At 40.7% G+C, this 72,089-nt stretch overlaps 2 protein-coding genes and 1 pseudogene across 2 annotated transcripts; all 3 read left to right on the top strand.

Annotated features, from left to right (window-relative positions):
* Window positions 1–30,227: 30,227 nt before the first annotated feature.
* LOC140853961 (uncharacterized) lies at window positions 30,228–30,608 on the top strand. Its single transcript, XM_073249076.1, has one exon. The coding sequence runs from the start codon at window positions 30,228–30,230 to the stop codon at window positions 30,606–30,608; it is 381 nt and encodes a 126-aa protein (XP_073105177.1).
* Window positions 30,609–35,166: 4,558 nt separating this feature from the next.
* Window positions 35,167–36,498, top strand: LOC105057991 (F-box protein At5g49610-like). The gene is made up of 2 exons (XM_010940743.2): window positions 35,167–36,295; window positions 36,473–36,498. Exons 1-2 carry the CDS (start codon window positions 35,167–35,169, stop codon window positions 36,496–36,498), a joined length of 1,155 nt encoding a protein of 384 aa, XP_010939045.2.
* A 3,935-nt stretch (window positions 36,499–40,433) lies between these two features.
* LOC114914835 (F-box protein At5g07610-like) lies at window positions 40,434–41,403 on the top strand (annotated as a pseudogene).
* Window positions 41,404–72,089: the final 30,686 nt, after the last annotated feature.

Below are 72,089 nucleotides of genomic sequence, written 5' to 3'. Positions count from 1 at the left end.
TGAATTAGTTAGATCTTAAATTGTATATGTGATATGTTAATTTAAATCTAACTAGTTTTATAGTTAAATTTATATTTCTGATTAAGGTGTTCCTCATGACCGTCTGATCATAAGAATGAAGTAGGGTTTTAAGACCCTCTCTTTTCATTCAATGGGGTGTTCATATGACGTATAGGGGTGCCGCACGTTCATCCTTAATCAGAAATCAAAACTTACTTTTCTGTAAAATCCTAGATCCTAAAATCCTAAGATTTATTTTACATGCTTTGTTTATGAATCCAAACTTAATTAATAAATTAAGCTTATGAAATTAAGTTAGGTCTAAAATTTAGAATTTTAGATCTAAGATATTTTCATAAAATTAGATTCGGGCTTGGGTAGCTCAATTAGGTCTAGCGGTTGATCAAATCGAATCAAGAGTTGGTTAGGTGGGATCATGAAAGCTAATAATTGATCAGCCTAATAGGATTAAGTCTGGGTCAAGGTTGAATCACATTTAGATGTGACTCGATCAAGTTAAGACCTAATTTGGCTCAATGGTTAGAGCTTAAATTGTAGGCTAACCCAATTAGTTCTGGTTTGACAATTTGGTGTCTAAGGTAAGTTGGGCAGATGCGACCGACTGATTTTTAATTAGGAGCTACTCGACTCGAATGCATTTTTGTTGAGTTAATGGCATATCCCTCCCATCGGTCTCACTTACCTGGCCATATGTGTCGACTCAGTTCTGATTAGAGGTGGCTAAGAATTCGAGCTAACCCATGCCACTAGGTTAATCATAATTGTTATGACTATGTCAAGTCAAGTTTAATGAGACCTAAATCAAATCTTCCTAAGAAAATATTAAGTCTAGGTCTTCCACCATTGTGGATGTGCAGGCCCTTTTCGGGGTTGATTGTTCTTGGCTGGTTACAGTGGCTCAGTTGCACTAGGAAGATGCAACCATATCTATTAGGCATTGGATGCTATGAATTAGATAATGGGTTGGGTTCAATATTTTGGATATGATGAGGGACCCAATCAAGAATCTAGTTCGTGCAAATGGTGGATCTGACTTAACTAAGGATTGGAGCAATATCCTGGACACGATGAGCTTCATGAATTAGAGATCAAGTTTTGGGTGCACCATGATTAGAGAATCATTGGATAAGAGTTGTCCACTCATCGGTTGACCCATCACCAATAACTATTAGGTGAGGTGGTGAGCCAGTCGATGAGACCACACCATCCACTAAAAATCACTGATCATGGAGATTTTCACATCTCTATGTTAGGATTTGATGCCTCAAGATTCAGTCTATATTGAGCACACAGCGAGATTCACGGCGAAAAATGGAGTCCAACGAAACCAAGATCACCTGAAACGGAGCTCGGATGGAGGAGATACGAGTTTTTGAAGTCGGCATGAGATTCGAGGCGGCGGAGGACCGCCGGTGACCGACGGCGAGCGGCAGCCGCGCTGTCGCAGGCGGCGGCGCACGGGACGCGCGACCCAGGCCCGTGCGGGATGCGTGGCCAAGCCTGGCACGCGGCCCAGACGGGCACGCGGCCCAGCCTGGCGCGCGGCACAGGCACGTGCATGGCCCAGGCGCGCACAGGCCCGCGTGCGGGAGCGGGCTGGCCCAGGCCAGTGGCCTGCTGGCCCTTTGCATCGGTCCACCATGGACCGGACGATCCACGGCTGGACTTATGGACCGCGTGGGCATTTCGCACGCGTTTCACGCGGTCCACGGCACTATTTCGTGGACCGATCGTGATCGGACAGCCCAGGGAGTTTTCGGTGACGATCCGATGGTTCAGGAGGTTGATTTGGCTTGTTTAAGACTCTTAAACCTAATCTAATTAAATTTAAACCCTGTTTAACCTTTAAAAGGGTCCTATGACGAACAGTGAAGCGGGTGGTTCGGGTTTCTCGCCGTACAGAGCCGTACGAACCCGATTGAAGAGAGAGAGGCGGAAGCACTGAGAGAGAAGGAGCAGGGCTCCTGGACAGCGATCGCCAGGTACTTCAGGGGTTCAGGAGGGTCTTCCAAGAGAGAGAGAGCTTTTGTGAGGGGAACTTCTAGTGAGAGAGAATTGGGTGTACAAGGGTTGAGGGTGAGGTCTCCTCTTGTAAAAATTTTTTTTCATAGTGAAGTTTGCATGCCCCATGGAGGCAAGCCCTTTTATGGCTGATCCATGTATTTTGATTGTTTTTCCTTTTGTTTTGTTTCTTCTTTCTTCCTGCTGCATCGCGTGGTACTGAAAAAAACTTAGGAGGTGGTGTCCTGGCCAGACATCCACCCAACACTCTACCAAGGGAGTGTAGGGATCTGAGAAAATAGTGGGAGCCTAATTTATTTTAAAAATGAAACTTCTAAATAAATTGGTTAAGTCTGATTACAAAATTTAACTAGAAACTTTTGACTCTCTACAGAAAATATGTCTGCCTCAAACCCCCTGACCAAAATACTAGACACCCACAGATTGACTGGACCCAATTTCAAGGACTGGTTGAGGAACTACAAAATTATTCTAGGTTCTGAAAAATTGACTCATATCTTGGACTAGGACCCACCTGCCATGCCAGCACGTCCGACTGCTGAACAGAGAGCATCTCTGGAGAAGGTGGACGGATGATGATAATAAAGCAAGGTACTACATGTTGGGTGCAATGTCTGATGACTTGCAGTACCAACATGAGAATATTTTGACTACCCACTAAATGTTGGCTCACCTGCAAGAGTTGTTTGGTGAATAGAGTCGCGCGACCAAGTATCAAGTCTATCAAAGACTTTTTAAGGCCAAGATGCGTGATGGGCAGTCAGTCTAAGATCATTGTTTGACAATGATCAAGGATCTTGAGGAGCTTGAGAAGCTCGATATCATCTTAGACAAAAATTTTTAGATTGATGTGATCCTTTAGTCTTTGTCCGATACATATGGTCAGTTCATCATGAACTTTCATATGCATAAGATGCAGTGTACCTTAGTCAAGTTAATGAACATGCTGGTTACGGCTGAGCTTTCTATGAAGAGTTCAAAAGGCTCAACTCTTACTGTGGAGTGGACTTCTACCAAGAGAAAGTCTTTTGAGAAGAAGAAGTAGTCTGCGAAGAAGCAGAAGGTGGATGGCAAGAAGAAGAAGACAGAACCGAAGAAGAAGACTACTAATAAGGAAAAATGTTTTCACTGCCAATCAGACGGCCATTGAAAGCGGAACTGTCCTCAGTACCTGGCCATCTTGAAGAACAAGAAGGATGGTCCTTCTGGAGGTATGCTCATTTTAGAGTCTAATCTTACAGTTTCTTCTGCATCCAGTTGGGTGCTTGACTCTGGTTCTAGTGCTCATTTGTGCACTTCTATGTAGGATCTTGAGGAGAGCAGGAGGCTGAAGGATGGAGAGATGATCCTACGTATCGAAAATAGAGCAAGAGTTACTACTGTGGCCGTGGAAACCTATCCTCTACGATTATCATTAGGATTAGATTTATTTCTTAGAGATTGTTATTATATGCCTGCAGCAAGCAAGAATTTGATTCCTGTTTCATGTTTAGTACAAGAAGGCTATGTGATTAGCTTTCATAAGGACCATTATAATATTTTTTATGAAAATAATAAAGTTATAGATGGTTTTCTTATTAACGGTCTCTATCAGCTACATATTGATGTATCTGTATTTAATATTGAGAAAAATATGAATGCCATAGGAATTAAAAGGCCTAGAGATAGTCTAAAATGATAAGTATCTGTGGCACCTAAGGTTAGGTCATATAGCGGAAGACAGAGTTAACAAATTGAAGAAATTCAGACTATTGAGTCCATTGACTTTCGAGTCATATCCAGTTTGTGAATCATGCCTTCAAGGCAAAATGACCAAGCTTCCTTTTGTGAGACATGAGGAAAGGGCCACAGACCTACTTGCCCTAATACATACGGATGTGTGCGGCCCATTTGATGTGCTGGCTAGAGGCAACTACATCTACTTCATTACCTTTACCGATGATATGTCTAGGTATGGGTATGTGTTTCTAATGAAACACAAGTCTGAAGCTTTTGAAAGGTTCAAAGAATTCAGACATGAGGTAGAAAAACAAACAAGAAAGCCTATTAAGGTTCTTCGATCAGATCGAGGAGGTGAATACCTTAGTTGAGAGTTCCTAGACTATCTTAAGGACAATGGCATAGTCTCTCAATGGACTCCACCTGGAACGTCTCAACTCAACGGGGTTTCAGAATGGAGAAATCGGACCCTATTAGATATGGTTCGTTCCATGATGAGCTTCACGGACCTCCTCAAATTTTTTTGGGGATATTATCTCATGATAGCAATTTATGTATTGAATAGGGTTCCCTTTAAAATCGTTCCTACCACACCATATGAGATATGGCATGGTAAGAAGCCAAGTCTGAATCATCTCAGAATTTGGAGTTGTCTGGCTCATGTCAAGAGACAGCAGGCGGACAAGTTAGAGTTCAGGTCTTTTAGAGCTCGGTTCATAGGATATCCTAAAGAGTCAATAGGATACTATTTCTATATTCTGGAAGATCACAATGTGATTGTGAGTCGAAATGCTATTTTTTTTGAAAAATAGTTTATTCAAGATGGTGGCATTAGAAGAATAATTAAGCTCAAGGAGAATGTCTCCCAAGAGCAATGAGCTAAAGAACCTGAGAAACCTAATCAATCAGAACTAGACTTAACACAACCTCTTCCACCTCGTAGATCGACTAGAGTTTTCCATCCTCTTGAAAGGTACTTAGGTACCATACAAGAGGATGTAAAGGAAATATTCCTCACGAAAAATGGGGCTCATGGTAATGACCCCAAGACCTCTGACGAGGCGATATCAGATATCGACTCCAAAAAATGGTTAGAGGCAATGAGATCAGAAATTGACTGGATATACTCAAACCAAGTCTGGACCTTGGTAGATCCACCTGAAGGTATTGTACCTATTGGGTGTAAATGGATCTTCAAGAGAAAGATAGGTGCAGATGGGAATGTAGAGACATTCAAGGCTACGCTCGTAGTGAAAGGTTATAGTCAGTGCGAAGGCATTGACTACCAGGATACCTTCTTGTCCGTGGCCATGCTAAAATCCATCCGCACATTGCTTGTTGTTGCAGTCTATTTCGATTATGAAATATGACAGATGGATGTGAAAACGGCGTTCTTAAATAGACATCTTAAGGAAGATATCTATATAGAATAGTCACTTGGTTTCACATCCAGTGATGATGATCACAAGATCTGCAAGCTGCAAAGGTCCATTTATGAACTTAAGCAAGCATCTCAGAGTTGGAATACTCGTTTCAATGATGTGATCAAAATGTTTGGTTTCATCAAGAATGAGGAGGAACCATGTGTGTTCAAAAAGGTCAGTGGGAGCACAGTTGTCTTCTTCGTATTGTACGTAGATGACATCCTCCTAATTAGAAATGATATTCCCATGTTGACCTTAGTCAAAGTATGGTTATCTAAGGAGTTCTCTATAAAAGATCTAGGAGAGGCATCCTTTATACTGGGTATTAAGGTCTATAGAGATAGACCAAATAGGATGCTGGGACTTTCATAGAAAATGTACATAGAGGAGGTGCTAAAGAGATTTAGCGTGAAAAACTCCAAAAGAGGTTTATTGCCTTTTAGACATAGCATTCATCTCTCCAAGAAGATGTGCCCTAGCACACCTGAGGAGATTGAACGCATGAGCAAGATCCCTTATGCTTCGGCAATAGGGAGTCTCATATATGCCATGCTATGTACACAGCTTGATATAGTCCATGCTGTGAGTGTCACAAGCAGATATCAGTCGAATCCAGATAAAGTGCACTGGACTTCTGTGAAATGTATCCTTAAGTACTTGAGAAGAACTAAGGATATGTTTCTAGTCTTTGAGAATGGAGAACTCCAGATTCAGGGATATACAGACTCAGACTTTATGTCTAATATAGATGATCGAAAGTCAATATCTGAAAGTCTGTTCATTTGCAATGGTGGTGCAGTTAGCTGGAAGAGTTTCAAGTAGACGGTGATTGCTGATTCCACCATGGAGGCAGAGTACATTGCTGCATCGGAAGCTGCGAAGGAGGCATTCTGGTACAAAAAATTTGCCGCAGAGCTTGGAGTGATGTCATCGGATGTCATACCTCTTTACTACGATAATAATGGCACCATAGCCCTAGCTAAAGAGCCAAGGTCTCACTAGAAGTCTAAGCACATCGAGCGACGATTCCATCTGATCCGTGATTACCTCAAAAAGGGTTATGTCGAGGTTATGAGAGTCGATTCCACAGATAATGTGGCAGACCCGCTGACTAAGCCATTGGTCCAGCAAAAGATCGAAGCTCACCTTGAGAAGATGGGACTTAGATATGTAGCCAATTGGCATTAGGTCAAGTGGGAGTTTGTTAGATGTGTGCCCTAGATGCTAGATCGGCTGACACATTTCTGTACAGATCTAAGGATAAATTTATAATTTTGACTATAAATGAATAAAAGGATTATTCTTCTATCACATTGTGTACATTGTGTCTGTGATACATCCTTTGAGTTAGTAGGAATGTAAATTCATATTTTCAAGAGTTGAAAATTTAAGGCGTGAATTTATATAACTAACTCATAAATAGCTCCTGACCATAGGATCATCATGAGGATGGTGATCAATCTGGAAGGTTGGTGTACGATCGCTTCCTTAGGATAGATGTGTCTTGAGTCTATGGTATGGAGACACCAGAATGAGAGTACAGGTATTCATTGAGAATAAGAGTACTGAGCGTGACCACTTCGAGCAGTCACAAGGAAGTCTACCTTCTCGTCAATGACTAGCTCGATACTGCAGTTATGTGTCTAATTTTTTGACCTGAGATGCATCGACAGTTCATCTTGAGTGTGTTATAGTTGGACTATACCATAACTCGATCTCCTAGACATTCGAAATTCTGAGGTGTATGTTGGCTGTAGCATATTCATTGTAGGAACTAGATCGCACCAAGATGGGATCTATCAACCTCGGTAGATGAGAGGAGTAGTCCTATGATAATTGAAAGATCGAGTTTTTAAGCCCATGGCCATGATAGAGTAAAATAATAGAAAGAATTTTCCATTAAGGTTTTATATCAGACTCGGATCGATCGATTAATTCATATGGCTGATGTTGGATTTGACGAGTTTACCTTAATCCTAATTCAGTCGGGACTCGTGATAGAGGAACTCAATCACACAGGTAGCTGCATCGAGAGGTTCATCTTCAGTTTTGATGGGTTGCCACCACATACTGCTAGGTGTCACTGGTAGATTTTGAGAGCAATTAGAATGATATTGATGATTGATCATTCTAATTGTCTGAATTAGAAGAGTTCTGATCCATCGAAAAGAGTTTCGATGATGTCGATGATGAGATCACGACATATCTCATTACCATATAGAATTGAACCTAACTGGATCATACAAACAAGGGTTAGGATCTGGATGTCATCAATTGGGCTAACCCAATTGATTTGGATAAGATCCAATTAGGTTCAAGAAAATCGTGCTAGCACACGATTGAGCCTAACTTTCTTCTCGTGTAATCTTTTCTATCTCTACTGAGCCAAATATGATTTGACTCATCCAGAGAACCTTAGAAAGGTTTTTCTCAGTCTAAATGAAGCTTGTCCAGCTCAGAAAAGGCTTGTCTGAATTCATGAGGTGAATTTAAGACAACACCTGCTAATTCCTAGCACCTGCCAATTTCATTTTAGGACATCTGTCAAAAGTTGGCATATGGGTCTTAAACTAAAGAGGGCTCATTGGAAAATTTTTGTGGAGTGTCCACAAGTCAAGCCACATCAAATTAGGTGCCATAATCAGATTATGGTGTGAGCCCAATTGGATTAAAGTGGGCACCCCAAGTGGATAAGGATTGGAGAGTCTTGATCAATTTAAACTCTTGGGTGCCACCTCTATTTGTGCTTATCCAATGTTGGTGCCATCTTTTGGAGATAAGATGGAGTTCTTATTTGATATGATCAGATGATATCACTCCATCAATCAAAATTTTTTTATAATTTATTGGAATTTTTTGATTGGTTGAATGATGTGGCACTGCGCAGAATACAGGGTCTATATAAACCCTGCTGCGCCTAGGGTTTCGAGGTAGAAGTTATTTTATGCACAAAACTCAATAGCTGCCACCCTCTCCATGTCCTCCCTTCTCTCCTTCCTCCCCTCTTCACATCCAAAGAGTTGGATGTCCATCTGGCAAAGATCCAAGGCGTGGTGATGCTTGGAACAGAAGGCTGCAAGACTTCTTCGACAAGTTGCTGCTCCAACTTCAGGAAGACTTTTGAAGATCTTCCTAATCAGATTTAGATTTGATTTTTGAAGCATGGATTCATGAGAAGAAGATGTTCTAGGTCCTGCCTGAGTGGATACCAGTAGAGGCCAGGCACTTGCGTGGCTATATCAGAACCTCGGGCTGTGCAGAGATCATCTACAGGGTAATTAGATTATCCTTGAGGTATTTCTTCTTTCATCATAGTTTTAGATTTAATTTTAGATTTAAAATATCAGATAATAAGATTAGATCTAGAGATTTAGATCTGAAATATGTGTAGGATAATTTTTTTTTAAATTATTCCGCCCCAGATTTGATGAAATATGGAAGATCCTATTGAGGAAAAGCAGTTCTCCTCCTTCAAGTAGGTGGATCTTCCTAGCATGTATAGTTGTCCCCTTAATTTTAATAATCTAGGATCAAAGGTGATTGAAAAATTTTCTTTTTGATTAGGCTTCGTAATTCAGATTTAGATTTAAAAAAATTCAAGAAGATGAATTTTACTTACCAACAATAATGATCTTTTCAATAGATCTATGAAGATTCAACTCAGATGATCATTCGATTCAACCTTGCCACAGATGGTTGCGATCTCAATCCATGGTAGAATTTTGTGAATCCAGAATTAAGGCACCTTCAAGTATTACTCCTGATCGATGTCTTAGATAGTAGATGGCATGTGGAGAGATGGTGGTTTTTTTGATCTTGGTGTAGGGATGAGTTCAGGCATAGAGAGAAAAACTCAGAAGAAGAGAGAAAGAAACCAAGAGGGAGAAGAGGATCTCTAAATTGAAGAAGAAAGTAATAGTTCTAATTTCTTTTTCATTCCATCCTTTTTTTAGTCTAAAGCCTTGTAGGCTTTTATAGACTGAATAAATCCTATCCAACAGTTTAATTTCAAATCTAGATAAAATAACAAATTTTAAACTTAGATAAGATAACAAATTTCAAACGTAGATAAGATAATAAATTCTTGACTTCAAATCTAGGAACTTATCTAAAAGAAATATGATAAACTAAAATAACATAAAATAATTTTAAAAATAAATAAAAAATTTTCAAATCATATGTCAGCTTTAGGTTGCTGATCTACGCCATCTTCATTGATAGACCTGAAATTTGGACTTGGATGCGGTTCCTTGAATTGGGTGGCGCTAACACAGTTCCTCCTTCTTTTAGTTTTCTTCATGGTGCAATCTAGTAAATTGGGACTCTCCTTTGAGTAGCATCAGGGGTCCATCAAAGCTCCAACTCGGATGGGATGCAATGCAAATGTGGCATCCAAGTAGCACATATGGCAGTCTGAAATAGTAGCTGCTAACATACTAAAAATAATAACTTATTAAAGTATGAGAATTCTTATTGATATAGTTAGGCCTGGCTTAGTCAAGCTAGATGATGGCTTATGAAGTGGTGTCCACACCGATTCCCTTGGGATGGAAAAACTTGACTCCGATGAGTATGGTCCATTATGGCTCTGGAACTGTTCAAGCTGATTTGGATCGATCCATTGCAACTCTTCTCGGGTGATCCATGTATTCTCGAATTCAGGTCGGCCTTGCCATCGGACTAGATATTGCTGATATCCACATCTTCTAGTTGACACAACCTACTCATCTAAAATCTTATCGATGTGATCATGTTTTCTTAGAATAGTGGGCAGTGGACACTTAAGGGGGTTAACTCTCAAGAAAAGGATCGGGCTCAAATGGATCACTATGTATCATTTTTGGCTCCTTATATTTTTTTAAATCTGATACATTGAATGTTAAGCTTATGTCATAATTAGATGGTAAATCTACAATATAGGCATTCGATCTTAGTTTTTTCAAGATCTTAAAAGGTTCAGCTCCACGTGCATGGAGTTTCTTGATGGTTCCTGATGGAAACTGCTCTGGCCTTACTCAAATCATAACATAGTCTCCCTCAATAAAGTTATAAGATCTACGATGTGAATCTACAAGCTGCTTATATATTTGATTGCTAATATTAATTTTATTTTTAATGTATTCATGCAGATCCTTAAGATGTTGTGCAAACGATTCTGCATCTTCTGATGACCTAGCATGCCATGGTAATGGGATTAAGTCCATTGGTTTATGGGGACGATAACCATATACAACTTCAAATGACGTCTTACCAATGGACCTATTGATAGAATCATTGTAAGCAAACTTGGCTCGGGTTAAGATTAAATCCCAATTACTGACATGTTCTCCTACTAAACTCCTAAAACGGTTACCTAAACTCCTATTAATGACTTTAGTCTGGCCATCAATCTGTGGATGATATGCAGATGAGAAATTGAGTATCATTCCTAGCAAATACCATAGAATTTTTTAGAAATAACTCAAAAATCTGACGTTATGGTCTGAAACAATAGACTTAGGTAGATCATGCAATCTCACAACCTCATCAAAGTATAAGTGAGCTATTCTGGATGCATCTGAAGCTTTAGGACATGATAAAAAGTAGGCCATTTTTGAAAACATGCCTACTATAACACAAATAGAGTCATTCTTATAGATGGTTCAGGGTAAGCCTAGAACAAAGTCAATGCTAACATCTTGCCATGGAAAATCGAGGACAGGCAAAGGCGTGTACAGACCAGTATTTTGTTTAGGATGTTTTGCTATGGCACATGTACGACACTGGACTATGATTCTTGTGACATCTCTCTTCAAATTAGGTTAGTAGAACTAATTTTTCATAGCTTCAATTATCTTATTCCATCCAAAATATCCAGTCAGTCCTCCCGCATGTAATTTTTACACTAAAAATTCTCTTACAGATGTCCGCAGGATACACAGTCTATTATTTCTAAACAAGAATCCATCCTAAAAACATACTCACTAAGATTTTTAGATGGTCCTTGTTGTAGGGTAGCATAAATCTCTTTAAAGTCAAGACAGTTAGAATAATTTTTCTTTAACTTCTCAAATTCCACAATTTTAACGCTAATGGAAGACAAAATGGTGACTCTATGACTTAAAGCATCCGTAACATGATTTGTAGATCCAGCCCTATGTTTCAGTACAAATATATAGGATTGAAGAAATTTAACCCACTTGACATGTCAATGGTTCAGTTTCTTTTATGAATTTAAAAACCTAAGGACTTCATGATCCATATACAAGAATTCGAAAGGCAATAGGTAATGCCTCCAAAATCTCAAAGTCTGTACTATCGCATAAAATTCTTTATCATATATAGAGTACTTTTGTTTAGCCTCATTCAATTTCTCACTAAAGTATGTGATAGGGTGGTGCTCTTGAATCAACACTCCTCCAATTTCTATACTTGATGCATCACACTCAACCTCAAAAACTTTATTGAAATCAAGTAGTCATAGGACAGGGGTTTAAGTTATCTTATCCTTAATTTTTTGAAAAGCTTTATCAATCGATTTTGTCCACTCAAATACTTTCTTACGGATACAGTCTGTGATAGGAGCCATAATTGAACTGAATCCTTAACAAATTGATGATAAAAGGTGGCTAAATCATAAAAACTTCGAACATCGTGAATATTCTTAGATACTGGCCACTCTACTATAGCTCGAACCTTTTCAAAGTCTATAGTTATTCCCTCAGACATGACAACAAATCCTAAGAATACAATCCTATTAGTCATGAAAGCACATTTCTTAAGATTTGCATATAAACTCTCGGTTCTAAGGGTCAAACAGACTTGTCGTAAATGGCTAAGATGGTCCTCTCTTGTTCGACTAAAGATAAGGATATCATCGAAGTACACGACCATGAATAATTCAATGAAGGATCACAATGCTTGAGTCATAATCCTTGTAAAAGTACTAGGTGCATTGGACAAGCCAAATAGCATGACCAACCATTCATATAAACCATCCTTTAATTTGAAGGCGGTCTTCCATTCATCTCCTGATCTAATTCTAACTTGATGGTATCCACTCTTATGATCAATCTTAGAAAAGATGGTGGAATCTGCCATCATATCTAACATATCATCCAATCGGGATATGAAAAATCTATATTTGATAATGATTTTGTTGATCGTCCTACTATCTATACACATCCTCCATGATTCATCTTTCTTGGACGTCAATAATGCAGGCATAGTACATGGGCTCAAACTCTCCCTAATGAATCCTCTATCTAGTAGCTCCTTAACTTGTCTTTGCAATTCGACGTGCTCAATTGGGTTCAACCTATAGTGGAGCAAGTTCGGTAAGGTGGATTCAAGGACTAGGTCAATCACATGTTGGATGTTTCGCATGGGTGGCAGTTGCTCGGACAACTCTTCAAGAAAGACATCCTTAAACTCTTCTAAAAGGATCCCTATTTCTAGTGGATATTCGATTTGGGAATTCTTAGTGGGTTGTTTGCAGGTTAAGGCCCAAACAGGTATTCCATGCTCGATCTTCTTTTCCAGGTCTAGGCACTAATCAAATGTAAGTTCTTCTTTTCACTTCTCTTTTTGGGTCTTTTGGGTGCCTTCTTGAATGTAGTCTTTGGTTGGACAATTTTAATGGTGATCTTCTTACCCTTGTCCTTAAAGCTACGTGAGTTTGACCTACCAAACAATGTCACATCATGGTCAAATAGCCATGGCCTTCCTAAAATGATGTTGCTAACCTCCATTGGTAGCACATCGCATCATACCTTATCTTTATACGAACTAAACTGAATGGGGACCAAACACCTTTGTGTAATAGGGATGGATGATGCATCCACCCACGAGACCTTATATGGAGTTGGATGGTCCACAAAAGTTAATCCTAGTCGGGACACAGCATCAAAAGAAATTACATTAATGCAACTTTCACTATCTAGGATAACTTTGCAGGGCTTAGTTTGATACCTAATATAGGTATGAAAGATAACCGTCCTTCTCCAGTCCTCACTCTTCTTGGTTGAGCAAAGACACACCTGACAACTCTCAAACTCTTTTCAGGCTCTAGTCTCACTAGTCTTAATGTTTGTTTAGCTTTCTCAAATTTCTCAATCAAATTTGAGTCTGATTCATATACTTTCTCCTCTTCAAATTCTACTACCTTAGGCTTGTTAGTCTCAGGTTCGAGCTCATCGATAAAAAGGGCACGAGTAGGGCATTGAGCCGCTACATGATCAAATCCTTGACACCTAAAGCACCTCATGACTCTCGATCCCTCTCCTAGAACACTCTTATCCTTTTCTTCTTTCCTTACTGGTAGATTAGGGGTTGGGTTCTGAGGTCTCCGAGTAGGAGTCTGACTTGGTCTTGATCTAGGTCCTGAGGGTATTGATTGAATAGGCTCGGGCCTTCAAACTATTGGATGATGGTACCTCTCAGCATCTTGGGCTATCTGATATGCATGACTAGGGTCATAACTTCACGCAAATAAAGTTCACGCTATAGCTCCTCATGTAGCCTAGCTCTAAATCTAGAAAGGGTTACAAATCTGTCCTCATTAACACCACACTACATCTGAAATTCATCGAATTTGGCTATGTATTCTGATATGAGAGGTTATCTTGGTCCATCAGTCACTGCCACCGGTCCATTAGTTGCTACCTATAAGACATAAATAGGTACTTCTCTCATAGTTTCTCCTTCATCTCTACCCAGGTCTCTAAGGTTCATGCCTATGGTGTTCAATCAGGACCTGAACATTGTGCCAATACAACTTAGCCTAATCTAATAGTTTTATCTTAGCATACCAAATCTTCCTACCTTCAGACATACTGTACCACTCAAAAAAGGGGTCTATGCCTGCTTTTCAGTCTAAATATTTTTTTGGGTCTAAATGCCCATCAAAGCTAGGTGCATTAACCTTTGTACTCCTTACTATTCAATCGTCTAGGTCAACAGGTTCACGCCGGGTTGTCCTTCTAAATACAAACCTACTTATAGACCTAACCTTAAATCTTGAGATGGGGTCTGCTCAATCTAGGCTAAAGGCACTGGCAGGGTCACTGGGTTTAATTCTATAGTCCGATTCCTTCGAACATCCTCTAAGTCTCCAATTCTTTGGTCATAATTTTGTACCAGATAGATCACATTGTCTAGCCTCTCTAAGATGGCCTCTATCATAGGATTACTGTTTGGACTCAGTTGATCCGACATGGATGGATACTTAGTTCCAGCTTGGATACGCATGCGATACAATAAATCTAAAGGTTATCTAGACCTAAAGTTCGATATACAATGAATCGATCAAAGGATGAATTGAATCTACTACCCAATTCTGTCAACCAACTAGGTAAGGGGTGTAGTCATGGGAGAATCCTCTTGCTCTCACCAGAATTTAATTAGAGAATCACAAGCTAGCTTTGGCGTTTGCCTCTTAAATGCTTACCTTAGATACCAATTTCGAGAGTAGATTGTAGACTCGACTCACACTAAGTCTCAACGAATCACACGAACTGACTCAGTTGAATCCTAGGGTTGACATCTAATTAATTTTAAATTAAAATTTTGGGTATGTAAGTTGGTGGTTTGTCAGATAAGGAAGGGTGATGAAATTTTCACTTTATCTTATAATAATGGGTGTATCTTTAATTAAGTTATAAACGATGCAATGCAGCACAACCAGAATTTCAGCAGAACAAGTTCAGACTTATGGGTTGAATTCATAAATGATCTTGATCTTAGCCTAGGATCAAACAATCAGAGTTTGAAGTCCTATGAATCTAGTTTCCAGCAAAATAAATTTTATAAATTTTTAGATTCTTATTTAATAAATTATATATTTTCTTCTGCTGTCTACACAGAACAGAGTCCTATACACGAACAATAGGGTTTTCAGATAATGTCGAAAAATAAAATGATAGAATTTTGAAGAGAAATTTTAGGGACATATTTCTTATTGAATAAGGTCTCTAAAACAGTAAAAATTATATTTTTTTTATTTTTATATGAACAAAAATAAGTTTCTCAAGGACTGCTGTGAGAAACAGAAAATAGTGCAGAATGCAAAATCTAATCAAAACCTAGAGCTCTGATACCCAATCTGATGCGGGATGGGTATGTAGATGAAGAGGCAACTAACTTCTTCTTTTTCTTTTGTAATTAAATAATAAACAATAGCAAATTTAACAACATCTAAACTTTCAAGAAAGAAAAGCATTGATTAAAGTAGTTGGATCTTCCTAGCATGTATAGCTGTCCCTTTAATTTTAAGAATCTAGGATCGAAGATGATTGAGAAATCCTCTTTTTAATTAGGCTTCATAATTTAGATTCAGATCTAAAAAAATCAAGAGGATGAATTTTACTTACCAACAATAACGATCTCCTCAATAGATCTATGAAGATTCAGCTCAGATGATTGCTCGATTCGACCTTAGAAAAGTTAGATTACTGTAGGCGGTTGTGATCCTAATCCATGGTAGAACTTCATAAATCAAGAATTAAGGCACCTTTAGGTGTTACTCCAGGTCAGCATCTCAGATAGTAGATGGCATGTGGAGAGGTGGTGGTTTTTTTTATCTTGGCACAGGGATGAGTTCAGGCATAGAGAGAAAAACTTAGAAGAAGAGAGGAAGAAATCAAGAGGAGAAAGAGGATTTCTAGATTGGAGAAGAAAGCAATAGCTCTAATTTTTTTTCCATTCCATCTTTTTTTTAGTCTAAAGCCTTGTGGATTTTTATAGACTAAATAAATCCTATCCAACAGTTTAATTTCAAATCTAGATAAGATAACAAATTTCAAACCTAGATAACATAACAAATTTCAAATCTAGATAAGATAATAAACTCTTGACTTCAAATCTAGAGACTTATCTAAAAAAAATATGATAAACTAAAATAATATAAAATAATTTTAAAAATAATTAAAAAAAATTTTAAATCCACATGTCGGCTTCAGGTTGCTGATCTGCACCATCTTCATTGATAAATCTGAAATTTGGACTTGGATGCGGTTCTTTGTTTGGGCGGTGCCAACACAATTTCTCCTTCTTTTTATCTTCTTCATGGCATAGGCTAGAGAATTGGGACTCTCCTTTGGGCAGCATCAGGGGTCCATCAAGGCTCCAACTTAGATGGTGACATAGTGCAGAGGTGGCATCCAAGTAGCACATATAGCAGTCTGAAATAGTAGCTGTTAACATATTAAAAATAACAACTTATTAAAGTATGAAAACTCTTATTAACGTAGTTAGGCCTGGCTTAGTCAAGCCAGATGGTGGCTTGCGAATTGGTATCCACACCACTTCCACTCCTCATGATGCCATTTCCTAATAGAAAATCCATGAGATAACATATGGGGCGTGCATCATTTTGTTAAACAAAAATCAGATGGGGTGTGGCCTTATCTTATCTTCCTCATTTAAATTTAAATTCTTCAAATTCAAATTAGCCTTTATCCTCATCTACATTGGGATAAATCTCCTTCAAATTTAAATGGGCTTCATCCCTTCATCTAAATCTGAAATCAAATTCAAATGGGCGAAGCCCTATCCTCATCCACATTGGGCATCCCATCTTTTCTCTCCTTATCCATAAGGTGGCGCACGCCCCTTGATCTCATCCAAAGGGGCATTCACCCTTCTATCTGTGCACAAAACATCAAAGAAAAAGTGGGGCACCAATAGCATCCAAGGGGGCATGCGCCCTTCTATCTGTGCACAAAACATCAAAGAAAAAGTGGGGCACCAACTATTGGTGCCTCCATCTTTTAATTCTTACAATGATAGCTTCAAAGACTCCAACTCTTGGTATCCAAATGAGCTTGTTTTAATTTGGTCAAGCCCTATCCAATAAAGAATCTAAATCAAGAAGAAATTGGGTTTAATCATGTGCTAACATGATTTTCTTAAACTCAAAATTAAGATTTAATTAATCATAATCCAATTAGACTATGCTAGCCTAATTGTACAATCCTAGATCAATATCCTTATTTGTATGATCCCATAAGTTCAATTCTGTATGATACTGAGATATATTATGATCTTCATCATCAATATCATCAAATTTTTTTTTGATAGATTGAAACTCCTGCCAATTCATCTAATTTAGAATTATCGATCATCGAGATAATTTTAATTGATCCGATGATCCACCAATGACATCCAACAGTATGTAGTAAAAATTTATCAGAATCGAATGGTTGAATCTCTAGGTACGGTTGTCATATGATTTGGTTCTATAGTGAGTTCCGATAAGATAGAGGTTAAGGATAACTCATCAAATTTGATTCTTATCATATGTTAGAATCAATCGACTCGAATCTATTGTAAAATCTTATAAAAATACCTTTCCATCATTTACACTACTATAGCTATGGGCTTTAGGAGTTAGTGTCATGATCTACATTGGACTACTCTTTATCTATCGAGGTCGATAGATCTTTTTTAGTGTGCACCCTATTCCTACAATGAGTCTACTACAGCCAACATATAACTCAAAGCTCCATATGGTTAGGAGATCGAGTTATAGTGCGGTCAAACTACAGCAACCTCACTATGAACAGTTGAAGTATCATAAATCTAAGAAATAGTTCACACTACCACAGCATCGAGTTAGTCATTGATGAAAAGATAGACATCCTAAGTGACTACTCATATTTGATCATGCTTAGTATGATTATTCTGAATAAGCACTTGCACTCTTGCTCCGATGTCTTCATATCGTAGATTCAAGACCCATCTACCCTAAGAAAGCAATCATGCATCAAGCTCTCTAGATCAAGTACTGTCCCCATGATGATCCTACAGTAGGGAGTAGTTTATGAATTAATTATTAATGACATATATCTCAAATTCTCAACTCTTGAGAATATGTGTCATTATATCCATTAACTCAACGGACGATTCATAGATACTTAAAAACATAGATATGAATGAAAATAAATCTAATTTTATTAATTTATAAGTCAACATTATAAAATATGCCCATAGAAAGTTTTACAAGTATTGGCCAATCTGATTTCTAAGGCATACATCTAATACTCCTCTTTCTTGACTTTGACCAGATCTATTGCACCTGCTAGAGTCATCCCCATAGGTTGACCTGCAGCCCCTACACAAGTCACCTGAGGTTTCCTGGCCACTATGTCCAAGCCCTCGACGATGGCGTCGGACGAAGCCTTGACCACATCAACTTGGCTTGCAATCCCCACAATGTCTATGGGGCTCGTCTTAGAGTCAAATACATTTGACCTCAACTCGACAAATTGTCCCGCTATTTTGGCCTAGATCCCTACACCAACAAACGGAGCCCCCGACGCATCCAAAAGTGGCTCTATATCGAAAGGGCCTCCCTTGGTCCTCGATAGGCTCAGCATGACCATCTCGATGGGTTGATCACCGACCCCTACTCTGACTTGAGATGCATCCCCAATCATGCCAAGAGAAGGCCCAACTAGAGAGATCTTGCCAGGAACCTCAGGAGTGGTAGAATCTAGCTCTTTCTTTCCTTGACTCGACCCCATTCTAGGAGTGATCTCCGCATAGCTCATCTTCCTCCTTTTCTTCTTCGGTAGGTCAGCCAGGAGTTCTTTTATACTGAATCTCATCCCTTCTTAGTCAAGAAATCAAGGCATGAAGATACACACAAGAAGAAAGAGAGAGAGAAAGGAAACTAAAAACTCAAAAAGACTCATTCATCCCAATGGCTTCTTTTGGGTTACAAAAGTTCTATCACTAAATCATAAAAAAAAAAAAAAAAAAAACTCATTAAGGGTGCCACTCGGCATCATCCTCCATATCTTTGTCTCCTCCTGCATCGGCCGAACCACTGCTGAAGGAGGACAATGTCAAGACAGACATATGGCTAAGGTCAATCATCGAGAAGTGCACTCCCAACTTTTTCTTACATATGGCTGGCTCACGGAAAACTTTGCGACTACCACTTGAGAACACCTTCTTTGTTGCATGTCCTTCCAATGCGGTGGTGCAAAGTCTTATATCAATGGGTCATATTAGAGCTGAAGGCTTCACTCTAATGGTCAATCGTGGGGATCAGTCCAAGGATGGATCTCATAGCAAACTAAGATTTAAGGTGTGTGTTAGTCTCCTTAATCTTCCTTTGGTCTGTTGGAATATTAATGTGGTGGCAAACATTATTTCCAGCTTTGGTGTCCCATTCCAAGTTAGTCGATCAAGTATCAAATGGGATGACCTCAGTAGCTTTGATTTGCATTTTCTTTGTGAAAGCTTGGAGTCAATTCCCAAAATTATAGCAGTCACTGTTGGTGCACATCGTTATCAAGTTAAGTTTGGTGAATTTTTCAACCCCTTTTAATCCTTTTGCTAACCATTCCTCGACACAAAGTGAGGACCTTGACGATCTCCAGTGCTTTAATTGGGAATTTAGCTTTGGCTGCTACTCCTGGAATCCACCATCGGAGCCTTATCACTATCAAAACAATGCTTTGGGCAGTAGCTCCCCAGAAAGTTAGAACCCGTTGTTTAGCTCTCAATCTCCTCGGCATTGCCAATTATCTCCAGTATCTCTGACTAAAGGCTCAATCCCCGATTTTCTACCGATGGCTTCAAACCTTACCGTTGCCTATGAAACAACTTTTAGTGCCGACCTACGTAGAGCCACTCTGAGCTTGGCCATACCTCCCGAGTTGCTGAAGTTGGCTCTTAACCTTCTAGCAAACGTTACTACTTCCTCACCTAGATTTTCAAATTCAATAATCTGCTCTAATGGTCTAGTCTCCTATGAGACAATGCTTTTCTCTCCTGTAGCCAAGGCTAGCCAAACCTATCAACCTAGTGCTGAGTTTTCTATTTAGCCTCTGGTCGACCAGTTGACCCGAAGCATTATGCGGCTGTGGGCCTGCCACCACCAAGCTATCATTGCCCTATTCCAGTAGCTCAAGCACTCAGGTCCCTGCTCAAGGACCTCCAATGTTCCAAGTCCAGCCTCACTCCCCTAGCTACTGCTAAGAGAAGTGCCCGTCTTCGATCCAGGAAACTCAAAACGCTGGGGCTCACCGAACACCAGCTAAAGGAAAAGGATTTCCTCTTCATAATGTTAGAATTTGATACCTCGAGATTCGATCCACATTGAGCCTACAACAAGGTTCGCGGCAAAAAATGGAGTCCAACGAGATCAAGATCACCCCAAACGGATCTCGGACGGAGAAGATACGTACTTTTGAAGTCGGTACAAGATCCGAGGCGGCGGAGGACCGCCGGCGGCCGCCGGTGGGCCAGCGGTGCGGTGGAGGCACGGCAGCAGGCGACAGAGCACGGCCCAGGCGGGGCCAACGTGCGGGGTGCGTGGCCAAGGTGTGCAGCCCAGGCAGGCGCGTGGCCCAAGCGGGTGCACGGCCCAGCCCACGTGTGGACCCGCGGGGTGCGGCTCGGGCCCAGGCGCCCGGCACGAGGGCAGCCCAGGCCCGCGCGCACGGGCCGGCCCAAGCCCAAGCACCGCTGGGTCTGGTTTTTTCGGTCCACCATGGACCGAGCGGTCCACGACCGGGTCTGTGGACCGCCTGGGTGTTTCCCAAGCATTTCTCACGGTCCACAGAATAATTTCATGGATCGGAGTGCGATCAAACAACCCAGGGAGCTCTCGATCGCGATCTGATAGTTTGGGGCCTTGATCTGAGTTATTTAAGCTGTGTTTGGGCTTGATTAGGATTGGGAATCCTAATCTAATATGAGGTTTAGCCTATAAAAGGCCTGTGCGTGAACTGTGAGACGTGTGGTGTTCTGGTTTTCTACTGTGGACGAGCCGTACGGAACCCGAGAGAAGAGAGAGAGAGACCACACCGTTGAGAAAGAAGCAGGAGGATCCTGGATAGTGGATGTCAGTCACTTCAGGGGGGTCTTCCAAGAAAGAGAGCTTTTGTGAGGGAGAACTTTCTGTGAGAGAGAAATTGAGTGTACGAGGGTTGAGGGTGAGATCTCCTCTTGTAATTTTTTTTTTCATAGTGAAGTTTGCATGCCCCGTGGAGGCGAGCCTTTTTGTGGCTGATCCATGTATTTTGATCATTTTTATTTTATTTTTTTTTCTTCCTGCTGCATCGCATGATACTGAAAAAGTTTTGGGAGGTGGTATCCTAGCCAGACATCCACCCAACAAGTGGTATCAGAGCGAGGTGGTATAAGGACGCAGATTGCAGTGGTGGTGAGCAAGACTGAAGATAGAGAAGACAGAATCAATCAAGATGGAAATCAATAAATTTGATAGTAAGAGCAATTTCTCCTTGTGGCAGGCAAGGGTGAAGGACGTGCTCATCCAACAAGGGTTGATCGATGCTCTCTTGTGCGATGAGAAGCCAACCACCATAGAAATGTGGGATTGAAAATGGCTACAGATGCAGGCGGTGAGTACCATCCGCATATACCTAGTGGATGAGGTGGTGATCCATGTACTGAGCGAGACTTCTCTGACGGTGCTGTAGTCGAAGCTCGAGAAGTTGTACATAGCAAAGTCTTTCACCAACACTCTTTTCCTCTGGAGGTAGTTTTACCAGCTGCGGATGGTTGAGGGATAGAGCATGCAGGAGCATCTAAGCCACTTTCAGAAGATCCTCACCGACCTCCTCAGCATTGGCGAGAATGTTGAGGAGAAGACCAGAGTACTGGTTTTGCTAGCGTCGCTTTCTCCTTCGTATGAATCCTTGATGACTGCTCTTCTAGTGGGGAAGAGCACCATCAAGATGGACGAGGTCACTGTGGCGATACTCCAGAATGAAGTTCTCAAGAGAGAGAATCCAGCTTCGAGCTCAGGTGGCGGTAGCTCAGTTTTGGTGGCTTCTAGAGGAGCAGGAGGCGGTAGACGAAGCGACAGAAGATCGCGACGAGGGCGGTCTAAGTCTAGGAGGGACTTGAGCAAAATCAGATATTACCGGTGTGAGGAGTTGGGGCATCTAGCCAGAGATTGCCCTCAACTCAAAAATCAGACGATGGCTGTTGTGACGACGGCCGACAGTGATTCAGATGGAGATGTCCTTGAGATATCTGACGAGGTATCTATTTCTTTCCAGTAGTAGATATTAAATTCTGCATGCCCCTATCATATATGTTGCAGAGAGGAATAGTTTGACTCCATGAAGAACAGTGAGGGCACTGTATATCTACTGAATGGATCGAGCTGTGCGATCAGAGGCATTGAGACGATCAACTAGAGGACACATGATGGTGCAGTGAGGAGATTGGGAGAGGTCCAATACATACCTGATTTCAGGTGGAATCTTATCTCACTTAGTAGACTAGGTTCGAGAGGCTACAGGACAGTAGCTGGTAGAGGAATCTTGAGGGTGCTACGCAGTGATAGGATTGTGCTGGAGGAGAAGAAGGAGAGCAGAGGACATTATTGTCTGGCGAGAAGCCCAGTGCGAGGTGGAGCTTCGAAAACCAGGTGGAGTGCAGAGCGAGGTGGAGCTCCAGGAGGTGGATCGGGTACTAGACAGGAGACTCGGGAGGACGAGAGGCGACGTCATAAGGTGAGATTTCTATTGCCGCAGGACAATACCCCGAGTAGGCCTCAGGTCAGGAGGAGCACAGCATACGATGGAGATGGGATCGAGCGGCCTGGCTCGACTCCCATGTTTGCCCATCCATGATCAGTAAGTGATTGCCCCAGGGCATGGGGGTGAGGAGATCTAGAAGCCCTCAGAGTTAGGAGGAGGCCGAATATCGAGTCGAGATGGAGATTGTTAGGATTTGATGCCTTGAGATTCGATCCACATTGAGCCCACAGCGAGGTTCGTAGCGAAAAACGGAGTCCAACGAGACCAAGATCACCCCAAATGGACCTCGGACGGAGAAGATAAGTACTTTTAAAGTCGGCACGAGATCCGAGATGGTAGAGAACCGTCGGTGGCCGACGGCAGGCCGGCGTAACGGTGGTGGCGGCCACAGGCGGCGGAGCGCGGCCTAGGCAGACGCGTGGCCCAACCCACACGCGGGCCCGTGGGGCGTGGCCCTGGCCCAGGCGCCAAGCGCGGGCACGGCCCAGGCCCAGGTGTCGCTGGGTCTGATTTTCCCAGTCCACCGTAGACCAGGTGGTCCACAGCCAGGTCCGTGGACCGCCTGGGCATTTCTCAAGCATTTCTCATGATTCACGAAATTATTCCATGGATCGGAGTGCAATCAGATGGCCCAGGGAGCTCCCGATCGTGATCCGACAGTCTGGGGCCTTGATCTGGGTTATTTGAGCTGTGTTTGGACTTGATTAGGATTGGGAATCCTAATCTAATATGAGTTTTAGCCAATAAAAGGCCTGTGCGTGAACTGTGGGACGTGTGGTGTTCTGGTTTTCTATTGTGGACGAGCCATATGGAACTCGAGAGAAGAGAGAGAGGGACCACGCCGCTGAGAGAGAAGGAGCAAGAGGTTTCTGGATAGCGGATGTCGGTCACTTCAGGGGTTGAGGGGGTCTTCCAAGAGAGAGAGCTTTTGTGAGGGAGAACTTTCTGTGAGAGAGAAATTGGATGTACGAGGGTTGAGGATGGGATCTCCTCTTGTAAAATTTATTTTTCATAGTGAAGTTTGCATGCCTCGTGGAGGCGAGTCCTTTTGTTGCTGATCTACGTATTTTGATTGTTTTTGTTTCATTTCTTCTTTCTTCCTGCTGCATCACATAGTACTGAAAAGATCTTGGAAGGTGGTATCCTAGCCAGACATCCACTCAATAATAAACTCCCCCACAGTAGGTGATATAGCTAGGCTGGGGAAAAGATGCGGTCTGATTCTCCTAGAGGATGAAGCGACTGTTTCGATTCTGAAAATGAAAAGCCTTGAAGTTCAGCATTGCAAGAAGCTGCAGGATACAATGGCTACAAAATTCACGGCATGAAGTTGAGTGTCCCTCTGAAGCCTCTAATAGTTTTGGTCTATTCTGGAATATAAGGGGATAAGGTTTAACCAAGAAGAGACGTCCAGTTAGGGAAACCATCAAAAAGTTTAACTGCTTGATAGTTTGCCTACAAGAAACAAAGATTAGTCACTTTACTCCTTATCTTGTGAGGTCTACTTGTGGTTCTAACTTTGAGGGTTGTCAAACTCTGGATGCTTCAAGATCAGCTGGGGGGTTATTAAGTACATGGGATTAGAATGAAATTGATGGTAGACCATTTCATTCCGGCAAATTCTCAATTAGCACTGAATTCTCAATGAAGAAGAGTAGTGGTAAGTGTGTAATCACGAATGTCTACGGGCCTCACGATCAAGTAAGTCGTTGAGCATTCTTAGCGGAGCTGGAGGTATTGAGTCTCTACATCGATGTACCATGGGCATTGGTGGGAGATTTCAATACTATTAGATATTCTTTTGAGAGACTCGGAGCCTCAGGATGTTCTCGGGTATCTCGGGACTTCAATAACTTCATTGACTCTTTGGCACTGATTGAGATCAACCCTTCAACACGCAAATATACATGGTCCAACTTCAGAGAACAAGCAAGTTTAGCGACCTGGCACAAAACCTACCCACTTACAATGATTCAACCGTTAGCTTGTGTTACTTCAGACCATGTGCCACTCCTCCTTTCTGTAAAGCCAGCATGTCGTAAGTTAGATATATCAAGGAAGCCTTTTCGGTTTGAAAATATAGGGTACTCTTATACTGGGATTGATGATTTGATTAAGAAGTGGTGAGTTGAAACCCCTTCTTCTGAAGATGGAGCAGCTAATATGGTTCTCAAGCTCCGTTACCTAAGGACTAAAATGGAGCAAGCAAGTTGTGGGTAATATTATCGATAGGAAGGAAACCTCATCAACTCAAATCAACAGTTTGGATGAGCTAGAAGAGCATAGAAGTCTCAATTTAGAAGAAAGTAGAAGTCGAGCGAAACTCAAACTACAACTGGATTCTCTACTTAAATAGGAGGAGGTTTTATGGAAGCAAAGAACGCGCCGACTGGCTGTGCGAAGGAGACCGTAATATTAAGTTTTTCTAAATTAGCGCATGCAATAGGCTAAGGAAAAATCAGATTATGAAGATTCACTTGGACAACACAGTGCTTCAGTCTTAATCAGCAATAGAGCAGGCCTTCCTCTGGTATTATACTTCTTTGCTGGGAACCATCGGTTCCAACTACGCTGATCTAGACTGGGGAAGATTATATCCACAAGCCCCCTGGATTTGAGTTCCCTAACCACCCCCTTTTCAGAGGAGGAAATTAAAATGGTGATATTTAGCTTGGCTAAAAATAAATCACCTAGGCTATATGGATTTCAAGCTTCTTTCTATCAACGATATTGGGATATCATCAAGAATGATGTTCTTAAACTATTCTCAAACTTCTACAATAGAACTTATGATCTTTCCAGGTTGAATTACACCTTCATATCACTCATTCCAAAGAAAATTGATTGCACTTCGGTCTCTGACTACCGACCTATTAGCATCGAGCATGGAATGGTTAAGATTATCTCCAAGGTATTGTCCACCTGGCTCCAAGACAAGATGGAATTATTGATCTCCAAGTCTCAAACCGCTTTTGTCAAATGGTGAGAAATCTTCGAGAGCTTTATATCAGCTACTGAAATCATATCATACTGCAAACGGATCAAATTCCCTGGGGTACTTTGTAAGATTGACTTTGAAAAGGCTTTTGACTGTGTCTCTTGGGATTTTTTGATTGAGCTAATGCAGTGCAACATAGGGGATTTGATAATAGATGGATTGGCTGGATGAGATCTCTGCTTCAATCGTCAAGCTTAGCTTTAGGCATCAACGACTCTATCGGCAACTGGTTCAATAACAGAAGGGGTTTAAAACAAGAAAACTCACTCTCTCCTCTGTTGTTCATTTTGGTAACAGATACCCTTGTAAAAATCTTAGAGACTGCTAACTCTGAAAATCAGATTCAAGGAATTGATTCCGATGGTGTCACTGGGCATATTCAGTGCCTTCAAGTTGCCGATGATACGCTAGTATTCTGGAAAGCTGAAAAATCAAGCATTAAAATCTTGAAACTAATCCTCTATGCTTTTGAATTGATAACAGGCCTGAAGATCAACTTCCACAAATCTCAACTTATCGCGTTGGGAATTAACGAAGAGATGCTGGATGGGTTTGCTGCCATGCTTGGGTGCAATGCTGGAAAGCTGCCCACACGTTATCTTGGAATCTCATTGCACCACTCAATGCTGAGTAAAAGAGATTGGCCCTTTCTCTTAGAAAAAATCACCAAGAGATTATGTGGGTGGAAGTGTAGGACTCTAATACTCGTAGAGTTTTGGTGCCTCAAATTTGACTCATAGTAGCCGAAGAAAGAGAAGTCCACAACAAAAAACAACACACGCGGTTTGGAAGCACCCGCACGGTCCAAGGAGTGCCCACATGGTCCATGCACAGTGCACACATGATGCAAGGGGAAAATCATGATCCATCCATTGCACATGGACCGCCACGGTCCAAGGATCTTTTATCACAGTCTACAGTACTGTTTTGCATGATCGGATGGCCGCAACATGCGTAGACATGTGATCTTGCATGATCAAGTGGCGATGGATGTGTGCGAAAGAAATCAGACAGTTAAAAAAAGTGTCCGAGTCCTAATAGAGCCTAGATTTCGATCTAGACTCAGTTACGAGGCCTTTAAAAAGAGCCTGATGGCTTGGGAGTAGGGTGAAGCGAGAGAAAGCGAGCTCGGGATCTTTGTAGCAATTAAGAGCGGCCCATGGAGTAGAGGGAGCGGTAGAGAGTCTCTTGGGATTTTTGTGACAGCTTTGTAAGAGTTGAGTACTTCTTATTGAGAGAGAGATTGATGTATAAGAATTGAGAGGGTGTGATCTCCTCTTGTATTTGTTCTTTCTTTTATAGTGAAACTTACATGCTCTGTGGAGATAAGCCTTTGACTGATCCATGTATTTGATTGTATTCTTTTTTTTTCTATTCTTTCTTTCTATTACGGTATTGAGATCATCACTTAGGTTAGCGATCTTGGATGGGAGATCCATATTTTACACTCATGTGGGATCCTTTCCAACTAGTAGTATCAGAGCACGTAGTTGTTCAGGTTGCAGTGGTGTTGATCGAGGTTGAAGAAGATGGAGAAAATAGGCTCAATTAAGGTGAAGATTAATCGGTTTGATGGAAAGAGTAATTTCTCCTTATGATAAATGAGAGTGAAAGATGTGCTCATCCAACAAGGATTGATTGATGCTCTTTTGTACGAGGATAAATCGATTACCATAGAGGAGAAGGATTAGAGGTGACTCTAGATGTAGATGATGAGTACGATCCACTTATATTTGGTAGATGATATAATGATTCATGTACTTAGTGAGACTTCTTCAACGGTAATGTGGATGAAGCTCGCGGAGGTGTATATAGTGAAGTCACTCATGAATACTCTTTCTTTAGCTATCAACTATAGATGAGCGAGGGACAGAATATACAGGAGCATCTCAGTAACTTTTTGAAGATTCTCACTGATCTCCTCAGTGTTGGGAGAAGGTTAAGGAGAAGACTAAAGTATTGGTCTTGCTTTTATCGCTTCTCCCTTTCTTGAGTCTTTGGTGACTACTTTTTTTGTGGGAAAGAGCACCATCAAGATGAAAGATATCACTTTTGTACTTCTCTAGAATAAGATTCTCAGATGGAAGAACCGAGCTTCGAGTTCAGATGGCGACTCGGCGATGATGATGACTGGAGGAGGTGGTGACATAAGATGAAGGGGCAGAGGATCGTAAAGTAGACGGTCTAGATGCAAGTCAAAAGACTTCAGCAAGATCTGATGCTTCAGTGTGATGAATTGGAGCATCGAGTCAGAGATTGCCCATAGCTCAGAGATCGGATAAGGGCTACTACAATGACAGTTCAAAATAGTGATACAAAAAAAAGTGATGATGTTCTTCTGATGATTGATGAGGTATCTATTTTTTCTTCATAGAGAATTTTAGATTCTGCATGTTCGTATAATATTTGTTGCAGAGAGAAGCTATTTGATTTCTTAAAGAGTAGTAAGGGTACTATTCGTTTGTCAAATGGATGGAGCTGTAAGATCAAGGGCATTGGGATGGTCAGCTTACAGACATATGATGGAGCAGTGAAAAAATTAGGTGACGTCTGATATATACCTAATTTCAGGAGAAATCTAATTTTACTGAGCAGACTAGATTCATACAGCTATAGGTGGAGAGCTGAGGATGGAATCCTGAAGGTTCTGTGTCGTAGTAGGATTGTGATGAAGGAAAAAAAGAATGATGGATACTATCTATTGGCAAGGAGCTCAATGCGAGATGGAGCTTCAGGAGCCAATGAAAGCTCAATGCGAGGTAGAGCTCCAGATATAGATGGATCGAATACGAAATAGGAGATTCGAAAGGATGATAGATGACATCATAGGGTAAAGTTCCTGTTGTCGCAGGAGGCTATCCCGAACAGATCTCAGATCAAACAGGTTACAACATATGAAGGAGATGGGATTGAGCAGCTTGGTTCGACTCGCATGTTTGTCTATCCATGTGCAGTCAGACATATGCCCCAGGGTATGGGAGCGAGATTATCCAGAAGCTCTCAAAGTTAGGTGGAGATTGAATGTGAAGTCAAGATAGAGATTGTTGAGTTTTGGCACTTCAAATTCGACCCACAACAGTCCAGAAAAGAGAAACCCACAGCAAAAAATAGCACACGAGGCTCGAAGGCATAGCTCATAGGCTTGCAGGCATGGCCTACGAGTGCCCAGGCCTGCTACAGCATGCGTGGCCCAGCACCTCATGTGTTCCACCATGGACCGTGCGGTCCAGGGAATGCCCACGCATGAGATGTGTGGTGCACGCACGATCCACGCACAGTGCACATGCAATGCGTGGGGAAAATCACGGTCATGTATCGTGGTCCATTGATGTTTTATCATGGTCTATGGTATTGTTTTGCATGATCGGATGGCTGCGACATGCGCAGATGCTTGATCTTTCATGATCAAGCAGTGATGGATGCATGCAGAAGAGATCGAACGGTCAGGAAAGGTGGTTGAGTCCTAACAAAACCTGGATTTCGATCTGGACTCAATTTTGAGGCCTTTAAAAGGAGCTTGACATCCTAGGAGCAGGGTGAAGTGACAAAGAGTGAGCTCGGAATCTTTGTAGTGGTTGAGAGTAGCCCGTGGAGCAGAGGGAGCAGCAAAGAGTCTCTTAGGATTTTTGTGAGAGCTTTGTAAGAATTGGGTGCTTTTTGTTAAGAAAGAGAGATTAATGTATGAGAGTTGAGAAGATGTGATTTTTTCTTGTATTTGTTCTTTCTTTCATGGTGAAACTTGCATACCCTCCACACTATGAAGGTAAGCCTTAGGCTGATCCACGTATTTGATTGTATCTTTTTTATTTTTTTTCTTCTTGTTGCGGTATCGATATCATTATCTGGGTTAGTGAATTTGGGTGGAAGATCCATATTCTACACTTATAAGAAATCCTTCCCAACACATTGTCCTTGTGAATTCAGTGCTTAGAGCCATACCCATCTACTAGATGTTAGTGTTGAGACTCCCATCCTTTGTCATCTAGGATATCAATTGAATTTGTCAGGATTTCATCTGGGACGGCCTACACTCTATGAGCAAGGTCAAACATCTAGTTAATTGGAAGCAGGGTTGGGAATTAAGGATCTTTCTACTCTCAACCAAGCTGTTCTTCTTAAATGGTGGTGGAAGTTTTATGAGGAGTAGTGAAAACCATGGTGTATCTTGGTAAGAGCCATTTACTGCTCAAGAAGGTTGCCAATGGAGCCAACTCACTATCTAAAAAGCATTGCCTTACCTTTCTAGCGTAGCCTTCTTAATTTATATGGTCTATTCAAAGAATGCTTTTATTCAAAAGTAGGCTGTGGGAGTCAACTATTGTTTTGGCATGATGCTTGGGTAGGGAATGCTCCACTGAACATCATTTACCCACATTTATACCCATTAGCAAGGAATCAAGGAAGCTCAGTTGCAGAGTTTTTGGGTCAAAGCTCTATTGAGTTAAATTTCGGGTGTCCTTTGAGTTTTCTAGGATTAACAAAGTATCAGGTACTATTCTTGCTCTTACAAACCTCTTTTCTCATACCCAACTCTGACAAATGGGTATGGAAGTGGAATACAAACAGATTATTCTCAGTGAAATGCTGCTACAATTTTCTCATGCATGGTGGCGTGATCTCTCACTTCGGGTGCTACATTTGGAAACTCCCACTCCCAAAAAAGCAAAACTGTTTGCCTGGCTTTGCTACCATGATAAGATACTTGCAGTTGAGAATCTCATCAGGAAGGGTGTTGACATAATAAATAGATGTTGCTTCTGTGGTGACAATGGTGAAACAACGAATCATATTATGGTGCAGTGTGAATATTCTAAGACTTATTGGAGGACCTTATTAGGAAAACTCATAGTCATTGAGCTTCTAAGCACTTACAGGGACATATGGGACAATTGGAGAAGGCAGGATCTTGTTGCTCATTAAGTCGTGCTCTTGAAAGCCTAATAGCTACAGGTACCTGGTGGTAGTGGAAAGAAAGGAACCTTAGGAAGTTTCAGTTCCAAGCCACTGCAGTGCCAGTGACAGCTAAACAAACCGTTTTCATATTTCGGAGTTGGGTATCTCTTTCTCACAACTGTAACATTCAAAAAGTACTTCTCAAGCTCTACCATCTATCCAGCATGGATGGCTATATTGGAGGGCGACCGACAGATAGATTGGGAGACCAATTCTTAAGGGATACTAGCATGGAAAGTATATGAGGAAGGGAACTAAGCAAAACTGCCCATCCATGCATCGAGTAGGACACTTTAACCTAAAGGATGTTGAAACTTAGGGACAAAGCATACACTATTCGTAATGGGACTCATCCATGCATTACAAGGACCTAATGGGTACTGTTGTGTCTATTACAGTCATACAGGTCTTCTCTTTTTTGGGTAAGAATAAAGGTCTTCTCATTACTATCCAGTTATAAACACTTATGTTTTCTATGAATAAATGCATGGGGGAAGAATCTTACTTCCTCCCTGATTGTCAAAAAAAAAAGAAAAAAACTTTTTCTTACACATATTGAAGCCCATAAAGAAGGCTTCCCGACATGACCTAGCAGCTCTTGAAGAAATTTGTCATCCTATTTGAAGGCCTTCATGCCCTTGGTGACAGCATCCACGAGGTGATGCTCAGCAACAATAGCTATCTCCACCGGTTGAGAATGGATCTCCCATGCTTTGGCCACCTCTTCTCTAGCTTGGTGTTCGCTCCTCTCGATCTTCGCCAACCGGTCTCGCATGCATTCAACCTAGGCTCTCCTAAAGTTAAGCGACCTGTACTTTGAGATAGTCCTTAGCATCTTCTAGAGTGATCTCTGCGGCATTAACCTAGGACTCCCGTGCGGTGAGTTGCTCTCCCGACTATAGCATGACAATATGCAACTCTCTTACTACTTCATCTTGCTCCTCCTCCATCACCCAAAGAAGGTGGCATGACTAATGGATTATCTGTTAGAAGGGTGATGGGCACAATCACAAACTCAAATACTACTACTTTGATAGAATATGATGCTCATAGAAAATACTTGGAGTGAGAGGAGAATTGGATAATACTTTTACATTATAGAATCATAGATTACTTCACACTACTTGACTTATTACATAAGGTCTTATATAAATACATGAAGGTGACTCTTAGGCTATCCTCATGAATACAAAGTAACTCTTGATTTTCTAAATGATCCTTAGTTTTCCTAAGTTGACTCTTTGATTTAAGAGTTACATGACTCTTTAATTTTCATAACATATTAATGACTAGACTCTTGAACTTTCACTAACATTAATTACAAATTAACTTCCAACACTCCCCCTTAATTTGTAATTTTCATAACATCTCTAATCACGAATTTGGACCGCAATCAGGAGAAAAATTATGTATAGCATAAGCTCTTCTTTTTATTCCACGAGAATGTATCCTAGTATCTTCTTCAATCACTCTTTCTTCCATCTTCAGCTTTAACTCATTCAACTTTTTCATTGTGTCTTCATAACTTTTCTTCAAATCTTCATAACTTTCATATAAATCTTTCATAATAGTCTTGACTTCATCCATCTCTAGAAAATGAACATCTTTAATGATAATATTATAAATATTTTTTAAATATTTGATTGCTTATAGTGTAGCATCATTTTCAGCTTCATTTTTTATAGTACTTTCATGACCATTGATCACTAATCTTTCACTCGAATCTTCAAACTCAACTATTGCTACAAAAATTGATAAATGATCTGATCCAGATTTTTTACATATATACCTTGTTGGTGCTAAATTTAATTTTTCAAGTACCTTCTTGAGCATTAGTTTGAATGGAAGATCAGTGGCCAAAGGTGAGTCAATCTCCATTGCACACACTTGTTGTTGTTAATAAAGAGATCTCTTTGCTTCAATCTCTCAATCTTACTGAAAAAACTATACTTTTTTTTTTTGTTTTTACTTTCTCAAAAAACTCTCAAGCTCTCTGGCTCTGAAGCTCTGAGGCTCTCTGGCTCTATGACTCTCAGGCTCTGTGAGTTACTGTAGAATCAACCTTATGCTTTGATAGTTGCTTTACAATCGATCTTGCTCTGATACTACTTTGTTGGAAGGGTGATAGGCATAATCACAAACTCAAATACTACTATTTTGATAGAATATGATGCTCGTAGAAAATACTTAAAGTGAAAGAAGAATTAGATAGTACTTTTGTATTATAAAATCATAGATTACTCCACACTACTTGACTCATTACATAAGATCCTATATATATAGATACATGAAGATGACTCTTAGGTTACTTTCATGAATACAAAGTAACCTTTGATTTTCTAAATGATCCTTAATTTTTTTAAATTGACTCTTTGATTTAAGAGTTACATACCTCTTTGATTTTCATAACATATTAATGACTAGAGTACTCTTGAATTTTTACTAACATTAATTATAAATTTACTTCCAACATTATCTTCATCTAGACATTGAGCTTACTGAAATAGTCCCCACATCTGGAGAGCTCCTGAAGATCACCATCAGATCAGGTCAAAGATAGATATGCCAAAAATAGTTAAAGTTAAGGCCTTACCTTCGTCGTAGCACATGAGAAGTCTCGAAGGCAATCCTCAAAGGACCGCACTAATAGCTTCTCCCTATCGGTTGGAAGCACTAACTTTTCCAGCAGCTTCGTGTAAGCATCCGCAACTGGCATCGAACTGCTAGTAAGAGATTGGGGAGCATCTAAAAGAGGAGTGCTCTCTGCCATGACCTCGAGAGGACCGCCCTCAGCAAGAACTACGTCGACTGCGATGACCTTTAAAACTTTAAAAGGAGGGGCAGCGTGCTTCTCTTTGACCATTTCTCTTTTTGTTCTACAACCTTGGAAATGGTAGTCTTGACTGTGACAGCCTCAGGAGAAGGATCGAATGACCCTCCTCTTCTTCTTCTTCTACTTGGGAGGGTTGGCACTGGTCAACCCCTCCAACTCTTCCCTAGAGAATGCCAGACCTACATAAGCATAGAAAAGTCAACATATTTTCTTCCGCTACTTTGAGGTTACACAAATGAACACATGCACTCACCTCTAAGAGCTGGACCTCTAAAGTATAGCTTTCTGAGAAGATCTTCATGCAAAAGCTTAGAGAATGGTGGCACTTTAAGCAACTTCAACTCATCAACCATCAACTCTTTTGCCTCGAACAACTTTAAAAGATCCAACAATATAGATTTCTCTGGAGACTTCTATTCGGTCGGAAACCCCCATAGAGTCAAGAAGGACACAAAGAAGAACTGACTCTTCTGCTCATGAATGGAAGGAGGGGCAGAAGGAAAGTTGGTGATACCTTTTTTAGAAAAGCATACTATTAACCTTTGCTCCGAGGATGCATCTTCATCTGAAAGAATGCTCAGAACATCCTCGCACGGAGAGATACTATTTCTTTCCCATCTAGTTCTTGCTATAAGTTTCTCATTCTTTTATGAGAAATATTAGGGGCGAAAGTGGATTGGATAATATCCATCACTTTAGTATCCGAATCTATATATAGATAGAAATTTGAGCATCTCCATATTCATATTCATAAAAAAATATATATATATGGATATGGATAGATAGCCACCCGATCTATCTCTATACATCTGAATCTATTTATAATCTTATTTAATATAGCGCTCATAAATTTTTAATGAAAAAATATAAGCACATTAACATATCATTAGTTTGATTTACTATCCACCTAGTAATATTTTTGATTCTATGATTATAAAATTTAATTATCCAACTTATATTTATTTAAAATAAATATGGATATAAATTTTTGTATCAGATCAATATCTATATTCATATTTATATCCGTCAAATGAAACAAATATGGATAAGGACATAATGAAATTTGATCCATATCCTATCCGGCTTCAATTTCTTTTTCTACACACCCCCCCTCCCCCCATATTTTTCCCATTCAATTCTCAACTTGATTAGATTTTTAAAATCAATGACATTTATGACGAAAAAAACAGAGAATTCGAAATTTTATATGAAATTAAAACTAACAAAAATTACGGAGTCATTGATAAGTGATATATGCGTAAAGAATTTTAACTTTAAAAACTGTTTCAGTTATATCTAGATTTGATTATCCAATTCTCTCAAGTTTTGGAAAATGAGAGTTCCAAACAAATCAATATATGCTAAGATTGGAATCAAAATTTCCCGATCAGATTTAGTTTAGTTCTCGTATCCGCCCAGAATCGTATGGATCCCTACCCGGTGACTGAAAGATAAATTTCTGTTGTGTAACAGACGCCTTCGATGAAGTCGATACACCTGTTTGGCAAGGATTAAAATATGCCGTTCAAATTTTAGATGTTTTTCATAGATCGTATTAGAGAGGGGGGCTCAGCAGCAGTAATGCTATAGGATTGCTGATATTTGGCTGCAATACGATATTTTTTAGGAGGATCGATCCAAGCCCTATCGGAAGAGAGGAAGGAAGAAGTCTCGTCTCTCCCCTACAACAAGATGGTTCGCTGTGTTGACAAACTGACGGACGATCTTGTGGCCGAGATCCTTTTTCGCCTGCCGATCAAGTCCTTTCTCCGGTTCCAGTGCGTCTCCAAATCCTGGTACGCCCTTTCCTCTGATCCCTACTATCACAGCAAGTTCCGTCGTGCTGCATCTGGCCTCTTCTTCAGTGTCCCCGATGGAGGCGCGGCGCCCATTTACCGGGCGAGGAGAGGTATCCAATATATTAGCCTCTCAAACAATAACGACGATCTTGCCATCAATACCGCACTCAATTTCTTGCCCAACTTATGCAATATGGAGGTAATCAGCTCCTGCAATGGGCTGCTCCTCTGCCGGTCGTGGGTTGCACGAAGCTGTTCCATGTCTCTAAACCCTTACGGCGTTGAGGATCAATCCCTCTATGTCTGCAATCCCGCCACTAGAGAGTGGGTCGTTGTTCCAGAAGCAAATGATAGATACGGCTACCAATACCTCGCTTTGGGCTTCGATCCTTGTATCTCCAATCACTATCATGTCCTCTGCTTCGACTTCCACAAGATCCTTAGGTTTATGATGTTCTCGAGTCAGACAAACGAGTGGGTCGTGAGCGAAGTCTCCGACGCTAAGAAGTATCATGAACCACAAGCTACTTTCTTCAATGGAATTTTCCATGTTACATATGGTCTGAACCAAGTCTTAGGAATTGACCTAGAAGGAAAGTTTTGCCACAGAATTGAGCTGCCTGAATCTGATGGGATAGAATGTCTGAGACACTCGGGGGGTTATTTGCATTATATGCTGCAAAGCAAAGATGAGATAAAGGTCTGGATGCTAACGGACTACCGTCAAGAGGAATGGGTGTTGAAGCATTGGATTAATATCGGAGCTATGTTACAAAAACATGGGATCCCTGAAACAAAAAATATTCGTATCTTGGAATTTGATCCAGATGTGGATGTTTTCTTCCTTCGACTAGAACACAAAATCTTCTCATATCACATAAAGCAAGGTGGATTGGAACAAGTTGGAGCCTTGTACTACGTATACGGTCCAAGACGTTTTGTTTATTCACCTTGCTTATCGAAGAGGTTCGGTCTAAGATGTTTTGTTTATTCACCTTCTTTATCGAAGGGGTTTGGCGATTGTAACCGAAAAAATGAAAAAAAAAAAAGGGTTTGGCGATGAGGATGCCTAATGGGATGAACGAGCGGCAGGCTTTATGATTTTTTTTTGGTAAGAAGCTTTGCATTATTCTTGGCAATAGATCATAATATCTTAGAGGTTTGTAAAATTTACCATCTATTGCCTTCTGTTTTCACAGATTTGAATCCTGCCTTTATGGTTTAATTGTGAAGATATTTGTCAACCGTGGAATATATGTTATATATTTGGAATCAGATCACCGAGATCATCATGTTTATTTTGTCTTAAAGGATTTTTTTTTTTTTTCTTGGCACATTCTATTATATGCCTCATTCTAATTAATCTCTTGTGACATGAAAAGCTAATGAAAACATGCCAAACAAATATTGCCTTTGTGTGGCTCTTGCTCCTTGCTCCTATGTTATTTTTCTCTCCTTACGTTCAAAGTATATATTACCTAGCACATGTACATATATGTGGAGTCAATAAAACCGACATATATTAGATATGATTTGCGTTTGATAAGAGCGCTACATCATTGATCTGGAAACCCTATGAGTACTCTAATCAGGATCCAATTTGGTTTGTTATTGTAGAAACTAAATATAGCTCTAAAGCTAGTATTTCTAGGATTTATTCCTTATTTCATTGTTTAGTTATATCTATAAATTATTGAAATATTATTGCTGCAATATATTGCATCTTTGCAGCTCATCGGTTGCAACACCGCTCTTTAGATTCTGCAGACACAGTGGTGCTAGGGTTGAAAGCTGTTGTGTTTATATCCCGTTATAGGCAACCATCCATTCTTACAATAAAAGACCTATACTTCAATCCCAAATAATTTTTTAATGGGAGTCACACGGTACAATAGTTCTCAAAGATATCCTATTAAGAATGTATATTATTGTTTACACGGTACAATAGTTCATGCTTCACATTCTTTACATGAATAATATATAAAAGGACTCAATTAGACGCTTGTTTTTTCTCTCTCATTCTGTTCAGGAGTATTGTATGTCATAGCTAATTAGATGGTTAGAGAATTTCTTTAAAATATATTCACCACTTCCATTACTTATTAAGCAACCAATTTTTAATTTAAAGACATTTTCATCTAGATTTTTAAAGTGGTAGAATTTCTCGAATACTTTCATTTTTCTTTAATAAAATGAATCTAAGTATATCTAGAGAAATCATCCATAAAGATAGCTACATACCTCAAATAAGTGAAAGATGGAGCACAATTCTTCTAGTGAGATCTGAATATATCAATTGTAATGATTAAAAAGATATTATTTGGTTCTCTTTAAAAGATAGCTTATGTACCTTTCTATGTTGGTGTATAGTTAAGCATGAAAAGGTCTACTAAAGAGTTATTAAAAGCCTCAAAAACTCACATCAAATCAGACTTAATTACGTCCCAATATTTTTGATAAAAAGAGTTGGGAAAGCCATCCTTACCCGAGGATTTGTTTCCAGCAAGATTAAACATAGCTTTCTTAAATTCATCCACGGTAAAAGAAGTATTTCGTATAGATAAGTTTGTCATGGGTTCATCGTATAGGTGATCCCAATCCGCATCAATGACCTTATTCACTTTTGATCCCAATATAGATCTGAAATAGGAGTAGATCTCATATATTTCTTCTTGATTGATGCTAGTTCCCTCTATGTCATGCTGAACTTTGAAAATCTGACTTTTTTATCTCCTATTGCTTGCACATGCATGAAAGAATCAAGTATTCTGATCACCGTCCTTTAACCACTAACATCTTGATCTTTCCCGCCACATATTTTTCTCTCTCTATAAAAGTATGAAACTGATCTTTGATTTTGTAACGACGCTGCCTTTCCTTTAGTGACAATTCATCATTTTCTTCTACCATATCCAAAAGGTCTATCTTTAGACATATCTCCTTTTTAGTCTTCAAAAGGTTATCCATTGTGCCTTTGCTCCACTTTCTTAATGATGATTTGACGTGCTTGAACTTTTTGATAATAGTGATCGGATCCATTAATAATGGTACTTGATTCCATCATTTTAGGATTAACTTATTAAGCGTCGGATAAGAGTAACATAGGTTCTCAAAATGAAACAACCTTTTCGATCCATCTATGGATTTGATTTGATTTGATTCCACAAAGATGATTTTAATATTTAATTTTATATAATATTTATTACATCCAGCTCCTACATCTGAGGTCAGACGGATGAGGTGACAGTGCACTGGAGATGCTGCCCGAGCTTCAACTTAAAAACCTATAAAAAAATCCTATCCGATGAGGATCCTCTGACACTTAAATTATGAGATAGAGAATAACGAAAAGAAAAGAATAGGAGTTCAAAGCTTACCTTGGGGGTCCCCACGCCCCTCTAAGGAAAGTTGGAGTCATATATGCCATAGAGTTTTGGCCGATCTCCGATTATTATGTGTAGATTAGGCTAGTGAGAGTTTTTTCTTTTTGGGGCATAATCTGATCGTAAAAATATTTTTCTTTATCTGGACTTTTCAAAATCGAAAGTGAGATGGATTTTATCAATGGAGCCTACTGCTCATCACAAGCAAAGGTCGGCTCAGGTCGATCTGAAAGTATTTCGGCCCAAGACAAGGTAAACACCTTGGCCATAGCCGAAGTTCGAGCTGCCATCCATATTCTCCGTATCAGTGTCAAGTCATCCGTCTTATGCCTCTAAGCCGATTAGAAGTATCCCATGCTCGTCGAAGTTTGGTCTTTCGTGTCTTGGTATCATTGGGGACAAAATTTACAGAGGCCGAGGTAGAGATCTACAACAGTACTTATGAACTTTTAAGAAAAATATATAAGCACATTAACATACCATTAGTTTGATTTAATAACCACCTAGTAATATCTTTGATTTTATGATTGTAAATTAAGTTTAGTTATCCAACTTATATTTATATTTAAATCTATAATTCTAGTATCCGATTAGTATACATAAATATTTAAAATAAAAATACATATAAATTTTTATATCTGATCAATATTCATATTCATATTTATATTTCTCAAATAAAATAAATACGGATATGGATATAATGATACTTCATTTGTAAAACTGTATCCGATCCCATTTCAATTTCTTTTTCTATCCAAAGAAAAAAAATTTTCTCACACAACTAATTTATTGATATCATAAATTTTAAGATGATTTACGTGGAACTCGCATCAAAATGACTTCCATTGTCTTTAGTAAGTGAACCAAATAACTTTACTTTTTAGACCAGTTGATATCCACATATTTATCTTATTCAATGCTCAAATAATTAGATTTTTAAAGTCAACGGATGACATTTATGATGAACAAACCAAAGAATTCGAAATTCTTTACGAAATTAAAACTAACATAAATTTCGGAGTCATTGATGAGTGATACATATGTAAAGAATTTTAACTTTAAAAACTGTTTCAGTTATAGCTAGATTTGATTATCCAATCCTCTCAAGTTTTGGAAAATGAGAGTTCCAAACAAATCAATACATGCTAAGACTGGAATCAAAATTACCCGATCAGATTTAGTTTAGTTCTCGTATCCGCCCAAAATCCTATGGATCCCTGCCCGGTGAACTCGTAGATAAATTTCTGTTGTGTAACAGACGCCATCCATGAACTCGATGCACCTGTTTGGGAAGGATTAAAATACGCAGTTCAAATTTTAGATGCTTTTCATATATCCTATTAGAGGGGGACTCGGCAACAGTCATACTGCAGGATTGCCGATATTTGGCTGCAATATTATTTTTTTTTAGAGGATCCCTATTTGTACGTAGGCGAATAGCGTAAGGGATTAGGTTGCGGTCTATGTGGGTATATTTACTTAAAGATAATAAAATAGATATTTTTTAAAAAAAATCAACGTGCTGAACCACCGTTGAAGGATTGTAGACGCCGAAAAACACCGGTCGCTCGCCTTGGAATATAGATGCCCGAAGAAAGGTGAATTCTTCGATACCTGTCCTTCCAAACGCAGCCTTTTAGAGAGCCTTAGAAGGGTGAGAGCCTTGGAAGGGTCGCCATCCTGATAAACAAATTAATAGCCCTTCTTTCCTTGAATCCAAATCCAAGCTCTATTGGAAGAGAGGAAGGAAGAAGTTTCGTCTCTCCCCTATAACGAGATGGTTCGCTGTGTTGCCAAACTGACGGACGATCTTGTGGCCGAGATCCTTTCTCGCCTGCCGACTAAGTCCTTTCTCCGGTTCCAATGGGTCTCCAAATCCTGGTACGCCCTTTCCTCTGATCCCTGCTATCACAGCAAGTTCCTTCGCAAGTTCCTTCGTGCTGCATCTGGCCTCTTCTTCAATGTCCCCGATGGAGACGCGGCGCCTCTCAAACAATGACGACGATCTTGCCATCGATACCGCCCTCAGTTTCTTGCCCAACATATGCAATATGGAGGTCATCAGCTCCAGCAATGGGCTGCTCCTCTGCCGCTCGTGGGTTGCACGAAGCTGTCCTTTGTCTCTAACGCCTTTAGGCGTTATGGCTCAATCCTTCTATGTCTGCAATCCCGCCACTAGAGAGTGGGTCGTTGTTCCTAAAGCAAATGATAGACACGGCTACCGATACCTAGCTTTGGGCGTCGATCCTCGCATCTCCCATCACTATCATGTCCTCTGCTTCAACTTCCGCCGCAAGATCTATCACGAACCACAAGCTACTTGAATTTTCCATGTTACAAATGGTCCGAACCAAGTCTTAGGAGTTGATCCAGAGGGAAAGATTTGCCGCAGAATTGAGCTGCCTGAATCTGATGGGATAGAATGTCTGAAACACTCGGGGGTTATTTGCATTATATGTTGCAAAGCAAAGATGAGATAAAGGTCTGGATGCTTATGGACTACCGTCAGGAGGAATGTGTGTTGAAGCATTGGATTAATATCCCTGACACAAAATATTCGTATCTTGGAATTTCATCCAGATGTGGATGTTTATTTCCTTCGGCTAGAACAGAAAATCTTCTCATATCGCTTAAAGCATGGTAGATTGGAAGAAGTTGCAGACTTGTACTACTTATACGGTCGAAGATGTTTTTATTATTAATCCTGCTTATCGAAGGGGTTATGCGATTGTAACCAAAAGAAAAAGAAAAAGGGTTAGGCGATGAGGGTTGCCTAATGGGATGGACAAGCAGCAGGCTTTATGATTTTTTCTTTTTTTTGGTAAGAAGCTTTATGCATTATTCTTGGCAATAGATCACAATGTCTTAGAGGTTGGTAAAATTTACCATCTATTGTCTTCTGTTTTCACAGATTTGAATCCTGCCTTTTTGGTTTAATTGAGAAGATATTTATCAATCGTGGAATATATGTTATGCATGTGGAACCAGCGCACCAATATCATCATTTTTATGTTGTTTAAAGGATTAACTTTTTTTTCTTGACACTCCCTTCTATTATATGCTTCATTCTAATTAATCTCTTGTGACATGAAAAACTAATGAAAAACATGCCAAACAAATATGGCCCTTGTGTGGCTCTGTACTCCTATGTTATTTTTCTCTCCTTACGTTAAAAGTGTATATATATATATATATATATATATATATATATATATATATATATATATATATATATATATTACCTAGTATATGTACATATATTGCAAATTAGAGTGTGGAGTCGATCAAAGCTACATATATTAGATATGATTTGTGTTTGATAAGAGTGATACGTCATTGATCTGAAAATTATATGAGTACTCTAATCAGGATCCAATTTGGTTTGTTATTGTAGGAGCTAAATATAACTCTAAAGCTAGTATTTCTAAGATTTATTCTTTATTTTATTATTTAATTATATCTATAAATTATGAGAATCTTATTGCTGCAATATATTGCTTCTTTGCAGCTCTTTTAGATTCTGAAGAGACAATGATGCTAGGGCTGAAAGATGTGATGTTTATAATCTTGTTATGGATAGCCATCCATTCTCCCAATAAAAGATCTAGACTTCTAGCATTGAACTTCAATCCCAAATGATTTTTCATAGAGTCACACAGTCAATAGTTTTCAAAGATATCTTATTAAAAATTATAAATTATAAAGAAAAATTGAGAGAAAAGAATATGTCATTTTGTACTCTTGTACTGATAATACACACACACACACACATACATACATACATACATACATACATATATATACATACATACATACAAACATATACATATATATATACACACACACACATATATATACATATACATACATACAAGTAAGAGACAATATTATCAAGGCTATAAGATTATTGTGTTGACTAATTTCTAGTCTAGCATTCTAAACTTGATGAGATATTATGGGATATCATACTAGCATTTAAAATTTACTGGAATATTATTCTAGCATTCCAAACTTACTGAGATATCATGCTAGCATCCTAAACTTGTTGAGATATCATGAGATATCATACTAGCATTACAAATTTGCTGGGATATTATTCTAATATTCCAAACTTGCTGAAATATAATGCTAGCATTCCAAATTTATTGAGATAACATGTTAGCATTCTAAACTTGATGGGATATTATGCTAACACGCCCCCATCAAACTCAAGGTGGTGAAGTTGACATCAACTTGAGTTTGGACACAAGATCATTGAACCTATGAGGAAGATGAGATTTGATGAAGATGTCAGTGTTAGATATAGGCCTTAGAAGCTAATCAGGTGGATACATATATTTATTCTAGGATATAATTTTATATTTGATATTTATGAAATTAGATTATTTATTTCATTCATATTGTGTATGTATCCATAAATCATTCAAAAAATTAATAAAATTATGACATATATTTTCAAAAATTAAAAATTTGAGTCATGTATCATTAGTGATTAATTCTTAAATATTCACGATCAATAGATCATCTCGGAGATGATGATTGATCTCGATAGATACGTGCATGGATTACTTCTGTTTTAGGATAGACGAATCTCAAATCTACAGTATGAGAACGGTAAGAATGCAAATGGTTGTTAGAGAACAAGAGTATTAGGCATGACCAATATGAAAAGTACTTGGATGTCTACTCACTCGTTAGTGATTTACTCGATGTTGCAGTAGTATGACTGTACGGTGCCTCGACCATTCATAATGGGGTTGCTGTAGTTTGACTGTACATACAATTAGTCCCTAGCCATATGGATTCTTGCAGTGTATATTGGCTGTAATAAATTTATTGTAGAAATAGGATGCGCACCTATATAGAATGTATCGGCCTCGATAGATAAGAAAGTTAGTTCTATATAATTTATGAGATCAAGTTCAAAAGATCTTAACCAGGACAATGTGTATAATAGAAAAGAGTTTTTATAATTTTCACATCAAAAACTCTAGTCGAATAAATTTAGAAAAGAGTTTCCATAGTTTTCACATTTAGAACTCAAATCGAATAAATTTGACATATGACAGATAATAGAATTTGATGAGAAATTCATAACCTACATCTTGTTGAGACTCGCGATAAATGGACTAAATCATATGGTAACTGCACTTAGAGGTTTATTTATTCTATTCTGCTGGAATGTCACTACATATTACTAGACATTATTGGTGGATTGTGAGACTCATAAAAATTATTTTAATGGTCAATAATTCTCATTGGATGAATTAAAATTATTCCAATCCATTGAAAGAAGTTTTAATGATATTATTGGTGGAGATCACAATATCTCACTATCAAACAGAATAAGACCTATAGGTCACATACAAAGAGCTTGTATCTAATCAGATAGTTAGATTTAATTTGACATATCAAAGAGTTGACATAATCAAATCCAATAGCAATTGAACTTCTTATGAAATAAGAATTTTGATTTGATCCAAACCTACTCCTTATGAGATAAGAATTTTGATTTGGTCAAAGTCCAAGCAACTTGGAACTCTATCCATAGAGGTGATTAACAAGTAGAAAGACTCTTTTCAAGAGAGATGGAACCACTTATTCTCATGCCCAAGTATTCTTATGTGACTTTCCTCTTGCCCCCATGGAAAGTCCCTAAGGAGTTGGACTCTGGGCACCCTAGTGAGAAGAGATCCATGTGAAAAGTTCTATGTGGAGAAGGATTCAAGTGTGCCATTTGGAAACCAGCTTTTGACATAAAAAAGGAGTCCACATTTTTTGAAATTCCTTCCATGCCATATATCTTGGATGCCCCAAGGGTGTGCATGGAATAACCTCATGCACTCTTTCTTCCTCATGCCTCCCTACTTTCTTGCACTCTATCTCCACGCCAATTGAGGTTGATGTGAAAATGGTTTTCACATTGAAGTTCATGTGTAAGAAAGAATACACCCCATAACCTCACGCCTCTTGAGTGTACACCCAAAAGGTTTGGGTGGTTCATGCTTTCTCATGCCATAAAAGGGGGCTCACACCTCTCTTGTGTTTGGGGGTCAAGAGGATTAATGTGAATGGGGTTTCACGTCCAAAATCTTTCATGTCCAAGAGTTGGACAGCCCAAGTTTCTAAAGTAGGGTTTTAGGCCAAGAAAAGTTTTTGGCATGAAGGAAAATGGCAAGAAAAAAAAGGTGCTGGATTTTTTTGAGAAGAAAATCAAGAAAGGATCAAGAAAGGTTCCTGATCTATTCATGTATGGAGCATAACCTATTGAGAGAAAAAGTTAAAATCCTTGAGAATGATTTTTAGCAAAGAGAAAAAGAAAATCTATCATCAAAGAGGATCTCTACAAGGAAGCTAGCACCCTCATGAGATCAGATACTCTAATCAAATGATGACCTCATGTGGATATCTGTAGAGATCAGATATTTATGTGGCTTCAAAAGAACCATGAAGACATCCATGATCATTAGATTGTGATGAAGAGCTACCCATGCAAAGGTGAAGATTCGATCTTTTTTTCTTTTTAATCTTAATCTTAACAACTATAAGAAATCTGAGATTGATTTGAGATCAAATCTTGCATTAATTAATCTAAAATTAATTTTATTTTCATCGCATGATTAATTAAAATTTTTATTTTATCCTTCTGTTGTGCATATCAATCAACCCTATTTGTAATAGTTGGCAATTTAATCCGTGGAGCGAACAGATATGAGTCGAACTATGCCATGAACAAGATGTTGATGAACAAAGTGGCAATCATTTTCAATGTGTTTGGTTCTCTCATGGAAGACATCATTATGAGCAATCTGAATTGCATTTTTATTATCATAACAGAGAGTCGTGGAAGAAAAATGAGAAACACTCATATGTTCAAGTAACCAGCATAGCCAAAAGATGTCAGAATTGGCATTGGCAAGGGCTTGATATTCTACCTCTATACTGGATCGAGCTATAAAAGTTTGTTTCTTGCTATGTCAGAAAATTAGAGAATCACCAAGAAAAAATAATAGTCAATGATGGAACAACGATCAATAGGATCACCAGCTCAGTCAGCATCACAATAACAAATCAACTCAAGATTAAAGCTCGAAGAAAAATGAAGATCATGAAATAGAGTGCCTTTACATAGCATAAAATGTGAAAAATAATATAGGTGGATCGAGGAGCAGTCATAAATTGACTAACCTAATGAACCACATAGGCAATATCAGGTCGAGTAATTATAGAATAGACTAAGCTCCCAACCAGTTGATGATAAAGTGTCAAATCATCAAGTGGTGTGCCATCCATAGGGGTGAGATGTGCATTAGGTTCATGAGGTGTCGAGACAGTCATATTATCTATTATGCCAGCTCGAGAAAGCAAGTTTGAAGCATACTTGGCCTGAGATACATGATATCCATCAAAGGTAGAAAAGACCTCAAGACCAAGAAAATAATTAAGAGGAACCAAATCTTGTATTTCAAATTGCTAATTGAGATATTCTTTGAGATTAAAAATATCGACAATATCATCTCCAGTAATGATCACGTCATCAACGTAAAGTAGAAGAAGAATGATGCCTCTATCGATTTTGTGGATCAAGAGTGTCGAGTCATGGGGGCTAGAAGAGAAACCAAAATGTCCAACTATAGTACTGAATTTTACAAACCAAGCAAAGGTGCTTGTTTGAGACCATATAAGGTTCGACGAAAATGGCAAACCTTTCGAGAAGGATGTGAGTAGCCAGGGAGAGATTGCACATAAACTTCCTCTTGAAGGCTATCATTAAGAAATATATTTTTTACATCCATCTGAAATAATTTTCACTGTTAAATAGCAGCAATAGCTAGAAAGCTTCGAACAGAGGTAAGTCTGGCAACCAAGGCAAATGTCTCTTCATAGTCAATCCCATATCCTTGTGTAAAATCCTTTGCAACAAGACAGGCCATATGTCTTTCCATAGATCCATTTGAGTGGGTTTTAATCTTATAGACCTACTTGCACCCAATAGAGGCCTTCCCAGGTGGGATGTTAACTAAGTCCCAAGTATGCATTTTCTCTAAAGCCTATATCTCATCTGTCATTGTTTGCTGCCAGAGAGGATCAAAACTAGCCTTACGATAAGAGCGAGGCTCATGTAAAGAAATAAGAGTAGAGAAACAATGATAATCATGAAGTTTGGTAGGGGGTTCTTTTATCCTTATGGACCGACGAAGAGAGGTATCAATAGAGGAAGGGATGGAGGACTTAGAAGAATCATATGCAGTATCTACATGTGGGATAGATTCTATTGAAGAGATCATGGGTTCCACAGGAGTTGTAGTCATGAGCTTGTCAGAGGAATTACCTATATGAGAAGCATTTGGGGATAGCTCAATAGAAGGATGAGAAAAAAATAGAGATGTAGATGGAGAAGACTCATAAAATTTTGAGAGAGAAAAAAACATGGTGTGTTTTCAAAAAGTGACATGATGGGATATCTAAAGACTCTTAGAGATAGGATCCCAGCGATGATAACCCCTATGTTCTATACCATATCCAAGAAAACAACATAGTCATGCTCGCAGTTCTAGTTTAGTGTGTTCATCTGGTTGAAGGAGAATAAAGCAAGCACAACCAAAGACTCTAAGCGTATTATAGATAGGAGTACCATACAACCGTTCAAAAAGAGACATATTTTGAGTGACTAGAGAAGGAATATGATTAATAGTGAAGACAGCAGTGAGAGCAGCTTCACCCTAGAAATGTTCATAACATGATGCAGACAAGAGTAAGGCATTAACTGAGTCTGGAATATGTCTATGCTTTTGCTTAGCACGTCACATTTTGTTGGGAGGTTCCAAGGCAGGATCATTGGATAAGGGTGCCTTGTTGCTGAGAAAAATGGACAAGACTAGAGTTTTTATATTTCATGGTATTATCAATTCACAAAATTTTGATAACTTTTGAAAATTGAGTCTTTACCATTGTAGCAAAGTTAATATAAATTTTAGACAACTTAGATCTATGTTTCATAAAGTAAATCCAAGTAAAACATGAGTAGTCATCAATAAATAGAATAAAATATCTAGGTCACCCATGGTTGGAGTTGGTGAGGGACCCCAGATATCAAAATGGATCAAGTCAAATGGTGCAAGATAAATAGAGTCACTTTTATCAAAAGATAGTGCTGGCTGTTTTGCAAGTTGACAATATAAATAGTTGAAACACTCATTATTGATAGATCCTAACAAACCACTAGATATTAGTGGATGAAGTTTACTAAGAGAAGCATAACTTAAGCGAAGGTGCCAGAGATGAAGAAAAGATGAGATGGTAGCTGCAGAAATAACTTGAAGAGTGTGCAACAAAGGTGGAAGATGGAGGGAGGTGAGCTCAAATAAGCATCCCACTCTATGGCCTATCCCAAGAATCTATCTTGTCTAAGGATCCTACACCTGACAATCATTGAAAGAGAAATATAAGTCAAAACTAAGTTCACACAATTGACCCACAAAGAAAAGATTTAAGATTAATTTAGGAACTAAATATATATTGAGAAGTGTTAGATGAGATATGGAAACATGACCAATATGGCTAACATGCATATGAGATCCATCTGCAATGTGAATAGTTAGTGTAGACAAATTGAATATCTTAGAAGAGAGAAGGGAGAGATCAGAAGTCATATGATTACAAGAACCTGAGTCAAAGAACCATAAAGATGTACCTGGAGTCATAGACAAAGCAGTGGGAGAACCATTAGATGAAAACAAAACTTGTTTTAGGAGGGATTCAAGATCACTTAATATGAAAGCCGGTTGAGAGAGAGAGATTTTGGTAGAAGATCTAGCAGTAATAACAGATGCAAAGACAAGTTTAGCATTGTTTCTAGGCTTGAAGTAAACTTCTTTGGGTCTGGGAGGTTTAGTGGGGCAATTGTCAATAATGTGCCCAAGTCGATGGCAGTATCGACACTCAAGAAAAGGACATTCGAAGAAACTATGGCCATTCTCGCAACAATTTTTGCAGAATTTCTATCCATTGTGATTTTGAGGAGGATGAAAATTTGATTGAGAGGAAGTAGCTAAAGCAACATCAGAACTCTGAGACTTCAAAAGTCCAAGTTTGGTTTCTTCAGAAATTACTTCAACAATGGCATTATCAAGAGTTGGAAGAGGATTGCGGTGTAGTATGATGCCCATACTAGTTCATAGTCAGGGTGTAGTGCCATCAAAACTTGAATAAGGTGCATCTACTCTTCACCGATTGTTGTCTAAGCCAACTGGTTCTAAAGACATTGCATTTGTACCAAAAATTTATTGATAGACTGGCTTGACTCTTGCTTTAGATTATACAGTGCACTCCAAAGCTGGTATTGGTGAGAAAGGCCAATTGTAGTATATCTGTTTGCCAAAAAATCTTATATTTCTTTGGTAGTCTCAAATTGATCAAACTAAATATATATCGAGGGCACTAATGTGTTAATGTGAATGTAGGTAATAATCTAATGATTCTTACTCTCCCAATTATCAAGTCAGTCAATGAATTTTGCTTTTGATTCCTCGTCCTGTTGTGTGGGCTTTGTAACATGCCTAGTGAGAACATACCAAAGTTTGCATCCAGTTGCATCCAATAAGAAAACTATGTATACTTTGAGCCCAAATATTATAGTTTGAACCATTCAGAAGAGCTTGAATTGGTTAAGAGAATTTTATTTTGTCTATCTTGATACAATTAAGTGACTTAGTGGAGCTAGTCAAATCTTGAGGAATGAAGAAGAACAGTGTTCTGATTGAGCTTCAGAGATGCAATAAAGAAGAAAAAAATACAAGTACACTATTCTTCAAGTAAAGGAATAGTATTTTGATAGAGCTTCAGAGATGCAATAGAGAGAAAATCGAGTACATTGTTCTTCAAGCAGATGATAATATGTAGTAGAGAAAAATATTAAGTAGATAACATGGGCTCTGATACTATGTAAACTATAAAGAAAAATTGAGAGGAAAGAAAGTGTCATTTTGTATTCTTGTACTGATGATATATACACACACACACACACACACACATAGATAGATAGATACAAGTAAGAGACAATATTATTAAGATCTCTAAGATTATTCTGTTGGTTAATTCCTAGCCCAACATTTCAAACTTGATAGGATATCAAGGGATATCATACTAGCATTCTAAATTTGTTGAGATATTATTCTAGTATTTCAAACTTACTGAGATATCATATTAGGATTTCAAATTTGCTGAGATATTATGGGATATCATACTAGCATTTCAAATTTGCTGGGATATTATTCTAGCATTTCAAACTTGCTGAAATATCATGCTAGTATTCCAACTTGCTGAGATATCATGTTAGCATTCCAAACTTATTGAGATATTATGCTAGCATCCCAAACTTGCTGAGATATTATGTTAATAAGAATATACACTGTTGTCTACATGTACTGATCAAAGTTCGTGCTTCACATTCTTTGCATGAATAATAAGAATATACACTATTGTCTACATGTACTGATCAAAGTTCGTGCTTCACATTCTTTGCATGAATAATATTGCAAACAGACTCAAATAGATGCTTGTTTTCCTCCCCGACACACCATTCTATTCAAGAGTATTATGTATGCCATAACTAATTAGATGGTTAGAAAATTTCTTTGAAACATATTCACCACTTTCGTTGCTTATTAAGCAACTAATTTTTAATTTGAAGATATTTTCATCTAGATTTTTAAAATGGAAGAATTTCTCAAATACTTTCAATTTTTCTCTAATAAAATAAATCCAAATATATCTAGAGAAATCATCCATAAAGGTAGTTGCATACCTGAAACAAGTGAAAGATAGAGAACAATCCTTCTAGTGAGGTCTGAATGTATTTCTAGTGAGGTCTGAATGTATCAACTGTAGTGATTAAGAAGATCTTATTTGGTTCTCTTTAAAAGATAGCTTGTGTACCTTTCTATATTGGCATCTAGTGCAAATAATACTAGTATTCACCCTCATCTTAAGAAGCCCATTAACTAGTTCCTACTTTGCATATCTTAAAGTCTCATAATTTATATGAACAACCTAGCATGCCATAAATCAGTTGTATCTTGCTTAAGAGTCCAATCACCAACAAAATGGCCAGCATTTAGAAGCTTTAACATTAGCAGTAGACATAACATTATAAAGCTTGTTCACTTAGAAATAAGCTTTTCAGAAGCTTTAATATTAGCATAAATCTTCTCAGTATCATACTTAAATAAAATAGAGTACCCTTTTATCCATGACTTATAAAATAGAAATCAACTTTTTCTTTTTTTTTTGGTAATAATCAACTTTTTCTTCATACCACGTACATAATAAACATTATTCATAGAAATAGAAGAACCAGAAGATGACATGAGTAATAAATCACCAATACATTTGATAAAATAAAGTGAATCATTGGTAGCAGCAATAGCATCAAAACTATTATAATCAAGTCGAAAATTAAATATCTCTCTATGACTAGTAAAATGATTAGAATGTTTAGAATTAATAATCTAGTCACGAGCAAAATCAACATCTGATATACAAGAAGCAAAAATACATACCTGCTGGCTATCAAGATAACTACAATTAACAATAGTAGTAGTGAAAGCTCAACTATCAGTTTTCTTCTTTTCCACATGCTTTAATATAGAGGATGCAGCATTAGACTATTTAAAACTCATCATGCAATCTTAAATTTTGTGGCCAAAGTTTTAACATCTATGATAATTATTCTTGAATTTATAATTTTCTTTTAATTAAAATTTTCATCCTTTTCATATTCTCCAACCAACCTTCTTTCTAAATTTTTAAATATATTATTCCTTTATTATTTTTACTTTTACTATCAGAAAATAAAATTTCTTCTTTCTGAGGAGATATAGGCAAATCACACATCTGAATATTATGTTCTTCTTGATTAAGAAATATATTTTCTAACTCTACTGCGAAATAGCAAGCCTATAAGCACCATACTCTTTATTCAAAATATAAATCAACGGTCTGCATTGTTTATTTTTATTATAACAAGAATTTGATTCAAGCATGCTAAGCTCATCAAACAATTTATTTTCCTTAAGAAAATAATGGAAGATTGTAACATTTTTCTTATTTGAGAGTAGCAATATTGTTATCCAAAAATTAAAGCCAAGCCTCATTAGTCTTTGAGCAGAGAGCTGCAAGAATATCTCAAGTATTTTTCAACTCTTCTATATCTTAAATATATGGAAAAATTATCTTCATCCATATTCATTATAAGAATATGAGTAGCCTTTCCAGCTCTGATCTTCCACTCTTTGTTCACTTCTATATTGTCAAGAGTTTCCGATGGCATCACCATATTTGCTCAGTTAATGATCTCCTACAAATTTTTTTTTTAGGGATAATGGAGGCTGCAAGCGCAGCCACCTATCTTTTATTAAAAGGAGAAAGTACATTAGATATTGAAGGAAAAACAAAAAAATAACAAGAAAACCTAGACTATCTTCTAAGAACGAAGAGATCAGGTGCAGATAAAGTTACACGGTTAAAAAGTTAGAGGAAAACTTCATCGAAGCAAATAATTCTCTTATTTCTGGTCCCCCACTGACCTCTTCCTCTATACGCTACTTCTCAGAAATACCACCAGCTGATGACTGGCTTGGTTAAGCCTATGATGGGTAAATGTTTTACATCATAAAGTCCCTAAAAGCTCTATCATCAGTGTCAGATGATCCTGTCATAATGATGCGAAGTTCACAAGTAATGTTCATGATTATTCTACTTATCTCAACACACCGGAAGGAAGAGGTCCATTTAATGAGCAGTACTGTTATCTTCTTCAATAGAGCATGCTACATCAGAGCTTCAACCTAAATAATCTACTATTTTTCTCTTTCCACATGCCCCAACAGGCGACACAAAATGCAGAGCAGTTTGAATGCTAGCATCTTGGATGTTAAATCTCCATTTTATCCAATAGTCCATAATGGTCTCAAGAATAGAAATTTTAAAATTAGCAAGGGTAGTTTCCCAAATATTTTTTGAGTACTCGCACTATAGGAGTAAATGATCGATGTTCTCAAATTGATTAGAGCAAAGAGGGAATGGTGCAGTTGTTCCAACACCTTTCTTAACTAGATTTTCAACTGTTAGGATTCTATTGCTGTATGAGAACCAGCCGAAGATTTTAACCTTCTCTGAACTGGTAACCTCTGTTGCGGCCAATCTCCTCGTCGCCTGGTCGCCGGAAACGAGCGCCTGCAAAAGAAAGTCCGCACTGATCGGAGATGGCTCCGACGGGGACCCTCCGACGGTCAAGTCAGAGAAAAGACTAGGCAACAGTGAGAAGAAAGCAAGGAGCTCAACGAGAGAGGGAAAAAGAGAGAGGGGACAAGCCCAAAAGTTTCGAAGGGACCTCTAGCACTGTTGCCTTCCCCGATATATATTGTGGAGCGTGGTATGGCGCCGTCATTAATGGCGCGGACAATTGAAAAATTATCAATTCACTGCAGACTGTCAGAGTCGCCGTAAAGATGTCAAATCACCGTGGGGCTGTCGAATCACTAGGGATAACAATGTCCTAGGTGGGATAATGCCCTTAGGCGGCAGTGCCGCATGCCGTTGCCAGGGCTGACAGTCCCTGGCAGTGGTACGGCGGTTGGAGGAGTCGACCGACCTTAGGCCGGTGGCCAACTGAGGGGCGTCGGGTGGAATTTCGGACCCCTCCGACGGTCAGTCAGGCACGTCGCGGGAGTCGGGCATCAGACCCCCTGGTGCAGTCGGTCGGGAGGGCGGAAAAGGTCTGCCCGACCGACATATCCTCGATCGGTAGACAGCCATTGATCAGTCGGCACACGGCGGTTGGTCGGTCGGTCGGTCGGTCGGTGGTGTGCGCCCGATTATAAGTCGACATGAGCGGGGTCGGTCGGTATTCCCCAACAGTTGCCCCCCTCCACTCCTGAGTTGGACGGCGCACTGGCCGATGTCTTCATTTGGGCAGTAGCGTCGGGCAAAAAGGAGTGGATCCTCTGTGTATCAAGTTCCGACCGTACCATGGGTTGATACGTTGTCAGTCGTCTCATGAATCCGGGCGATTCGCTGGCGTCAGATGTACAGTCGGTGTCGATGCCCTATCGGTGTCAGATGTCCTGTTGGCGTCAGGCGTCACATCGGTGTCAAGTGCCCTGTCCCGTCGGTGCCAGACGTCTCGTCCCATCGGGAAGGGGAACCGTCGTTCCCGCCGCCCCCCTCGGGGATACGAAATGTCACGGCCTCTGCACCACGTGGCGTGCGGCCATTGGGACGGGTCTGCTGGAGCGGATGGAGGTGACCTGGCTCGATCTGAGGATAGGTGAGTCGAATCGTCGGGCCGACGGACGGCCCGGATGACGCCATGTGGCGACATCTGAGGATTCCTCGTTGGTCGTACCTTCATCTCGACCGTCGGAGGTTACTATATATACAGGGTCGCCCATATTCAGTTTTTACCCCCCCCCCTCACTTTGCTGTCGAGACTCTACCTGCGTAATCCCTCATTCCAGGTACTCTGCTTTCTTTCTTCTTGGGAGCTCTCTCTTCTCCTTCTAAGGGCCATCACCATTTTCACCGTCTCCCTCCCTGCCTTCTTCTTCATTTCCTTGTCTTTTGTTCTAGTCCATGGCTAGAATATCTCCACGAAGCAGTCGGTCGGGAGAGCCGACTGATGACCCTCGGTCGACCCTGGAGGTGGAGATCTCTTCACTTTCGGGGCCGAACGTCGATCGGCTCCGGGAGCAATATTGCATCCCAGAGCAGTTTCGACTGTTCGCCCCTGGTGCCAACGGTCGGGTTAACAGCCTGCCTGAGGGCCAGGTGGCCTTCTACGTTGAGGACCTCTGGGCCGGCCTTCATTTCTCGATCCCGGAGTTTGTCCGAAATGTTCTTGACTATTACGGACTGTGCCCGGCACAACTCGCACCGAACTCAGTTCGGCTAATAGTCAGTTTTGCTCTTTTGTGTCGGCTTTTGCCGACTGATCCTTGGATCTCCCTCTTTCGAGCTTTCTTCATCCTCCGACCCCACCCTAAAGCCCGAGGGTGGTGGTACTTCAATCCTCGAAAGGGGCTTTCTTTCATCACTGGTCTTCCATCGTCCATTCATGGATGGAAGAATCAGTTCTTCTTCGCATCCTCTTCTGCTCCCTGGGGGTTCCCTACCCGTTGGGGGAATCTCCGAACCGAATCGAACGAGAACAGTCGGGTGGAAGTCGAGGATCGGAAAGACTTCCACCGACTGAAGGACATCTCGATGCCGAAGCAGAGGGAGCTCATCACCGAGCAGGCGCTGTACGACGCCGGCCTCAGCCCAGTCCCTCGCTTAGGTTAGTTTTTCATTTTTCTTCCCCTTTTTCTTCTTTTCATTTTTTCTTTATGGTGCTGATCGTCTGTCGTTGTTCGCAGATATGCCATCGAGATCAAGACTGACGGCAGCCGACGTACGTCAGTATGCCGTTCGAAAGAGGCCGGTGCAAGGGGCCGGGCCGTCGCGGCCTCCCAAGAGGCCCCACGTAGCTCCGTCGAGCGAACCGACTGGGTCGGGGGAAGAGCCCGTCATCGCACTGTCGGCGCCGACAGTGCTCATCGAAGTCCCGTCCGAGGGACCGTCGGGCGAGGGCGCAGCCTCGCCCGAAAGGAAATCGGCCGATGAGTCGGTCGATGGCACACCGGCTGCTCAGTCGACAGAGGAGGATCGGGAGGAGCCGCACGAGCCCGAGTGACCCGCACCCACTGCTGCCGCACCATCGGTCGAGACTCGATCGGGCTCAAGCCTGCCATCCATTTCTGACGTCAGGGCCTGGGCGTCCGACCGAGGGAAGGCCCCTATGGCGTCGGGGGATGAAGGACGATTGGCTGGCGGTGGAGGATCGACCGACTTCCCACTCCCCGAAGGTGCATCGGGCCTGGCCAACCATGACTTGGCCAGGAGGCTATGCCAGGCGCTCCTCCTTCCCGCCGACATCGAGGCGATGAAGAACCAGCATGTCTCCGACATGCTGTCTTCGTTTTACCCGATGATGATCTGGGTAAGTCCCTCTTTCCTTCATCTCCAACGTGGTTTCCGTAAGCTCGGTCTCCTGACAGTCGGTTTTGTTTTCTGCAGCTGGTTTACAACATATCTGAGCTAGAGATCAGATACCGAAAGTTTGACGACATGCGCACGGCTTGGAGAGACAAGGTCACGACCGTTGAAGCCGACAAGGTCATCCTGGTCGACCAGCTGCAACAGTCGGTCGAACGGGAGGGCCGACTTGAGGGGGAGGTCTCCCGACTCACGGAGGAGGTCTCCTGACTCAAGGGCACCTTGGCGACATCGGAGTTGGAGCTGCAGTCGACCCGGGACGACGCGAAGAAGAAGTCCCGGACCGTCCGTCGGTTTCAGCACGAGCGGGACAGCTTCGCCAAGGAGCTGGAGGCCGACCGCGAGCAGCTCCGAGTAAGCCTCAAAAATCTCGCTAAGGTCGAGGAAGGTCTATCCATCGCCCAAGCCGACGCAGACATCGCGAGGGCAGAAGCAGAGTCGGCGAAGGAGGCCATGGGTCGGGCCGTCGAAGACTTTCGTGACTCAGAAGAGTACCGAGAAGAGCTTCTGGAGAGCGGCTTCCTTTCGTATCGGGTCAGGTACGAGGATGCTCGGGAAGCCATTCGAAGCTTGTACCCGGAGCTTGATCTCAGCAGCATTGTTCTGCCAGAGTCGGAGGCCCCAGCTGCGGAGGAGACGGCCGACCCAGCATCGGAAGGCCTCACCACCAGGGCGGAAGCCGAAGAAGATGCAGAGCAAACCACCGAAGATCAAGCGGCCCCGACTGCCGAAGCCAGAGTGGGTCCGCCGACTGTCCCCGGCCGTCATCTAGTGGAGGAGGCCGACTCTGAGGATTAGTCGGCTTTTCCCTTTTCTTTTTGTTTCGGCTTGTCATACTTGTAGTCGGGCTTCGGCCCAGTTTGTAAACTTGTCTTGACCTTTAATGAAATCGAAGTCAAAGTTTTTTGAACTTGAACTTTTTCCTCCTGCATGTCTTTCTTTTTTCATGTGTTGTGGAATGTATTTGAACACGTAAGTCGCTAACCCATATAGATCAGTTAGGACGTCCGGTAATTCTTGCCGCCATGAAGGTAGAACAAGTTCCGACCTTGGATCGGCCTTTCGATGGTCGAGGGCCTGAGTCGGGCATCCTTCACCCGGTTGTGAGTCGGGCGCGTTCGTTGAGTCGAAAGCCGATCGACCGTCGGATAAGACTTGGCAGTCGGGTCTCTTTCAATGCATTCAGTCAGATGTCGTCCGATGCATTTAGTTGGGGAAACGATGATAAGTCGGATCCTGATACCCTTGTGTCGGGTACTTACATTGCGCCGCATGATATACGGTGGTAAGCCGAATATCTCCCGACCGACTGTAGCTCGGTCGGTGAGTCATGAACGCGACAGGGGTCGCTTCGTGTGATAGACGGTGGTAAGCCGAATATCCTTCGACCGATCGTAGCTGGGTCGGTGAATCGCGACGGCGGTCGTGCAGGTGTTAAGCCTTTCTTTGGTCGGGGCCCAGTTGGCAAGTCAGCTGATCATTTGGCCCGAAACTTTGATCGTAAAAGGAGTGTTGACTCCCGTTGTCGCGGATGGTTCGGCTTTTGTGAGCGTCCGATGCATCGTCGGCGATCGGGCCGTCGGTTCCATGTGGACATTAAGTTCGAGTCGAGACGTCGGGACTCGACCTCCTTGGCGAGCGCCGATCGTCAGTCGAAGAGTTAAAACTTCCAAAATTTGAAACCGGATTTGTATTCCGAATGAATAAGTACAAAGTTCATTGGTGATACAACTTTAGGTTATCGGCATTCCAGGTCCGGGGAATGGGTTTCCCTTCCAGAGTCTCCAGTCGGTAAGCCCTTGGCCCGTAGGTGTCCGCTATCATGTAGGGCCCTTCCCAATTCGGAGCTAGCTTCCCTTGGTCTAGGGGCTTCGAGAGTTCTGCCTTTCTTAGGACTAGGTACCCAGGCCTAAAAAGCTTTGGCTTGACCTTGGCGTTGTAATATCGGGCTACTTTCTGTCGGTACGAAGCCATGCGAAGTTAAGCCTCGCTCTGAAGCTCGGGGAGGAGGTCTAGGTCGGCTCTCCGACAATCAGAGTTGTCCGGCTCTTGATACTGCTCGATCCTAGTTGATGGCAGCCCAATCTCGAGCGGTATCATTGCCTCTGTCCCATAGGCCAAACTGAAAGGTGACTCTCCAGTCGGAACACGGAGGGTCGTTCGGTAAGCCCACAGGACGGAGTTCAATTCGTCGACCCAGAGGCCTTTGGCTTCATTCAGTCGGGTCTTGAGCCCGTGTAGTATGGTCCGGTTGGTCACTTCGACCTCGCCATTGGACTGTGGGTGACCGACTGAAGTCAGTCAGTGCGTGATGTGAAACCTTGCACAGAAGTTTCTGAAGTCTTAGTTGTCGAACTGTCGCCCATTGTCGGTGATAATGGTATGCGGTAGTCTGAACCTGAAGATGATGGACTTATGAACGAAGTCCTCCATCTTCCGCTCGGTGATTTGCGCCAGGGGCTCGGCCTCCACCCACTTGGTGAAGTAGTCGATGGCAACGACTATGAACTTCCTTTGGCCCGATGCGGGAGGAAAAGGATCGAGAATGTCGACCCCCCATTGAGCGAAGGGCCGCGGGGCGACGATAAGAGTGATTTGGCTGGCTGGTCGGCGTTGTACGTTGGCGTACTTCTGGTATGGTTCACACTTCCGGACCAACTCAGCCGCATCCTTCCTCATGGTGGGCCAGTAGTAATCCTGCCGCAGGACCTTGTAGGCTAAGGATTTGCCCCCCAAGTGACTCCCGCAGATCCCTTCGTGCACTTCTTTGAGTGCGTAATTTGCGTCGGTCAGTCCCAAACACCTGAGCAAGGGAAGAGAGAATGACCTTTTGTAGAGTCGGCCATCCATTATCACATATTGGGAGGCCGACCATCGGAGCCGCCTGGCCTCCGCGGGATCTTTAGGGCTGATCCCGTCGGTCAGGTACCGAACAATCAGATCCATCCAGCTAGGTTCAGCTGTCAGTTGTAGCACCTCTTCGACCTTGTCGATGCTCGGCTGCTCGAGATTCTTCACGAATGTCCGACCCAAAGAATCGAAAGTCGAGGTCACCAGTCTGGAGAGTGCGTCGGCCCGGGCATTCTCCGACCTAGGGATGTGAAAAATTTCAAAATACCCGAGGCGCGTCACGAGATCCTTCACTTTCTGGAGATATTTTGCCATGGCTGGGTCTCGCACCTCGAATTCGCCTTTGACCTGCCCCACGATCAGCTGAGAATCAGAGAACGCCCGGAGGCTGTCGATCCCAAGTTCCCTCGCCATCCTCAAGCCGGCGAGGAGCGCTTCATACTCGGCTTGGTTATTGGAGGCTTTGAAGTCGAATCGTAGGGCGTACTCGGTGACTACCCCATCCGAATTGGTGAGCAGGAATCTAGCCCCGCTCCCTTGAGCGTTGGAAGCTCCGTCGATGTGCAGCACCCAGGTGGAGATCGGGTCAGGCTCGGAGACCACGTCTCGTTCGGGGTCCATGTCTTCCGACCCCTGATCGGCCGTCGGGCATTCTGCGATGAAGTCGGCCAGGACCTGGGCCTTTAAGGCAGGTCGCGGCCGATACTGTATGTCGAACTCGTTGAGCTTCATCGCCCACTTTGCCAGTCATCCCGATGTGTCAGGTCGGTGCAATATCGCCCTCAGGGGCTGGTTGGTGAGAACCACAATGGCGTGCGCCTGGAAGTATGGATGGAGTCGCTGTGCGGAGACGGTCAGGGCAAAAATCATCTTTTCTATCCCCGAATATCGAGCCTCAGCGCCACGGAGTACTTTGCTGGTATAGTAGATATGTTGATGGGTTCGGCTCTCGTTTTCTCTGACGAGCACCGAACTGACCGCCTCGGCGGAGGTGGCCAGATAGAGATACAATGTCTCCCCGACCTCCGACTTCACAAGCAACAGTGGGGAAGCCAAGTACCTCTTCAGATCCTCGAAGGTCCGTTGGCACTCATCCGACCAAGAGAAGCCCTTCGCCTGCCTCAGAGTCTTGAAGAACAGGAGGCACCTTTCAGTCGATCGAGAGATGAACCGGCTGAGAGCGACGATTTTTCTATTCAACTACTGGACCTCCTTCTTGGTGTTTGGATGGCGCATGTCGATGATTGCCTTTATTTTCTCAGGATTAGCCTCGATTCCACATCGAGAAACGAGGAACCCGAGAAACTTCCCCGAGGTCACTCCAAAAGCGCACTTAGTCGGATTCAGCTTCATTCGATGTTGTCGTAGAGTGTGAAAAGCTTCTTCGAGGTCTCGAACATGATCCACGGTCTGCGCACTCTTTACCAGCATGTCGTCCACATATACCTCCATATTGCGCCCGATCTGGTCTTTGAAGACCTTATTGACAAGTCGTTGATAGGTAGCTCTAGTGTTCTTCAGCCCGAAGGGCATCACCTTGTAGCAATAGAGGCCCTTGGGGGTCACGAAGGTAGTGTGCTCCTCGTCCTCGGGTGCCATCCGGATCTGATTGTACCCGATGAAGGCATCCATGAAGCTGAGCAGTCGATAACCAGATGTCGCATCCACCAGCTGATCGATCTTTGAAAGTGGGAAGCTGTCCTTCGGACAGGCCCGATTCAAATCGGTGTAGTCGATGCAAATCCTCTACTTTCCATTGGCTTTCTTCACCATGACAACATTGGCGAGCCAATCGGGATATGTAGTTTCTCTGATGAAGCCCACCTCGAGTAGCTTATCCACTTCTTCGTCGATGGCCTTCTGTCTTTCAGGAGCAAAAGACCTTTTCTTCTGCCTCACCGGCCTCATCGTCGGGTCGATGTTGAGTTGGTGCGTTATTGTTTCCGGGGGAATGCCCGACATATCTGCTGCCGACCAAGCAAATATGTCGGCATTGGCCTTCAGCAGCTCCGCCAACCGTCGTCGTTCTGGGTTGGGTAGTTGAGACCCGATCCATACCTTTCGGTCGGAGCTCTCCGCTATCGAAATTGGAACGAGCTGTTCGGCCGGTGAACCCCGTTCTTCCTTCTCCCATTGGTCTAGTCTGTCGATCGTCAGGGAGCCCTTCAACTCATCGCTTTGAGTGGAGATCTGGAAGCATTGGCGAGCGAGCTGTTGGTCTCCGCGCATCTCTCCGACTCCATTTTTCATCGAAAATCAAACCAAGAGATGGTACGTCGAGACAATCGCCTTGAGGGCGTTTAGTCCGGGTCTTCCAAGTATGGCGTTGTAGGCCGAAGGCACTTGGACGACCGCAAAAGTCAAATGGACCGTGCTTTATCACGGTTCGGTGCCGACCGTCACGGGCAGGATAACTTCTCCTTCCATCATGACGGCGTCCCCGGCGAAGCCTATCAAGGGCGTAGGGACCCTCTTGAGTCGGTCGGTTGATAGTTGCATCCAGAAGAAGGTCGAGTAAAACAAAACGTTCGTTGAACTTTCATTATCTACAAAAATTCTTTTTACATCATAGTTTGCTATTGTTGTCGAGACAACAACAGCGTCGTCATGGGGAGTTTGGATGCCCCGAACGTCTTCTTTCGTAAAAGTAATCACGTCGTCCGGGCGCAGCTTTTTTGTCGGCTCCCCTCCTGCAGACGTCCCTGGGCCCAGTCACTTGAAAATCATATTGATGACCCTGGCCATCGACTGATTAGTCGTCGCTTCTTCAGTCGGCTGGGGTCGTCGTTCGGCCACTGGTTGAGTCGGCGGGTTCCTCCGAAATTTATCGAGATATCCCCGGCGGATGAGGGCTTCGATCTCATCCTTAAGTTGGATGCATTGCTCGGTATTGTGGCCGTGGCCCCGGTGGAATCGGCAGTACTTCCGTCGGTCGAGGCTTTTTGCCTTCAGAGGCGGAGGCCGTCACAGGTATTCTTCCCCCTCGATCTCCATCAAAATCTGCGCACGAGGAGCAGAGAGAGGAGTGTAGGAGTCATACCTGGGGTGCGCCGGCCTTGGAGTCTGCCGTCAGGGCGACTTCTGGTTTCGTCGCGGGGGTGAGACCCGACCGTCGGTCGGGGGCCGGCTAGGTTCGGTGGGGTCCCGACCCTTTCTTCGTTTCTCCTTCGGGCCCTTGAACTAGGTCAAACGCCGGTTGGAGGCTCCTTCACCCGTGCGCATATACTTATACGCGCACTCCAATAATTCGGCATACGTCCGGGGGAGGGTCTTGTCCAGAGAGTAAGTGAATCGGGATGCCCTCAGCCTCCGCTTCATGGCCGAGATAGCCATGTCTTCGTTGAGATCCCGGACCTCAAGCGTGGCCACGTTGAATTGCGTCATGAAGTGTCAGAGCATCTCATTTTCTCCCTGTTTGAGGGAGAAAAGACTGTTCGACGTTCGCGGTGGCTTCTGGCTGGTGCTGAAGTGAGCCACGAAAGAGTGCTCGAGCTATCCGAAGGAGTGGATACTTTTCGATTGAAGATCGGAGTACCAGGCCCTGGCAGCTTTGCGGAGCGTGGCGGGGAAGCCGATGCAAAAGAGAGCATCAGTTGCCCCTTGAATCGTCATGAGAGCTTTGTAGCTCTCCAGGTGGTCGATTGGGTCGGTGGAGCCGTCGTAAGGCTCCACATGTAGCATCTTGAACCAACTGGGGATCGGTTCGTCGAGGATGAGTCGGGAGAGAGGTTGGGCGGTCTGGAAGTTGACGTCGTTTGAAGACTTCTGTCCGTCCACCTGCAGCTGTGTGAGCTGACGGTCGATTTTCTCGAACCTGCGTTCGTAGTCGTCTGTCCGTCGGTGCTAGGAGAGCCCAGGAGTGGAGTCTCCGAAAGAGTCCGAAAGGGAGGTGGACGGCGTTCGTGGTCGCTTCTCCTTCCTCGCTCGTTCTGATTGGGAAGGAGAAGGCCGTCGGGACTGGTGGGTATCATGCCGCGGCCGCCCCTCCTCTTTGTAGGAATGCTGCGGTGGGTGCTCCTGCGGAGGCGACGAAGATCGACGCGGGCGTCGGTGGCTGCTCCTGGAGGGCATCGGACGTGCCGCCGGTTCCCCGACCGGTGATGGCGGCAGCTGGACTGACTGTTGCTGAAGGCTTTTGACCGCATCCGTCAGCACGGTCATCTGCCGTACGATCACCGTGATTTGCACCTCTGTGGTCACCGCGGGGTGCGGAGAGCTGGGTTCCACCGCGGAGGGCGGAGGAGAGGCCTCTTCCCGGCGGGAAGAGCGCCTCGCCGATCCGATGACCCTCGATCGCTGAGCTCTTGTCTTTGTCATCTCGAATTCTGTGGGGGGTCACAGTTCCTGGTGCTGTTGATGAAGCACCAACTTGTCACTATGAGTGCAGTCTTCCCCTACCTGGCGTGCCAATCTGTTGCGGCCAATCCCCTCGTCGCCTGGTCGTCGGGAACGAGCACCTGCAAAAGAAAGTCCGCACTGACCGGAGATGGCTCCGGCGGGGACCCTCCGACGGTCAAGTCAGAGAGGAGACTAGGCAACAGTGAGAAGAAAGCAAGGAGCTCAACGAGAGAGGAAAAAAGAGAGACGGGACAAGCCCAAGAGTTTCGAAGGGACCTCTAGCACTGTTGCCTTCCCCGATATATATAGTGGAGCGTGGTATGGCGCCGTCATTAATGGCGCGGACAATTGAAGAATTGTCAATTCACTGCAGACTGTCAGAGTCGCCGTAAAGGTATCAAATCACCGTGGGACTGTCGAATCACTAGGGTTGACAATGCCCTAGGCAGGATAATGCCCTTAGGCGGCAGTGCCGCATGCCGTTGCCAGGGCTGACAGTCCCTGGCAGTGGTACGACGGTTGGAGGAGTCGACCGACCTTAGGTCGGTGGCCAGCTGAGGGGCGTCGGGTGGAAATTCGAACCCCTCCAACGGTCAGTCGGGCACGTCGCGGGAGTCGGACATCAGACCTCCTGGTACAGTCGGTCGGGAGGGCGGAAAAGGTCTGCCCGACCGACATATCCTCGGTCGGTAGACAGCCGTCGATCGGTCGGCACACGGCGGTTGGTCGGTCGGTCGGTCAGTGGTGTGCGCCCGATTATAAGTCGGCATGAGCAGGGTCGGTCGGTATTTCCCAACAATCTCCATATTATTGAACAGAACAATTGCCTGATTCCTCTATTCATTAGATAATATTTGCCTGATCAAATAAGACTTGATGCAGTCTTTTCAATATGTGCAGTTAGTGTGGTTCAATTTTTTTATCCTAATACTAGAGATGGTAGCAGCTTTAATTATGATGATTTATCTCTTAAATCATCAAATAAGAGTCTGCATATTTACACCAGCGGATAATGAATTATTGAAAGCTCTTCAATCATACTGAACTATGAACATACTAACCACCAATCTCTAAGTCTGTAGCTCAAAAAACATGTAGAATGGTATATTGCATCGAGTAAATCCATTGTGTAGGCCTAGGATCTAGAACAAAATGCAGAAAATAAATACTAGAAAAGAATACTGGAAGAAAAATTGAGAGCGAAGAAAAAAAAATCTTGAGAGAATAAAACTTTAATTAAAAATAAAAGCCCAAAGTTACCATCTACAACAAGAACGGCACAAAGGCGAAAGGTTAGAGCCTTCACCCTCTTGTTCTTATGATAGTGATAGTACCCCTCCCCTGAGTGCGGATCCTTGTGAGGCTCACGACTGCCTTTTCGGAAAGTCTTGGTCCATCCGGTGAGATGCATGGACTGTAGGCGTACTTCCCCATAGGGTGGTGAACAAGCCGGGCGGGCTAATGAGGAGCTTCGCATTGATATCGTCGAGAGTCAATCCCGGGAAAATGAGGCATCCTTCTAGTTAGAGAAGCTTCGGACCTTCAAATGAGAGAAACCAACCTTCTTCCACCATCAACCCTCCTATCCACCCCACCCCCACCACCCAACATCCGATGTGGCGTAGGCTGCCATTGCCATCCCCTAACCTTGCCATGACGCCTCTTCACAGATCCCATACAACCCACTGAAGGGTGCTAAGCTAATGACACGCCCCGAAGGGCATACCTTGGAAATGGTGTTGGCATCATAGGAAAAGCACCATCAGAACATCTTGCTCTTCCTTCGCGTGCCCAGCTCCCATCAACCCACCAGCCACCCATATCACTCAAACAAAACCACCAAAGCCTATTTCAATTCCCAACTCAAGGAAGTTTGTCTGGAAGATGGCTTGAAGCCAAATCTCAGAAAAGACGTTATCCTTGGACACTCGATGGCCTTCACCTCTAATATTATGCTATATTATCGTTAAGACATCATAGTTATCAATTTAAATTTAATTTTTTAAAAAATTTAAAAATACGTAGAAAGTAATGAATCGATTGATTTTATGGAGAAAATAGTATTGATTTAAAAATTTTAATTTTATAAAAAAAAAATATGAAGAAATAATTGAAATCAGAAAATAAAAATTTAAAAATACAAAAAAAAAACTTGATGCTAAGATCTACTATCTAGATCTTAACTTCTACTTGTGATAAAAGTAAAAAATAAAAATTTAAAGAGCATGAAAATAATTTTTATATTAATTAAAATTAAAATTAAAATTTAATTATAAAAAATTTAAAAAAATAAATAAATAAAATAAAAGAATTATAATAAAAATTTGAAGTAGATTGATGCAGCTTCGTCGGAAAGATGGTTGATGAACTTTTTTTTCTTTCTTTAAACTCCTTAGAACATACTGTACTTTTTCTTTTTCTTCTTCTTTGAATCTGATCTTCGAGATGACGTAGGCATGGAGATGATGCAGAAGGTAAAACTCTCTTTTAAGCTCCTCTTTTTTAGAAGCCAACTCAAATTCTTAAACTTGTGCTATCTTCTCTTTCTATACCTCTTTATATTTTAGATAATTTTTTTCTTGTGTGTCTGGGATCATTTTTATAGTTTTCTTGGGCCCCGTAGGCCGTGTTCAATCTTTGAGTCTCTCATGGATTTTTTTTTTTTTTTTTTCTTTAGATTTTAAAACCTTATGGCTTCTCTGTTCGTCGCATCACAGGTCCTTCCATTTGAACCGTGCCTCAAAAATCTTTTCGCATCCCAAGCGTTTCTCACTCATGTCAGCCACCATGTGGACTCGTGCCCAAACCGCATCCAGGCACCCGCTTGAATGCATGCCTAAAGATCGCATCGCGTGAAGCTCCCCATCCGCTCTTTATTCCGCATATGAGGCCACCTACACCTATTTAAATCGCTGTCCACACCCGGGCCCGCCAACTATGCACCAAAGTCCCATGTGCTGCTCTCACTCAGACCCACACACTATGCCAAAAAGCTGCACGCTTCTTTCTGTGTGAACCGGCCAATAGGCTACTAGGTCCCACACCATGCTCCACTTCAAAAACCGCACCAAAAAGCCCCTTTAAAATCCGTGGGTCCCGAATAAAATTATGCATGTCTTCCTTCCCAAAGCCACTGGTCCACTTCTTCTTTCTATTCTTTTTTTTTTTTTATCCATTAGATCCCTATTTATAATTGAAAGATCGTTGCTTATTGATTTATAATTAAATTTTTATAATTAATTATTTTAAAAAAAATATTAATAATATTAAATACTAAATAATAAAAATTAAATAATAAATATCTTAATATTTCTTATATCATATTTAATGCACTGATCACATTCTCAACTTGAATTTTGCTCGTCCTCGAGTAAAAAAAAGATTTATAGCTAAGTACCATTTAGTTTAGAATTTTGAATTTCATCAAATAATTTTTAAAAAGATCATTAATATTCAGTAAAGCGTGAGTGAATTATATCATTAGAGTATTAGTATTAATCAATATGAAGGTTAAGCCAAAAATACTAAATCTTTTCTAAATTTTTTTCTAAATTATCTCCCACTTTTATCTCTAAATCATCTAACTTTCATATGAACAAATGTATTGTTACTTTCATCCTTCATTTATTATTTTTTATTATTTTAATATTATACTACTGTTGAGTATCTTAACTTTTAAAATTTTCTGTCTGACCTATGAAGTGAGTTTTTAACCAATGACTTCCGAATTAGATGACTTTAAGGTACTAAGTATAAAATATCCCTCAGACTTACTAACTTGAATCAAATAAGCTACGAGTCAAGACTAGCTTTATAGTAGAACTTCTTTGTCCTTCATACATTTTGACGTGAAATATAATGCTTGCTTAGGCAAAGAGGCTCGGTTACTCAACATGAAGTTTTTGAAATTTTTTTTTTATTCTATAAAATAGTTTATTTTATGAAAAAATATATAGTTACCCAACACAAGCCTATAGGACGTAAACTCTTCTTTGATGTTGGTAGGAAATATTAGAAGTGCTTGAGAAAAAATATTTATGTTCTAGACTTTACTCTTTATTAGGTTTTCTTAATACTTAATCCCTTGATATCTCATAAACTCTCTGGACTATGCATCAATTTAAAAAAAAAAAATAGTTGGTTCAATTCAATTCTCAGGCATAATCGAGTGCCTAAATGCTAAATACTAACTTATTCAAAGATTTTTTTGATTTATTATTCTTTTCTCCAACTTAATCGATATTGTTCTCAATGAAGTAAGAAAAATAAATCGTGTAGACAAAGAGGAAGAAAAGAAGGGATGTCATCGGATCCAGATGTGTACTGGTTCAGCCTGACCTTCATGATTCCACTTGAAGTTTTTTCAAAATTGATTCTTCCTCTAACTTAGTCCTAAACTTAAAATAAAGATAAGCCAAAAATAAAAAGAAGATTCAAATATAAAAGTTGAGTTGCCTCCCAATAAGTGCTAACTTTAAAGTCTTCAGCCAGACTATGCCGATTCTCTCACCTACCCAAGATCAAATACTAGATTAAAAAATTTTAGTAATCTTACGCACCCAATTTAGAAAGATAGCTTGATTGCAACCCCATCATTGATAAATTTTATTACTTGATCGTCAATTTTTAGAAAGTAGTTCACAACCCTATTATTGATAAATTCCATTCATTCATTATTATCGATTTTCAGAAGATGGTTTATGACCCCAATTTTAGTTTCTTGTTTATTAAGAATTATTTCTATATATTCTTTTAAAATGCTCCTAAATTGGATTTTTGGATTAGAAATTGGATCTGATGCAGTGATTACTGACAAGATTTTTTTAGGTCCTAGAAATACATACTTAAGTAATTAAGGCAAAGGTTTCAATTCAAATTATGGTGGGATCTAAATCGAAAGATGTAATGGTTTATTTTCTAGCTCAGGTAAGGGCTCAATTCTCATTAACCAAGGCAGTGGATGAGGTGAATCAAGGAGGGCATTCACCTTACGGACTTGGATTTCTTCAATGGACTCATCTAGAAAATCATCTTTCATCAAATCTAAGGAGGAATCAGATTCAACTATCTCATCTATCCTATCAGAATAGCTTTCCTCCTTTTGAACGTGCTTCGAGGCATTAAAAATATTTATTCTCATCTTTTGATCCTCAAAATAAAATCTATGGCTCCTATTTTACAATTGATGTTGGCATTGGCAGTGGCTAGGAATGGATGATCTAGAATTATAGGATTCTGATTCAGCTCTTGGAATGGTTCCATATTAAGTATGAGAAAGTCTATTGAAAAATAATATTTGTTTACTCTAACTAGGACATCCTCAATCGGATCATGTGGCATCTTTATAGATCTATCAATTAGTTGTAAAATAACCAACGTGGATTTCAGTTCTCCTATCTCAAATTTTTATAGATCGAGATAGGAAGTAGATTCATACTAGCTTTTAAATCTAATAGGGCTCAATCAAAGATAATGCCTCCTATAACATATGAAATCAAAGGAGTACCAGAATCTTTCATTTTCTGAGACAATGGGTTCAACAGGACTGCACTTATATCCTTAAATAGTATAATTCTCTTTGTGGTTCATGACTCACGCTTTTGGATGCAAAGTTTCTTAAGAAATTTAGCGTAAGCCGAAATATACTAAATTGCATCGAAGAGAGATAGATTAACATAAACTTGCTTAAATAATTTTATTAGCTCCTCATTGCATGCTCCTTCTTTTTACAGGAAGAACCGGCTTTTAGGGCGAAAGAAAATGAGATTTTAGGTTTATATATCTCGAATAACCATCTACTCTCATCTTTCCTTTATCTCTCTCACTCAGATTGAAACCAGTACCAGTACCAATTTCGGGCTCAGATTTTTCAATGTGGTTAGTCTCAGTACTAATCTCTTTTTTTAAGTTTATATTTTGACTAGCATCAATACTAGCCTCTCTCATCTGATTTTAATATAGGTCCTAAAAAATCCTACCATTTCTAAGCTCAAAAATTACTCTGGCATTCTCAAATTAGAGATTCTTAGATGAAACATTGGATTGATGACTAGATCCAGGTGGTTGGTGGATATTGGGTGGGTTGTTCTTGGGATTCACTATCAGTTGGCTTGACAATTGACCTGATTCTCTCTTCATGACAGACTCAGCTAACTATCCTATTTATGTTTCTAGCCTGATGATAGATTGCTGTTAGATCATAATCAGTTGTTGAAGTTGAGTAAACCTATTATCGGCTAGATTGGTCTGTTGAGGAGGTGCATATGATGGCTGATTGTGATATGATGGCTAGTTAGACTGATTAGGCTAGCCTCTATTATAGGCATAATTTTGATATTGGGACTTATTTTGGAAGTTTTGCACTAGAGAAATTTAGATCTGAGCTTGAGTCTATTGGAATTTTCAAAAAAACTGAAGTGGTTCCTCTAATCTTAGTTATATATGTTCAAGAATAGATAATTAATCGGCTTAGAGTAGCTTTATGTAGCTTGAACTTGTTCTTGAATAAAAGATGAAAATTGTATAGCCGTGGGATATTCACTGATATGATGGGCTAGACTAGCACAGATAGAACAAATCTTCTGATAATTAGAAGGTGATGTGTACTGTGTAGGAGATTGTTGACCTAGGGCTAAGACTTAATCTAACTTCTGGATAAGAATGTTAACTTTATCTAATTTTTAAACTATCAGATTCAAGTCAGCCTTAGACTAGAGTCTGAATGTTTGATCTCATAGATTTCTATCCACTTTTGGTGAGGAATTGATCTTTCATAGGAAGATAATGAAGCATGATTGATCGAGTTTTCACTCAAGATTTCAAACATGATATAGATTTCATCCCCACTTTTTCTCATGAATGCACCTCCACAAGATACATCCACCATCTATTTATATTGGTCTCCTAAATCCTCATAGAAAGCTTGAATAATTTATCATATAGATAGACCATAGTGTGGGCATTTTCTAAGAAGTTCCTTAAGTCTCTTCCATGACTCATGAATTTATTCTCCTGAAAGTTGAGCAAATCCAATGATGGCTTATCTTATGGTGTTGGTTTGACTAATGAAATATAATTTCTTAAAAAACTCATGTTGTATTTTAGCCCAAGTTCGGATTAATCTCCCTATTGTGCCAAACCAGTGCTTGGTTTTATCCTTTAGTACAAAAGAGAACAAGATCAGTCTAAGTGCATCATTAATGAAATTTTGGATCTTCATCGTAGAATACATTTCTAAGAACTCATTTAGATACTTATAACGATCTTTACTGGTGTTCTCATAGAAAGATGGAAGCATCTAGATTGTGGTCAACTTGATCTCATAATGGTTTGCAGGAATATCAGGTAAGTGGATATAGGTTGATGGGTTATATGTAAAAAAAATAAAGTATTCCTTTATCTGCCTAGGTGGTTCTTCAGGATTTTCAGTCATTTAATTGTCAGATTTAATGTAGATCAGCCATTCAATTTTAAGATTGGATTCAACTAGATTAAAAAAAAGAGATCTCCTACTGTGCATATACCAGTGCAAATCCTAATGTGTGGTTTAGATTTTTTTTTTAAAAAAAAGAAGATGGAGAGAGAAAGAGGAAGAGAAGAGGAAGAAAAAGAGAAGTTCTAAAGTTGAGAACCCTAAAAGAGTCCTAAATCTAGGGATGATAGATGAGAAGAATTAGTTATCGTTAAATATTAATTGCAACCAAGTTAGCACAAAGTGAACTCTTTATCCTGAGGTTATCCTAAATCTAGACAGCTCTTAACTACTCTAAGTGCACCATCAAGCACTCCAAGTGTGAACCTAACCAACTAACTGGTCAGATAAGTGTAAGATTGGTGGGGGTCCCCCCGTTGCTTTTCATAGACATCAAGTTGGTCAGATCAGTGAATGGAACCAATTAAATAACCATCTTTTTTTGGGATATAGTCACTGAATCATTTTTTTAGATATCAATTAATCAATTAGGCCCAATCTAGTTCAACTTTCGGAGTCACTTGTCCTATTGAGCTCAAGTTCCTTAGGGGCTGACGTCTAATTAATTTTAATTTAGAGGCTTGGATTAATGAGAGATGCTGGTTGGTTATTTTTGGGCTAAGAAAGAGTGATGAAATTCCTACCTTATCTTATTAATGGGTATTGCTGTTAAGTTGATTTAAGATGACTATGCCAACCAATTTCAAATAAGAGGTTCTATGCAACTAAATTAGATGCATAAAACTAATTAAACTTGAGAGGCTCACTTTGTCTCTAGCAATCATAAAAAAGTAAATCTAAATGGTGGATGCTCTAAACAATTATAGTTTCTACTCTTGTTATGAAGTTTTGATAACATTTAAGTGGGTTATTTTTAAGTTAATTTGAAAAGAAAGCAGCTAATGTTAAAAAGAAAAGAAATCAAGGGTTAAGATTGATCTCACCAAGCAAAATTGAAAATTTTCTCTCCCCTTTTTTTTTCTTTTTCTATAAAAAAAAATAAGAAAAGTTAGTAAGTAATATTCATAAGAAACCAAAGAAATCAAAAACTTTAGTGTTCATGCCTTCCCTGGTAATGATGCCAAAAATTTGATATTATGCAATGTTGTCATTAGGACACCATGATTATCAGTTTAAATTTGATTTTTTAAAAAAATTAAAAATATATAAAAAATAATGAGTCAGATCGATTCTATAGAGAAGACAGTAGTAATTTGAAAATTTTAATTTTATAAAAGAAAAAAAAGATGCGAGGAAGTAATTGAAATCAAAAAATAAAAATTTAAAAGTACAAAAAAGAAACTTGGTACTAAGATCTACTATCTAGATCTTAGCTTTTACTTGTAAGAAAAGTAAAGAACAAAAATTTAAAGAGCATGAAAATAATTTTATATTAATTAAAATTAAAATTTAATGACAAAAATTTAAAAGAATAAGTAAATAAAAAAATTATAATAAAAATTTGAAGCAGATTAGTACAGCCTCATCAAGAAGATGGTTGATGAACTCCTTCCTTCAAACTCCTTAGAGTATGCTGGACTTGTTAGAATGCATATGTTGGGGCATGCATGTATATTTTAAAATTTTATTTTCTAAATATCATAGTAGAATAGTAGACTAAAATACTTTTAATCTATATTATGCATGCATAAAATATAAACCACAAGAATCTACTTCATA

The sequence above is a fragment of the Elaeis guineensis genome, chromosome 15 (genome assembly GCF_000442705.2).
Source record: "Elaeis guineensis isolate ETL-2024a chromosome 15, EG11, whole genome shotgun sequence".
Lineage (NCBI taxonomy): Eukaryota > Viridiplantae > Streptophyta > Magnoliopsida > Arecales > Arecaceae > Elaeis > Elaeis guineensis.
The sequence above is the reverse complement of the archived record's forward strand: the minus strand, read 5'-3'. Positions and strand labels throughout refer to the sequence as shown.

Excerpts from the sequence above, each read along its gene's own strand:
- LOC140853961 (XM_073249076.1), top strand. The coding sequence starts at position 30,228 with ATGGGTATGGAAGTGGAATACAAACAGATTATTCTCAGTGAAATGCTG.
- LOC105057991 (XM_010940743.2), top strand. The coding sequence starts at position 35,167 with ATGGTTCGCTGTGTTGACAAACTGACGGACGATCTTGTGGCCGAGATC. Across the intron at positions 36,296-36,472 it reads ATCGAAGGGGTTTGGCGATT|ATTTGAATCCTGCCTTTATG; the intron begins GTAACCGAAAAA and ends CTGTTTTCACAG.